This window comes from Hordeum vulgare, chromosome 6H (assembly GCF_904849725.1).
Source record: "Hordeum vulgare subsp. vulgare chromosome 6H, MorexV3_pseudomolecules_assembly, whole genome shotgun sequence".
NCBI classification, from domain to species: domain Eukaryota; kingdom Viridiplantae; phylum Streptophyta; class Magnoliopsida; order Poales; family Poaceae; genus Hordeum; species Hordeum vulgare.
Window position 1 is genome coordinate 515,938,057 of NC_058523.1, and position 72,089 is coordinate 516,010,145.

The 72,089-nt window shown below is 46.2% G+C and overlaps 3 protein-coding genes and 1 long non-coding RNA gene across 4 annotated transcripts; 2 read left to right on the top strand and 2 right to left on the bottom strand.

Moving 5' to 3' along the window:
- Positions 1-502: 502 nt before the first annotated feature.
- Positions 503-1,346, bottom strand: LOC123406075. Its single transcript, XR_006612004.1, has 3 exons — positions 1,289-1,346; positions 777-869; positions 503-556 (listed from the first exon to the last, which is right to left on the bottom strand). It is a non-coding gene; the product is annotated as an uncharacterized LOC123406075 (long non-coding RNA).
- Positions 1,347-13,158: 11,812 nt separating this feature from the next.
- On the top strand, positions 13,159-18,386 carry LOC123404113 (probable pectin methyltransferase QUA2). The gene is made up of 8 exons (XM_045098037.1): positions 13,159-14,175; positions 14,280-14,409; positions 15,188-15,428; positions 15,836-16,058; positions 16,196-16,365; positions 16,491-16,794; positions 17,044-17,182; positions 17,697-18,386. The coding sequence occupies exons 1-8, from the start codon at positions 13,553-13,555 to the stop codon at positions 17,844-17,846; spliced, it is 1,980 nt and encodes a 659-aa protein (XP_044953972.1). The 5' UTR covers positions 13,159-13,552; the 3' UTR covers positions 17,847-18,386.
- A 1,374-nt stretch (positions 18,387-19,760) lies between these two features.
- On the top strand, positions 19,761-21,879 carry LOC123404114 (5'-adenylylsulfate reductase-like 3). Its single transcript, XM_045098038.1, has 4 exons — positions 19,761-20,132; positions 20,527-20,714; positions 20,813-20,937; positions 21,208-21,879. The coding sequence occupies exons 1-4, from the start codon at positions 19,935-19,937 to the stop codon at positions 21,660-21,662; spliced, it is 966 nt and encodes a 321-aa protein (XP_044953973.1). The 5' UTR covers positions 19,761-19,934; the 3' UTR covers positions 21,663-21,879.
- Positions 21,880-29,358: 7,479 nt separating this feature from the next.
- On the bottom strand, positions 29,359-30,774 carry LOC123402117 (verprolin-like). The gene has a single exon (XM_045095998.1). The coding sequence runs from the start codon at positions 30,342-30,344 to the stop codon at positions 29,706-29,708; it is 639 nt and encodes a 212-aa protein (XP_044951933.1). The 5' UTR covers positions 30,345-30,774; the 3' UTR covers positions 29,359-29,705.
- Between the last annotated feature and the right edge of the window lie 41,315 nt (positions 30,775-72,089).

Consider the following 72,089-nt stretch of genomic DNA (forward strand, 5'->3'; position numbering starts at 1 on the left):
GAGAAGAATGACCATCATCGTCATCATCTAGCGCCTCCGGCAATCCCTCGACATGTTCGCTCATGTCAACGACCGCAGACCAATATCCCGTGTCATACACTTGTTGGCCACCTGTTGGTTCCGATGGGCCGGCGTCGGGGGCTACAGTTATGGCCATATGTTGGCCACCCCTTGGTTCCGATGGGCCGGCGTCGGGGGCTACAGTTATGGCCAACTCGGCCTCACCGGCACCGCTACTGCACTCGGCGACATCACTGGCAGAAATGAACTCCACATAAACCATGGGTTGTCCATACATGGAGTTATTGGGATTGCTTGCAAAACCCATGTACGACGCAACGATTTCCTCCCTCAACCACGAAAGCCTCCATGGTCATTTTTTTTCCATTCATCGCTGAACCAAACACTGCTCGGATACACCTTCTAACTGCCGCATACTCTACATTAACCATGTCTTTCACTACAACTGTAGTCATCCCGCACCTAGACACATCCACGCCAGAAGGACCCTCACGTACGATGTGCCCATAAAACACTAACAAATTTTCCATAGTACCTAACGAGCAGCCATATTTACATAGTTAGTCCACTAAAAATCATATTCTTATATTTACATTGTAATAATATCCATTACTTATCTTTTTTTACATATAACAATTTGACAAATATTCACAAAATGACTATACATCTACGCATAATAATTTATATTGTACCATTTGTGGCGACACTACATATACAAAATAAATACATCATAAATTAGAATATGTCATTCATACCTCTGGTTTGATAAGGATATCCTTACGAATACAAAAATATCCTTCCGAATATCACAGTTAACTTATCACCAGTATAATATCAGCGAATTCGACCTATTATCATATGAACAAAAATATTACACACGCGTCTTGCATATATAATTACTACACATATTATCACATGAACAAAAATGCAGTCCTAAGGTTATCACCAGTTATCACATGAACAAAAACGGAGTCGACATATTATCACATGAACAAAAATGTTACACACATATTTTTTTTACCTTCCTAAGGTTTTTAAAATGCAGTTGCATGGATAAACATGTCACCAGTAATTTATGAAAGTAATCGACCTATCATCACATGAACAAAAATGCTAGTTGCATGCGTGCGTCTTGCATATATATTTACTACACAAATTGATACATTACAGTGAACATACAACACAAAGTATATACTTAAAAAACTAATCAAATATACTAAAATTTTCGTGCATGCGAACAAAACCTACGAAAATGAATTGATTTTACCTTGATCTATCTTTCTTTCAACTGCAACATATTAGAAATCCAACCCAAAAGACCAGAAATCTTGAATCAAAGTGAACAAAGGAGTGTGTTCTTCAGCTACAGAGAAAAGAGAAGACAGTGAGAATAACCCTAAAAAACATCATGCATGCAAACACAATCAACAGAAATGGAAAACTCTTGCCTTGATCTATCTTTTACTCAACTACGACGTCTTCAAAATCCAATTTAAAACCGTCCTAAATCGGCACTTAAAATATGTATGACATAGTTCTTGAGAGAAAGAGAAGACAGTGAGGAAGAGGAGTTGTTGTGTGTGCTGAAGCAAGAGAAAGGAGGCAACGGGAGAGTGAGAGAGGAGGCAGCGTCGGTATATAAAGAAGATAATGTGCACTGTTTTGTCGGTGAGAGTTAGCGCCGTCAATGCCGGAAGTTAGCGCCGTTTGCCACCAGCAGAAGACAGCAGCCTCGGAGTCAGCGCAATCAGCGCCGCTGTCGTAGCGCGCGGAGATTCGGCCGGCCGCCTGGGGTGGTGGCGGCAGGGCCCACCCAGGCTCTGTCCGCTACGACGCGACGTGGCAGGAACGGGGTGCGCAGTCGGCCGTCTCAGCTGGTGGCGGCATGTTCCCCAGCCGCCTCGGGCGGTGGCGGCACGTGCCACGTGCCGCCTGGCGCGCGTGCCGCCACCCGGAGAGGGGGTCCTTTTCGTTTTTAGTGTTCACAGGTGGTCTTTTCTGACAATGACGTTTGAAAGGGGTCTTTTTGGATAAAAATTCTCCGATCGAATCTCTTCTTTCTTTTGAATTGACCATCCGATCAGATGCTTTCTAAGTATCTGGGAGTACATGTTTGTCAGGAAGCACGGTCGCTTTTCTGTTCTCCATTTGCTCAGTTGCAGTGCCTCGTGTTCTCACTCATATGATCTGCTATCCACATTTCTTTAAAAAGTTTGAGTTGGGGGCAAGGAGCATTTGGCTCCGGTACATGCCTGCCGATTTTACGGCGCATTTTCGTAACATGCTTACTCCCTCCGTTTAGAAATACTTGTCCTAAAAATAAATAAAATGAATGTATCTATAACTAAAATAAGTCTAGATACATCTATTTTTAGGACAAGTATTTTCAAACGGAGGGAGTATAAGTCTTTTAAGATATTTCATTAGAAGACCACATACAGAGCAAAATAAGTGAATCTATATTCTAAAATATGTCTATATACATCCGTATGTAGTCTTTTAGCGGAGCCTTTAAAAAGACTTATACTCCCTTCGTTTTTAAATATAAGTCTTTTTAGAAAATTCATTAGAGGGCTACATACAGAGCAAAATGAGTGAATCTATACTCTAAATATGACTATACACATCCGTATGTAGCGAATATTGCTTTTGGCTCCCGAGCTCACTGGAGGCCTTTAAATTCAAACTTCAAATTCAGTGGAAATTTGTATTTTAATGTTTCAAAAAATTCTAAAAAAAATACATAGATAGATGAATGTATAATACACAAGTGTGTAAATTTTCAGAACAAAATACGTTGAAATGAGGGCTGTGCAAAAAAGACAAATCTGAGGCTTTTTAACACATGTTACCATTCATCATTTTAAACCATGAATTTGTCTTTTTTATACAGATCATGTTTTAAAGTATTTTGACCTGAAATTTTACACACATGTAGGTTACATATTTACATACATGCATATTTTTTTCAGAATTTTTTGAATCATAAAAATTTGAATTTGAATTTTTCAAAAATAAAGGCCTCCATGGCTCCCGGGAGCCAAAACGCCATTCTCCGTATGTAGTCCTTTTTGTGAAGCCTCTTAAAAGACTTATATTTAGGAACGGAGAAGTACTCCCTCCGTTTCTAAATATAAGTATTTTAAGAGATTCCATTAGGAGACCACGTACGAAGCAAAATGAATGAATCTATCTATACCTAATAATAAAGCGGCTATTGCTTTCGTCGGAAAACCCACCGCGGTATTTTTTATAAAAAAACCGTGTAATTTTTGTTATTCAACCCGCACTCCGTCATTTATCTGCAACGCAAAAGGAAAAAACGATTCGCTGCAAAACTTATACCGTACGCATCGCCTCCTCCCGTCGACCCTGAGCCACCCTGGCCTGTGCCCAGGCCGCCGCCACACCACTCGCCGCCGCGGCCGACCTCAACCGCCACCGATGCCGATCTCAACCCACCCGCCTCCACGGTCGTACCTCTCCCCGCTCACTGCCCCCGTTGCGGCGCTCGAGCGCATCGCGTCGACCCTAGTCCACCCTGGCCTGTGCCCGGGCCGCTGCCACACCACTCGTCATCGCGGGCGACCTCAACCACCACTGTTGTCGATCTCAACCCACCCGCCTCCGCGGTCGTACCTTTGCCCGCTTGCTGCCCCCGTTTCGGCGTTCGAGCACAGCTTCTGGATCAAATCAACGCGACAGCTACAGTGACCGGGGATGATGCGTCTGCTCGATGCAGAACGGCGGTGGCGCAGCGGAGCGAAGTATTTGCAGGTGGAGGCGGGCCTCCATGGCTAACACGGGGAACTCCGAGGTTATGGCGCGGCAACGGCGACTCCTTATGGCCAGATAGAGGCGCCTAACCCTTGCTCCCCTCATCGTATCCCCTCCTCCGACACGAACTCATCATCTGGTGAGATCCCCTCCCCATGCCTCCAACCGTGTGCCAAGCACCGGCAAGAAATTTTGTTTTGTGGGGATTTGTGTGACAAAGAATGGAACACCACCTTCAGTTTGTCATCTGATCCCACATTCTCTATCCCATGAGTGAAATAAGATAACAGTCCATTGATCAATTCACGTAGCCTCTTTGTTTTGATTTGCTTGTCGCGCTCAATTTCTCATTATGATGGAATTAACAATGAATGGGTTGATTTCTCAACAAAATAGGATAGGACTGACTACATTAGTTAGTTAGCTTATTATTTTAATAAATTAAAATGATTATAAAAAGATTAAAAGCGTGTGGTATTTTTTTCTCCAGTTGCAACGCACGGACCCTTTTGCTAGTATTTTATAATATGTCTATATACATTCGTATGGTGTCTTTTAATGAAACCTTTAAAAAGACTTATATTTTAAAACGGAGGGAGTAGATCCCAAAACTGCATGTAAAATGGGTACCAAGCAGCGATTCAGCCAAAAAAAATAAAAAATGTCACGCTGGTGTTGAACTGCCACTACTACCATGCGACAACGTCCCATTCCCAAGTCTCAATCCATGTATACTGACCGAGCGACTGAGACGGCCGTGCGTGCAATCAGGAAAGAAAGGGATGAGAGTGCTGGTCGCTCCTGATAATTCTGTTCATCGCTGACCGCTGTTCGCCGGTTTTTATGTGCCCACCGGCAGTGGAGAAGCCCCTCCCTCCCGTGTTAGGCCCAAGCCAGCCGCGGTTCGATTTCAGCTGCTGCGGTGCCGAGCGTAATCATACGTCATCGAACGCGTCGGTGCAATCTTGGCCGCATCCCACGTAGTAGAGTACATGCGCCCAACCGCAACGGATAATAAAAGTGGCCGTCCGCCAACCTGCTGTTTGACATCGACGCCCGCGTTCGAAAATCCAAGCTGTTCTTCTTTGTCCGTCTTCCCATCCATCTACTCGTGCTCTACAGTCTACACACTCGGCCCTCAGATTAACCCGGCCCGTGATCGCGGGTTAGGGCATCGCGGGCCCGTACTCGCCCGTTTGGTTAAGGGCCCTCAAAAATCATCATCAAAAATCCTATATGTCAAAATTATTGTATCACAATGCCCTCATTTATTGTATGACACATCATTAAAAATTCTATATGTCAAAATTACCAACAACTATCTTACAACCATTGGAGATGACCTAACCCGGCCCGTGATCGCGTACGGCATCCAACGCGGGGCGGCAGATGGATTCGGGCGCCGTGCGTCCTTGGCCGCATCGGCCGCATCTACCGTGCTGCAGCGACCGACCGGGTGGATTCGCCGCAAGATCCCATCCGGCATTTCCGACCTTTCCCAGGCGGCAGAAGGGACTACGCGCCGTGCACCGCTCCTGATTTCAGCCGCTCGAGAGAGAGAGATCAAAATTCAAAAGAAGGGAAGAAACCGTTTTGCAGCTCCAAACAAGCCGGGATGTGAAACGACCTCTACCGAGCGTAGAGCAGCCATGGACAACAGGAGACGGATGCTGTGTCGGTGCGGGCCTGCTACGTGGTAGTAGTAGCAGCACAACTGTGTGGCCAGCGAGAGGACCAGTGTCGTCGAGAATTATTTCGGATTACGGTGATGAATGATACGAACGTAGGCTGGGCTGGCGGGTCTCGCCGACACGGATGGATGGTCCAGCCTTAGTAGGGTCCGTGTCGCACACTTTACAATTAATGCCACGACGCTTGTTCCATCTGCTTCTCGCAACGTTTTTTCTGTTTTTGAATTATTGTTTTCTTGCAAAGGTTCAGTTCAGTCTCTGCATTCGTCTGAATTTGTCGCAGCGCACCCGTATCCGATGCTAGATGGCGATGAGCCGATGACCACGAATTTGTGATGGAGAGATGAGCTGACACTTTGATCTACTTGCAGCAGTCGATCCCGGTTGACCGACCCGCTCGCATAGGCCCCCGAGGTCGCACTACAGGCTTTCCACGCTGCCAGTAGAGTTGAGGTACGCTGGGCAGAAAAGCGCGGCGCAGAGGTCGGCCAGATGGGATCATCGGAGGACAGCGCCGTACCCCGTACGTAGCCTAGCCTAGCTTTTATGGAGGCATCACTGCCCCACTCACCTTGGGCTGTGCCACTCACGGCTCGTTTTTCAGTTAATCAATCACCTTCCTTGACAAAAAAGATGGCACGCCCTCAAATGAAAAATGGCAGCGGCTCGTATCTAAGATAGTGTGTTAGCAGCAAGCCCACTATACGTGCCCATGACCGGTGGTGGTCGGGCACGCTGTCACTGGGTTGGGGAAGGTTGGTTGGGTTGGGTTGGGTCGGGTGCGGGCGCATCGCATCGCACGATCGAGACGGCGATTACGGATCCTGAGCACTCGATCGACCACGACCAGCCGGGGGTGGCCGGATTGATCGCTGCAAGCGGCCACTTTTGCCGCTCGTGTCTCCGGCAGCGGGCGCCGCCGCTCGCTGGCCTTTTCCAGCGCCAGCGGCACCCCAGGTGCCCGTCCGTCCTCTCGGAAAGCTGAGCCGCACCGCCGGCCAGCCACAAGCCAGCAGTACGCGCTTTCTGCCCGGGTAGAGAAAAGAGGATCGGTCGGCACGGCCGCATCCGCAACCGGTTTCCAAATCTTCAGCCTGCGGAGTCGCAAGAGAATGATATCTCCGAAAAGGAGATGTCTGTCTGTCTGTCGCCACATCAAAAAAAGAAATTGCAGCATGCTCCGTGTATTTAAAAAGCACCCCAAGTTGATTTTGGCAGTGCATTTCATATTTGAGAAAAATTTTCCCGTATTTGCCCGAGTTTTCATAAATTAACTGATAATTCCCTTCTTCTTAGTAAAGTGATGATGATTTTTTTTTTGTCTCCATTTTAAAATATTTGTGAAGTTTCGCTATACCAAGAGAAGAACGTGGTCCGAGGCATCGGTTGCTAAGGGCCCGTTCGGAAGCTCGCACGCTTTCCAAACGAGCCAACTTCTAGTGAAGTCAGCGATAGCTAAGAGGGTGCTTGGATCCAATAGACTAAAACTAGTCTTTTTAAAAGGCTAAAGTTTCAAGCACCCCTGACTAAAGAGAGGTTAAAACTAGTCTTGAGGCTAAAGTCTTTTAGTTAGGGATACCCCTACTAAAATATGCATTAGTCCTCTTTCTCTTCATTTAACTCCTCATGCAAGTTCTGGATTGAAGGGTTTGGAGGATAATAAATACTCATTAACTTGATTTTAGTCTCTTTGGTACTTGGATCCAAACATGGGTGAGGCTAGCAAGTTTTAGTCTCATTACTTTTAGTCATGGGACTAAAACGTATCCAGCACCCTCTAACTCGAGCATTCTGCGGCAAAAAAGGGTTCGTGGTGCACTGTAGCGAGAGAAAATGGCTCGGGCGTGATGCAGCGAGAGGAAAACGTTTGGAGGAGGCACTTCAGGAGGGCATTCGCACGTAGTAATATCGAACAACTCCAGCTTCTCGTTTTCGCGAAGATGGGCGATCGATGCTTCTCAAATTTGCAGTGCGGGTTGCAAATTCTCCACGAGTGGGCTTCTTGAAGCTGCACCGTTCGGCCAGCTCCTCGCCCGCTTGCACAGAAGCGCGGAGCCGGAGCACGTTCGAACAGGCCCTACAGGGCAAATGCTACTTCCTCCGTTCTAAAATAAGCGTGTCGACTTTGTACTAGCTCTAGTATAAATTTATACTAAGCTTGGGACACTTATTTTGAAACGGAGGGAGTACTATCTAAACTCTAACCGCTTTTAGATATAGGTATTTTCCCTCTCCCTTCCCTCGATCTTCATTGGCGAGTTTGTGGAAATTTTTGATGCTTCGGCTTCAACTAGTAGGTAAGTTAGAGTTTCATGCCCCGCGGGGGCGAGGATGAGACAGATGGTGATGCTTCTTCTTCGAGCCAATCTTTCGGGCTCCGTTCATCTCCAAGTTCGTTTGAGATGGATTGGAAAGAGTTTTGCCATAAATTCCCGCCACCTCTTGGGAATCGAGTTAGGTTTTCTCGTCGTGCGTACGCAGTAACAAGATTTAATGTGAGGTTCTTCAGATCCATATAAGTGTTCAATGACGATGACAACAACTCTTGTGTCGTGGTTCTTAGGGGCATGCACACGAAGAATTTCCGGATGTTATCGGCAATGTTAAAATAACTTTGCTATGGGAGCGGCGACATCGATGCATCGATGGTTGTTTTTGGCAGTTGTAATGGTTGTTCAGTGGTCCACGGACCTTGATGTATTTTTTATTTTATTTCAGATATTTTATACTTGTGATGAACTTTTGTAATAGACCCGAGTCCTTTTTGAATTCTTTTAGATATTTTATATGCAATGGCATAATTGTTTCTAGGTGTCATATTTCTTATACATTTGTTAAAAATTGATTACCATCAATGCATATTTGTAACGAATAATGAAATGAATGAAAAAATAATTACCATTATTTAAGTGTAACATTAGTCACAGTAGTGTAACGTTCAAGATGCGATCCTATCCTTATTTTGGCACGACTACAAAGAAAAATCAAACAATAAAAGAACGACATCCATCCTTGCTATCCCACGCTGCCGGCCTGGAACTCATCCTAGATCGATGAAGAAAAAGAAACTCCAAATAGAAAAATCACCGCGCTCACGTCAAAGTATTGCTTTACCTGTACATGCAATTGTTGGTGTAGTAATCTGTGAGCCACATGGACTCAACAATCTCATTTCCAAAGGTATCAAGAGTAGCAAAGCTTATTAGGAGAGGTATGGTTAAGTGGTGTGGCTGCAACAAGCGACTAAGCATTTATCTGAGTGGCTAACTTACGAGTACGAGAATAAGAACGGGGTGATCTACACATAACAGACGTGAACAAACAATGATCTCGAAGTGATTCTGAACACGTACTTACGTCAGACATAACCCCATTGTGTCCTCCCCTGGATGCAGAACTCACGAGAAGAGACAGTCACGGTTACACACAGTTGTCATATTTTAATTAAGTTCACTTCAAGTTGGCTATGACCGGGTGTTAAACAACGTTTGCAAGTTGCCACATAACCGCGACCACGGCCGTGTGAAAGATTTAACTGTGCAGGGATGCTCCAACTAGTCCATCAAAAACTATCACAAGCTGCGTTGGAAACCCCGACCACGGGAAACCCGTGATCTCCTCGGCTTCCTGGTGAAAAACCTCAACCTCGAGATAGCCCAAAGTATCCTCAGAATCCCTCGCATAAGACGTACGAGAAAGGTAAAACAAATCCAGCATGGGCGCCCCATGTGTCGACGAACCCGATAGGAGCAGCGTATCTCGTTCTCAAGACACAACGGATAAGCACAACATACAGTGGTATGATAGAAATCTCCTGAGTTGCCCCGGGTTGGCCCGGCACACGGCTCTAGTTTGGACCAACACTCATGAGGAGCACTGGCCGGGGGGTTGATTAGTTATCCACGGGGTCCGGAAAGTCCCTATGCAATTTTATTAGGTTATTAGGCAAATGTAGTACTAATGTTGGGCCTTGCGAGAAGAGTTTTATCCCAAAACAAAAATCTAGGGGGTTCCCATAACACCGCAAACATGTTAGGAACGTTCAATTATGGAACATAACACCGGTACACAAGTAACTAGGGCGTCAAAAGGTGAAAAAAACACTAAGCTAGAAGGCCAAGCCTTCCACCTCTTACCAAGTGTATAGGTGCATTAAATTTAATAGCAATAACATGGTAATGTAACAAGGAACTCATGTTTTCATATGGAAGCAACTGCACCTGCAACTAGCAACGCTATAAGAAGGCTGAGAAAGCGGTAACATAGCCAAACAGTGATTTGCTGGGATGTAGAGGGGTCAGAAGCTTTTCATGGAAATGTTGGAAGGGTGACATTTAAGTGGTAGGCAGCAAGACATAGCGATATAAACGAGACAACTAGCATAACAATGATAGTAATGGTATCTAGGAAAATGATCATCTTGCCTGTGATCCCGCTTGGAAGAAGAACGAATTCGTGAAGCAGACGAACCAGCGTAGTCGAACGAACTCTTACACTCTGAAGCGATTCGGAACTCTACCAAGAAAAAACAATCTAAAAATAACAATCAACACACAATAAACACCACAACATATTCATGGCATGATGGACAATCAAATATGATGCATGTCCATTTAATTACACATGACATGGTAAAAAGCACAACAATCAACTCATACACATTAAGTGAAGCCCAATATGCAACTCTAGACGGAAGAGGTCACCTCGAAGCAATATTTCATTATGGTGAAGCTTTGTGGTATCATTGGGAGCCTCCAAATAAGTTGTGGAGATTATCCCAACTTTGTGTTGTAAAAGTTTGATCGCCGCCATCAAGGGCACCATTTAGTGGAATCACGACATCTCGCATCGTGTGAGGGCGTGAGAAGAATACAGTGGCCTTAGTGGCATCTTGGGAAGCATTGTGCCTCCACATTGCTCCAACGGAGACGACTTCCCCTCAAAGGGAAAGAACTACGAAAACACATCATCGTCTTCATCGGTCCCACCTGTGGTTATTTCATATATTTACTTGTATTTACTTCTTGTTTACTATTATTGTTGTTGCCATCATATAGGTTGCTCACTTAGTTGTATATCTAGACAACCTACTTGTTGCTAAACTTAATTTCTTAAAAGAAAAGATTAAAATTTGTTAGTTGCCTATTCAATCCCCCTCTAGTCAACATATCGATCCTTTCAGCGGGGCGAGCGAATCCGGCTGGATCCCGCCGGATCCGGCCCGGAGGGCGACGGGGCGGAGGCTGAGGAGATCGGGCGATGGACGATGGCCTCGCGGGGCTGTCGTCGGCGGCAGGGCAGAGGCGTGGGGTGGCAAGAGGGAGCAGCAAGGAGGCGCGCTCGAGTGGGGTCGAGCACGGCGTTGAGGCGCAACGGCGAGCGGCGACGCGAGACGACAGGGGCGGCACAGTCGGTTGGCGAGGTCGCCGCAGGGCAGAGCGGGAGACGCTCCCGGGTGGCGCTCGGGGCGAGCGGGGCGACGGTCACGGGCGGGCGCGCGGTGCTCGGGCCCAGGGTGCCCTCGGGCGGTCCTGCCGTCGGTGGGTGCGCGCAGCGCTGAGGTGGGAGGCGCGGGAACAGGTGGCGCGCTCCGAGTGGCTGCATGCGGCGGTGCAGAGGGCGGCTGGCGAGCAGGGCGGTGCCAAATGGTGGTGGTTGGGCCTGCCGGTGCAGATTGCGAGGTGGGAGGCGACAGCTGCGAGGTGGGAGGCTAGGGCAGGGTTTTAAACCCAAAATTAGCATGGGGAGGAGTCTATTTATAGACACGTGCTAGGTTTAGAGGGGTTTTGCTCCGTTTGAAGCCGTTCGATCGTATTCGGACGGCTCCGATCGCGGGGCTACGCTAAGTTGGGTTGTGTGGAGTGGTTGCGCTGAGAGAAGAGAGGGAAATGAGCATCCCCACAACAATTCAGAAAGACCGAAAACATGCGCGGTTCGGTTGGCTATAGTGTTGCTATAGGTTTAAGGTATCAAACGGACTTCGATTGCGATGAAATTTGGCATACGACCTACCTACACTATAATAAGACTGCACACCAACTTTCAACCCAATCCAAAAAAGTTTTATACACACTTTTAAAAATAATATTTTAACGGCGCCGCGGGCGCGTGCGTGTGTGGTTAGTCCCGAAACGATTAACGACAAAACGGAGAGACCGCAACTAACAACGGATGCAATTTTTGAAAACTGATGGTAACGGAGTGCCGATGCAATGCGGATGATGCACATGATGCGATGATGAATGCACAAATAAAATAATCACACGACAACAACATAATAAAAAGGGGAATCTTGTGGAGTGTCGATTTTAGGCTCTTACAACTAGCCATTGAATTATCAATGACTAATGGATCTCACGTTAGCGTCTTCGCAGGACGTGTGAAGGTGTGTCTTCGACGAATCTCGTGCGATTCAATCGATTTTTTGCCTTCGATGGATCTGATTGGATCCGGTCTTCATTCATTTACGTTCTTGTGTTTATAAATTGGTCCTTCAATTTTCTCGTCCTCGACGACGATTACCGTTCCAATGCGCTGGTCATGTGTGAGCTTAGCACGATAACTTCTCAAGTGTCGGGGGGGGGGGGGCTCTAAAGGCGGCGGCGGTCGTCGTCTCGCTCGAGTGCATGTAGTCATGTTCTACGGAATTGATGTAATTTCTATTAAATTAATGCTGGTGTTCTTTGTATTGTAATGACAGTTGATGAATAGCGTGATTGTTCATTTAGTTCTGGCTTGTGGAGGTGTGTCTTTAATGGATCGTGTGATTGATCAACGTTTGCCTTCGACGGATCTACTTAGATCCGGTCTTCATTCATTTATGTTTTTGTGCTTATAAGTAGGATCCTTCGACGTTCCGACGACGACTATCGTTTGAGTGTGCTGGTCTTGTGTGAGCTTAGCACGATAACTTTTAAAAATGTCTACTACAATAAGATTTGCCTTGTTTCGTTGAAGGAGGTGGCGACTCCAGTGTCATGTTCTATGAAATTAACGTAATTTCTATTAATTCTGGCGACTAACGGTTCGGCTCATAGGTATTGATTTTTTTTATTTTTTTTAGAAAAGGAGGTCAAACCCCCAGCCTCTTCATAGGTATTGATCTGGAAGCATCTTACAGAAAAGCTCCTCATATTTACTCCTACATTTCTCCAGCGAAAAACAAAAATGTCAGAACAATGCAGAGTAGCTGCAACATGTTTCCCTCAGCCACGTCCCACCGGCGCCATCTTTGCACGTAAAATACAGTACACCCCCAGGCCCCGGGATTAGACACGACATGTGGCGACAGCAGTACTCGATTTGGGATCTAATGACCAGCACGATCATCATCACTAGTACTAACTTATTCGACCAGTAGACTACTACTCGTATAATAATGCCAGCAAATCCAGGGAAAAATACAAGAAAACCCACATTCTGTAGCATCACGAGACTGTCGACCGGGGGCACACGTCAAACGAAACAAAACCCATCATCCGGTACATCTCCTCTCCCCCGAGACACAAACGGGCCCCCGCGCCGCATTGATTTCCCAGTTCCGTCCCCAACAGCATCGCCGCCCCGCTCTCCCACCGACGGCGGGCCCGGCCCGCCCGCCACCGTCACCGTCACGCGCCAGCGCCGTGGACCGCGCCTTTATTTATACCGGTGCCGTCGACGGAGCAGCCGGCTGTTACACACGTAGTACGTAGTAACATCGAGCCCCGTCCCGTTTCGTGGAGGCCGAAGAGGGGGGAGAGAGAGAGAGAGAGAGAGAGAGAGAGAGGAGATCCGGCGCGGAACGGCCAAGGCCAAGGACGCGCTGCTTTGGTGGCGTGGTACGCTGGTAGGGAGTAGTACCTCCGCTGCTGCGCCATCCCTCGCCCCCACTTACTCGCCGCGCGAGCGCCATTGATTGACTGACTGACTGATTGGAGGGGTGTCGAGGCCGTGGAGCGGGTCTGGGAGTGGCGGAGTGCGGCGCCATTGCGGAGAGAATTGGGAGCCGGAGCGGGAGCGGGAGTCGGTGGTTGTCCTATGTGGCGCTGGTCGGGGCTGTGAGATCCGCAGCAGCAGCAGCCATGTCGCGGCCGCTGTACCGGGGCTTCTCTGGTTCCGGCGGCAAGGACCGCTGCGCGGACGAGGACCGCCACTACGACCCCAAGGAGCCCGCCGAGAACGGCATTGGCGCGGGCACCGCCGCGCGGGGGAGGAAGCGGCACCTGGCGGCCGCGGCGGCGAGGATCGGGGTCCTCGTGCTCGCGGCGGCCGCGCTCGTGGGGTCGGTGGCGTGGGCCGGGTCGCTCTACGCCGGCCGCGGGGCCGCCGCGGCGATGGCCGCCGCCTCGGCGCACCGCGGCTACCGCAGGCTGCAGGAGCAGCTGGTCACCGACCTGCTCGACATCGGCGTGCTCGCCGGCGGCGGGCTCCGCTCGCGGGAGGCGGAGGTGTGCGCGGCCGAGTACGAGAACTACGTGCCCTGCTACTACAACGGCTCGGACGCCGTCGACGTCTCGGATCTGGGCGGCGGCGTCGTCATAAGCTACGACCGCCAGTGCGCGCGCGACGGCAGGGCCACGTGCCTCGTCGCGCCGCCGCGGGCCTACCGCACCCCCGTGCGCTGGCCCAGCAGCAAGGAGTTCATCTGGAAGGACAACGTGCGGATTAGCGGCCATGAATTCTCCTCGGGGAGCCTGTTCAAGAGGTAGTAACATGAGCCGCAATTTGTTACTGTATTTGGTTGGAAAAATGCTGAGGTGGTGGCTTCGTCTGTTGGTTGTGAATTTGCCTGTCTCCGATTGTTCGTAGGATGATGGTGGAGGAGGACCAGATCTCTTTCCCGTCGGACGCACATATGTCTGACGGCGTGGAGGATTACGCGCATCAGATTGCCGAGATGATTGGCCTGCGGAACGAGTTCAATTTCAATGAGGCTGGGGTGAGTTGTTGCCAAATTCCTCGTTGTCGTTAATAATGGTTTGCAGTGTCACAGCCTCACAGGTGGTGACTGGTACTAGCTAGTAGAACTAAACCAGTGACAATTCTGTCTGAGGTGTTACTCTTCGCAAATTACTGAATTTACTTTGTTGAAAAGACACAATTGCTAGTGTTCTCTGTCACCTGCTTAATAATTGTGATAAGTTTTAAAAAAGTTCCATTTGGTTTTATCGTACCTAGTTGTCTGTAGAGTTTGCATAAGATAACTTTCACTGCAATCTTTTTAATCCGGAATCATGGAGCAAGCTCAAGCACACAAATGTTTGTTCAGTTTTTCTTAGGTAGTTGCACTTATTATTATTTTTTATTCTGGGATGGGATTTGTGTCCACCAGCACTGGTCTATTGTGGTCTTTCCATTAAACATACCTTTACAGATTTTGCATGGTCAGTGGTCTGGAAAGGGCTGGTCAGTTTCCACTTAATCTGGCCTTTGAAAACAATGTATAGTCAATGCGTTCGAAAGTGTATATCAGGGTTTCCTGTACCATGGTGCGGGTGTTTTCTTGCTAGGACAGTAGGACAACCACTATGATCCGTAATGTCATACATAGCGGAGATATCTTGGGTTGTACTTTTCTTGGCAAGTTCATATGATGTTTCCGCTGTTGCTATTTGCTACTTCAGCTCATAGTTCATCTGTGGGTCTGATATCATCGTTTTTGTGATAATTATTGAGTTTGCAACAGTTCTGATTTCTCAGTGGCATGCAATTTTCAGGTGAGGACAGTCCTTGATATAGAATGTGGGTTTGGTACCTTGGGGGCACATTTATTTGAGAGAGACCTCTTGACTATGTGCATTGCTAACTATGAGTCATCGGGCAGTCAAGTGCAAATCACACTAGAGAGAGGAATTCCTGCACTGATTGGTTCATTTGCATCAAAGCATCTTCCATATCCCTATCTTTCATTTGATATGGTGCATTGTGCAAGATGCAATGTTGAATGGGACAAAAATGGTACGCATGAAGTATTCCCTTGGTTCTTTTCGGTGTATTAGCTCTCATTGGTCAACATAATTTTAGCTAGTCACCAGTTCAAACTAATCCATCAACAGCCGTTAGTGACTGTCACATTTACCACCTTTTAAGATATGTGTACGCAAAGATGATGTAAACATGTTGCTGAGCACTAATGTTCAAGGACGTACTGTCATGTACCAAAAGTGATAAATCATAGTTTCCTTGTGAATGCATTCTGCCCTATCTTATTTCAGGATTGCTTGCCACTAGCAACTAGCGTACACAGAACTAAGTTAACAAAAATCCATGCATCGATTTACCATAAATATGTACTTAAAATCATTTTGTACTTCTCATGAAAAAGTAATTCTCTTACTGTATGCTACTTTACTCTGATCTTGCAGATGGCGGTTTCTTGGTTGAAGTAGACAGGCTCTTGAGGCCTGGTGGATACTTCGTTTGGACAACAAGTCTTAATACGCACAGGGCCTTACGTGACAAAGAAAATCAAAAGAAATGGACAACCATCCGCAACTTAGCTAATAACCTCTGTTGGGAGATGTTGTCACAACAAGACGAGACAATTGTGTGGAAAAAGACCAATAAAAGGGATTGTTACAGTTCAAGGTATTGATTTTTTATATAACGCATTTCCGTCTTGCCCATGTATTGAATTAACTTCACACTAACATTTGTAAATTCTACAATGCTCTCATTGAGATAAAGGTTCGAAGGAATGATGATTTTGCACTCCTGTGTTACAGGAAATCCGAGCCTGTGCTTTGTGCTAAAAGTCATGATCCGGAATCACCATACTACAAACCACTAAATCCCTGTATAGCAGGAACAAGAAGTAAGCGTTGGATCCCCATTGAACATCGCACAGCATGGCCTTCTCAGGCTAGATTGAACTCAACAGAGCTTGATATACATGGTAAGTATCTGCACACACAATGCAAGTAGAAAAATAAAAAAACAGATGGATGACACTGTTTAGATGTGAGCATTTTTATGGTAAAATGTTGTCCGTATTCCAATAAAACTCTGCAAAATTACCAGGTGTGACTTCGGAAGTCTTTGGCGAGGATACTTCAACCTGGGACTCCATGGTGCGAAACTACTGGTCTTTATTGTCTCCACTTATATTTTCTGATCATCCAAAGAGACCTGGTGATGAGGAGCCACAGCCACCATTTAACATGCTTAGGAATGTTCTGGATATGAATGCTCACTTTGGTGGATTTAATGCTGCTTTACTTAAGTCTGGAAAATCTGTATGGGTGATGAATGTTGTTCCTACAAATGCCCCGAACTATCTGCCACTTATCTTTGACCGTGGATTTATTGGGGTTCAACACGACTGGTATGTAATTGCCCCTATCCCCGACTATCTATCCTGCTAAAATCCATATTGTGCCCGACATGTGCATGTATATAAAATGCACAGCCACGACTCATAACTTTTATCAAACGACATATTTTAGCATGCTTATGCAAATCACATATTTTAGCATTTTTATCAAACCACAATGTAAAATATTCCCTTTTAGATAGTTCTTTCCTTGTGGATCTTCTGATCACTTTAACTGATAGAATGTCAACATTTGTTCAGGTGTGAAGCATTTCCAACTTACCCAAGAACATATGATATGGTACATGCTGATGGCTTTCTATCACTTGAAAAACGCCAAAAACGTAGATGTTCTACTCTTGACATTTTCTTGGAAGTTGATCGCATAGTACGACCAGAGGTAACCAAATTTTGCTAGTTTTACATTTATACTGATATAGGTACTGGATCGTTCAGTCATGAAACCCATATGTAGGTTCCTGTGGATTCTGATCAGTGAGCCTGTTGTGTGTTGGTGGTCCAGAAGTAAATTAAAAAAAATGATCCATATGTCTCCATTCTAATTATTATTGCTGGGTAACAATGCCATATGCAAGGAAGTTTAGTTTGGGATATCAACAAGATAAGCATTAACTTTGGTTTAATTCCAAAAACTCCATCCTTGTTTGGCCATTCAGTATGGCCAAATTGCAATTGCTATGTTTTTTTTAATCTAGACTAGAGGTAATGTGAACTCTACTATTGAAGAAATTATCCTTGTAAAGTACTCTACGTGTAGTTTGAATCAGCTTGTCTCTTGGACAAGTCTTGCGCTCACATCCAGCTACAGTTTATAGATAAAACAGTACTTTTATTGGCCATTAGATGATTATAGTGTTCAGTGTATCGTCTAAAAATATTTTATGCCTATGCAGGGCTGGATCATAATACGTGACACGGCCCCTCTTATTGAAGCTGCAAGATCTGTTGCTGCTCAGCTCAGATGGGATGCCCGCATATTGGATCTTGACATAGCTAGTGATGAAAAGCTGTTGGTTTGTCAGAAGCCCTTTCTGAAAAAATAATGAGCATACCAAGACACTGACACACGATTCAGAAATTGGAATTATTCTTGATCCCCTAAATACTGTTACACGTATTATCCGAGAACAACTGAGAAGAGATTTCAGTTGAAACACTGGAGGAATGGGTCAGCTAACTCGTCATGAATCGTCATGGGCCGCAAGGTGCCATGAGACTGATCGGGCAAGTGCATGCTGCGGAGGAGGACAGGCTTGGTGGCTAAGCTTTCCAGGCCAAGGTTTTACTGCCAGGACACATGGTGATGAAGGCGGCAAACTTAATTTTGTAGCAAAACCATATATTTAATAAAGGGATGATGCTGCGGCGTACATAATCGCGGCCAATGTGTCATATAGGTATAATTCCATTTTTCTCTCCCTCCCTCGTTACATTCTGCTCCGCTGTAATGGTGCTCATTCATTTTTGTATCTTGTATGTAAAATTTGTTGGTATCTATACTGGTCATCCCCAGATTACAGTCCTGTGAAATCAAGGTCAATATTTCAGATGAATGATAGGAAAGAGCAAAACAGAATTCTTCATATTAGATGCTTCCAGCTCCATTTCTCTCTCTGTCGATTTTGGTGCATGTTAGACAACGTGGTATATGTATTATTATTCAGGAACTTCCTGCTTTGGAATTTGGATGACTATATATGGAGCTTCCAATTTTTCTAGTAGATTCCTAGTGCAAAATTATTTTCAATATTTTGCACCGATTAACTGCCCATGGGCCATAGCCGAAGCTGTTTGGCTGCATGGGTGTTGCTGTGTGTTTTGAGCCCTCCCATGATTGATTACACTACGCAGGGTGGAACGTCTAACTCATCATGGTGTCCTCCACCTGCCACAGCCGCGCATCATCAGCAAAAACACCCACGTTGATGGCGATACACCACCATAATCCATAAATCCAAAGGAATTGACACTGCCGATGCCAGCAGTCCTTGATTCCATCCAAGGTTTCCTTCATTCCTTGGCATCATTAGGTCAACCCCTCCGAAGGACAAACAAATTCATTAGAAAACATCACATGATACATCTCCTCGCAGAGCAACCTCCAAAGCAAACCCGGTTTGCGTTGTCCGTCTTGTGCTTCAAACAGGTGGCGTTAACAAAGGCTCGTCGCCACATCTGGGCTGGCGCGATTCACGCTTGTTTTTATCGGCCAGTTGGGCTGGCACAATCTTGTTGGCGAGCGTGGTGACGGTGACGGGCCGTCTGAGGCCAGCGATGATGATCGGTCCATCCGCTCCCCCCTCACGCACCCGGTCAAGCCACAGGGGGTTCGGCTCCACCCGCCGCAGGCGCAACGGACCATTCCATCCGCCATCTGGTACGGACTGGCAGTAGTGCGAAACCTGAATAAGCATAAGCAAGCCAATTCCGGTCCATTGCTGCTTATAGACCCGACGATAAGGTTCTCGTGCGCAAAGATAACATCCCTTTCGGGGGTCGATGCCGGAGCAAATCAAGCTTTGCTCTCCACAAGTCTTTGCCATAAGACGAGCAGCAGCAGCAGCAAGTTGCGCGCATATATTCTTCCCACGTCCCTCCAAATTACCCGTGACACTGACCCGAAGCGAACTCACCTCATCTGCGTCGACGACCTCCTTTTAAAGAAGAACGGCAGCGTCCAACCGACAGGGCGGCCCCACGGCGACGTTTCGTCGCGGGCCCACCGCCGGCCCTCCGCATTGGTCCACCTGTGTCGCGGTCTGTTCTGTGGGGGCGTACGCGCGTAGGCGTAGATAGATAAAAAATATCGCGTCACCCTGGGCCAGCTCCGTCACGGGCCCCGCGGCGTTCCCGGGGCCGGCTCGCGGGAGGGCCTCGTCCGTCGGATGGCGATCGGACCGCGGCCCGGCGCCCGGACCCGATAAAGCGGACCCGCCTCGGCCTCTCACAACGCACAGGCGCAGCGCAATCCCGCACGCCCCAAACCAACCCTCCGCCCCGCACCCGTCGGCGCAGCGCAAACCGGAAATCCCCCGGCCGCCGGTCCAGCGCTAGCCGGCTAGCGCATGCGAGGAGCTCCGGGGGCCCAGATCTAGGGCGGGGGGACGCGTCTGTGCCGAGGGCCCCACCCCATGGGCCGGGGGTCGCCGTGGCGGGCGGCGGCGGCGCTGCTGCTGCTCCTCCTCCTCGTCGCCGCGGGGCGCTCCTCCGCCGCCCCGGCGCGTCCAGGGGCGTGCCCGGTGCCTGCTGCGGCGGAGGCCGTGCTCGGGCCTCCCCGCACGTGCTCGCCGCTGGATCGCCGCCTCGGCGACCCGGTCGGCGTCATCGAGGTGAGCTGTCCCCACGCTTTTTCGATAAAATATACTACTGCGGCGAATAGATTGTTCACGGGGTAAAAGCTTGGGGGTCGTGAAATTAGGGATTTTCTAGGCCCATACGTGGTGTCAGGGGCGCGAATAGTTGCTTCTATCCCATCGATTCGTTTACGCATTTAGCAACCTGATAAGCTGTATCTGCATTAAGCTATGGGAAATTTCTCATTGGGACCAAGCCAGCTTTGGGGGTGTTCTTGTAATTCCCCTTTCTAATCAATGGATTTGGCAGCTCCCCTGCCAATATTAAAGAAAAACAGAAGGACCAAGCCAGCTTTGTGTTTGGTTTGAAATTCCCTCCTGCTGTACTTGTAGAATTGAAGCTGACTCTTAAATTTCTTTGACATTATAGGGAGATGAGGCTACATTGGCGAGGGCAGTCAATCTTCTTTACTTGAACAAAGATGAGTACATTGCTGTACTTTTCTACGCCTCATGGTGCCCATTTTCACAAGAGTGCAAACCTAATTTCGAGAAGCTGGCTCACTTATTCCCAACTATTCGCCATTTTGCATTTGAGGAATCTGCAATTAGGCCAAGGTATGTCCGCCTTTAGACTGGAAAAGAATGTGTTCCTTAGTGCAATACACTACTATTTGTTTTATGATGGAGTGTAAGCTTTGCATTTGAAATTGCAGCATAATATCAAGATATGGGATTCATGGTTTTCCAACACTATTTCTCTTGAATTCAACAATGCGAGTGAGGTACCATGGACCTCGAACTGTTAAGCCACTAGCTGCTTTCTACAGTGATGTTTCAGGTGTGTAAATTGTTGCATATTGACTCCTTTCCATTTTTTTTCCGTTTCTTACTTTTTTTTGGATAGTGTGTGTAGTTTTGCTTGTATGCTTACCAGAGTTCGTCATTGTATTGAGCAACTGAGCCTCATGTTTGTATTTTTCCACCTATCTTGTGGTATGAGACATCTTAGTCTGGAGTTTGGACATGGAATTTGTTGTGTTTATGATATCTTTTGTGGTTGCATCTGTTATTCTAATTGATTTGCTGACGGTCAATTTATGTGATGAAGGCATCAATGCATCAATGGAGTCAACCACTGGGGAGGCCGTGCCACACCCGTTAGATGAAATTGAGCCTAAAAAAAATGTTGAACCGGAAAATTGTCCATTCTGGTGGGCGCGTTCACCAGAAAATATACTCCAGCAGGATACGTATCTAGCATTGGCAGCTTCTTTTGTAATCCTGCGGTTGCTGTATCTTCTATTCCCAAGGATAGTTTCTGCAGCAAAATGGGCATGGAGGAGGCATACTCTGTTTGCGAACTTGATGGGCGTGCATGAATATTTCTTCAGCTACCTTGAGCAAGCAAGACAGATATTCAATAGGTTATATCCGTCAAAGCGAGGGAATTTACATGAGGGGGCAAGGAATGCCACTGCCTGGGCCTCCAAATCATTAGCATCTGTGTCAATCGGAGAACCAAGCACTATTGGAAGGACGAACTCCACGAATGAACTAAGGTGAGGTGTAAACTTTTTTGTCCGCAGGGATATTATGTACAGTAGAGTGATCAGGATATGAGCACCAAGAATCTGTTGTAACCAGCTTTGTTAGCTATTGTAACATCATCATTAGAAATAAGCACCTCCCCTGATATTGTTGCCATTATAACCTTGTCTTGAATAGCTGTTGCCCAAACATATTCTTGGAGGAAGAAGATTTGACGTGTTGTTCCACGATATGTTAGAAATGTGTGCATTGCCTCTATTCGAAAGTTGAGGATGTTAGAACTTGGGTTTTGGGCTTTAACTGCTCTTGGCCATTTCCTCTGTATGTTTGCAGTGTGATTGATTCACTAAATGAGATACTTGTATGAACTTGTTTGGCATCCGTATGTGAGTTCTCCAGTCCATTTGGTTCAGTTTGTTACTGAGAGAAGTGCAAAAATCTGTTGGTTCCAGTTCCACTATGGTTTTGAAGACGGTGTTACAAATTTGCACCAGCCAATGTAGATCCCATTCTGTTGTACTGCACTAATATAATTTCAACTGCACACGCACTTGAGCTGTTGAGTATCAGTCAAGGAGCTTGCGCAATTCTCGCGAAGTGGTGCAGTGACAACGTGGTGCAGTGACAACGCCAGGGTCTCCTGCCGCTGCTCCCATCACAGCTTCTCGATTAGTTCCTCCAGCATGGTCACCATCTCCACCCTCTCCCTGCTGTTCAGCACCGGCGTGTCTGTCCTGCTTCTACGGTGGCAGAGCAACGTCAGCCATGACCATAGCATCGCCATCCGGTGCTTCTGCGCGCCATGGCTGTTTTCCCTTCCTCCTTCCCTCTAGCAGAGGTCTCAAACTCTGCAGAGTCTGGCGTGCCTGAACAGGAGCACTGCACAGAAAGAGACTTGTTTTTCTGGAAGTTGGATAGTTCGTTATAAACTCGTCACGTGAGTTTGCTGTAATTTAATGAGCTGTTTGGCTCATCTTTGCGGTTTGCTTGGGTTACTAATTGCAGAGAAAGAATGTTTTCAGGAAGTTGGATAGTTCATCATGAAATCGGTACACGAGTTTTGTTGTAAACTAATAACCTTTTTGGCCCATTTGGTGGTTTGCTTGGGTTACCAACATTCAGGAAGTTGGATAGTTCATCATGAAATCGGTACACGAGTTTTGTTGTAAACTAATAACCTTTTTGGCCCATTTGGTGGTTTGCTTGGGTTACCAACTGCAGAAAGAGACTAATTTTCAGGAAGTTGGATAGTTCATCATAACTCGGTGCATGAGTCTGCTGTAAATTGGTGAGCTGTTTGGCCCATCTTGTGGTTTGCTTGGGTTACCGTTTGGTAACATCTTGTCTTTTTTAACTTAATTGCACTCAGTTGTAAGTTTTTGTCCTTGCATTTTTGTACCACCCAAACAACGCCCTCATCTCTAACTAGCCGATCTTCATCGTCTATCCACTTGGAAAAGCGCTACTTCTTTCCTTTGCTTGAGTTTATTAGCCCCCGAATTCTAAGCCGAAATTTGACCTCCTCTCTAGCAAGGAGACTATTTTAGAATTCTATATACTACTTGTGAGATTAGGAAGGACAAGGAGAGAACCGTTCTTTGGACTGGGGCTTCTCGGAGATGATTGCACACACTTCAAGATTCATGTAGCTCATCCACAACTTCAAAGCATCCCAATGCCCTTCTACCTCTCTATATTAAGGTACATGTTGGCTCAACCATTGGAAAGGCTTTCGATACAATGAGAAAGTTTGCTTCCTCCAGAAATGTGTGTTGGCATTCCTTGTTCCCAAGGTTGGAGATAGTGGCATGGTGAGGAACTACATATTGACCTTATAGTGTGGATGTAATACCCATTTGAGAAGATAGATGTGATGTGCTTTATCTGCAACGAGATACATCTTGCTTCCATCTAACATGGCTGGAATTTTCCCTGCGTTCCATTCATTCAATTCATCATTGCCTCTAATGTGACAAATCCTCTCTACAAGGACATCAACCATGGAAAATGGACTCATAGGCTTGATGATCTTGATAACGAGAAGGATCCTAAGAGGGCATATAGGAGGATGACAAGGCTCTTTTCAAGCAAGCTCATGGCTAAAGCTCAAAAGTCCATTTTGGCTTATTCTCCTCCGTTGATACTGCACATGTGAAGGAGGATGCCTTCAAGTCAAAGGGATACAAGAATCACCTTTGTGATCTTGGAGACCAAGTGAGTGATGATGAGCATGTGACGGTGATTGGCAAGCTTCCTAAAAGAACATGGTTGACCACCTCCAAGCTCTCACTCTTCCCTCTCTAGCCAACCCACCTTATATTTCTTGAGAGGAAAGACACATGAGACCTAGATCTACGTTTCTAGCAAACCAATCTTGAATCCCCAAAGTTTCTTATTTTATTTATTGCTCTTTGGTTCGTGGGAAACCCTAGGTAGATTGGTATGCCCTGAGAGCCTCCAACTTGTGCAATTGTTCCCTAGGCTTGTGAAATGATCGATATGGTCGAATAAAGGGTGGGTGGGGGTTTGAATATGCGACTAACAATTTTAACTACTTTTTTTAACAAATTAGGTTTAACAAGAATATAAGTTGTCTAGAAATGCAACTTGGCGGGCAACCTATATGATGAACTCAACAACAACAACAATAGAAAGCAAATGATATGAACACATTATAAGCTTGAAACAAGTAAATGTAAGTTGTATCTGGAAGTGGACTTGATGGAGACGAGAATGTGTTACCGGAGTTCCCTCCTTTTGGGGAAGGTACGCCTCTGTTGGAGCGGTGTTGAGGCACAATGCTTCCCAAGAAGCCACTAGGGCCACCATATTTTCCTCGCGCCCTTACACAATGCGATATGTCGTGATTCCACTAGCAGTACACTTGAAGGATGTAGGATCAAAAGTATGTCTAGGGTCGGGGGGGGGGGGGGGATTAGACTACTTGACCAAATAAAAACTTAACATTTTCCCGATTTTATCGGTTGACAAGTTTTAGCAATCTTACCAAGTCTAGCCCACCCTACACATGCAAGTCTACGAGTATAACGGCGAAAAGTAAAGACATGCAAGTGAAGTAGAGGATAGGGATAGGAAGATCAAACGTAATGAAGACACAAAGACTTTTCACATGGTTTTGATAGGTGGTGCTATCATACATCCACATTTATGAAGACTTCAATCCGCAGAGGTTAACCACTGCGCAAGTCCACAGAGGGCTCGACCCATGAAGGGTCCACGAAAAAGCAACCTTGTGTATTCCACCATGGCTTACATCCACGAAGGACTAACTTCTTGGTTCAGTTTCAAACACGAGGGCCATAGTTTTCGCTAGAGACTTCTCTCTCGAAGAAAGCATACGGTGGGTAAACAAATTAATGTTGAACAATTGATATAAAAACACATAGTTATGTAATATTTATTCACGGCAATGATCACACATATAGGCATCACGTCCATAAGCAAGTAGACAGACTCGTTGCTGCATCTACTACTATTAGTCCACTCATCAACCGCTACGAGCATGCATCTAGAGTATTAAGTAAAAACAGAGTAATGCTTGGGGCAAAGTGACATGATATAGACAAAGTAAACTCAACTAATATGAGTAAAACATAGTATTATCCTTAATGGAAGCAATACAATACGTGTCTTGTCCCATTCTGTCAGTGGGATTGAGCACCACAAGATTGAACCCATCACAACGAACCACTCCCATTGAAGATAAATCAATCTAGTTGGCCAAACCAAACCGATATATCGGAGATAAATAAGAAGCTATCATAATCATGCATATAAGAATTCAAAGATTACTGCAATAACTTCCATGAATAATCTGAACATAAACCCACAATTTATCCGATCCCAACAAACATACCGCAAAGATGATTACATAAGATAGAACACCACAGAATCTCGGTGATCTTTGCATTGAAGAACATAGAGAGAGAGATAGTCGTTTAGGTACTAACTACAGACTCGTAGGTCTATGGTAGACTACTCACACATCATCATGGGAGCCACAAGGTAGATGTAGAGGCCCTTCATGATCAATCCCCCCTCTGACAGGGCATCAAAATAGGGCTCCAGATGGTATCACGGTGGAACAGAAGCTTGCGACGACGTAAAAACCATTTTGGGTGTCTCTCTAGTGTTTTCCCAACATGTTAGGATTTGTAGGAGTGGAGATAGGTAAAGAGGCGTCGGGAGGTGGCCCCAAGCCATCAGGACGCGACCAGCCCCGTTGGGCATGTCTTGTTGGCTTGGCACCACCTCGTGTGGCGTCAGGTCATCCTCCGAAGATTCCATGTCTTATTTTTGTCCAAAAAAATTCATCAAAAAGTTTCGTTGCGTTTGGATTTCATTTCGTACATGTTTCTTGAAAAGTCAAAAACACGTAGAAAACAACAATTCACACTAGGCACTAGGTTAATAGGTTAGTTCCCCAAAATGATGTAAAACAACATATAAAGCACCCAAGATTGATAATACAATAGCACGGAACAATAAAAAATTATAGATACGTTGGAGACGTATCAAGCCCTGTTCCGGAGCCCCACCGTAGGGGGAAGCCATTGTTGGAGGCCTCTTCATCAACCTTGCCGCATCCATGACCATTGATGAGTAGTTCCGCATCCATGACCATGTGTGAGTAGTTCCTTTAGGTGCTAACGGTCCATAGTAGTTGCTAGGCGATGCTCTCTCTCTCTCTCTCTCCCTCTTTCTCTCTCCCTCTCTCTCTCTCTCTCTCTCTCTCCCTCCCTCTCCCTCCCTCTCTCTCCCTCTCCCTCCCTCTCTCTCTCCCATGTTGAATACCATGTTCCCCTACTTCCTTGTGTGCTTGGGATCAATACAATGTAATTTTGTGGTGTGTTTGTTGGGGTATAATGAATTGAGTTTATGATGAGATTGTTCATTGATTTTTTTGAAGTTTCTTTGCTGTGTAATTAAATATCTCTGTATTTGTCTTCGATCTATCTATCTTCTTTAGCCAATTTTGATTGCTTTATCTTCAAGGGGAGAGGTGCGTTGCAGCGGGTTCAATCTTGTGGTGTTCTATATCTCTGTGACAGAATGGGGACAAGACACATATTTGTATTGTAGCCACTAATGATAAAACGAAGGGGTTTGATCTTATTGCTATATTTCTCTCTCTACATCATCTCATCTGCTTATGGCTTTACTCCATTTCTTGTAAAATTAGTGCTTTGAAATGCATGTTGGATAGTTGTCTTGCGATGGAGTAATAGTAGTAGATGTAGTTCAATTAATGGTTTACTTGTCACAGACGTAATGCCTATATGAGATTATGATTATGCCATGAATGACCATAGTTATAAAGATTGCTATTCTTCTCAATTGAACAACTATAATTTTTCACCATGTTATTTTCCTTCTTTCAAGAGAGTTACCTCAGACACCCCCCCCAGATCTATTCTTCCATCAATACAAACTTCTATAAAATTGCTTCCTTATTATTTGCCCTTACTATTTTTCGTACCATTATCTATCTACCTATCTATCTATTTTATTTTAACCTTGTAACTAGCAAGACAAGGGGCTTCACAACCTCCTTGCCACGTTGGATGCGAATATTTTATCTTGTATGTGTGTAGGTGCTCCTTATCTTGACAATTTGTTGGTTCCTACTAGTCTGATTAAACATTGGTTCTTCAGTGAGGGAAACCTTTGCTACTATCTACATTATCCTTCCTCTTTGGGAAAACTCAACGACTCCCGCACGAGTATAACAGCACACAGATGAGCATACTCCAAGCTTGATTGTCCGGACAGTTTGAGTGTTTGTGTCGAGTGATGCAGATTAGGGCCTTAGTCCTGGGCTGATACCCCATCGGACCATCTGGAATGTTCTCTAATTTCCATCGACCTCGGGCAAGAACAATTTTGCTAGATTGTTTGGATCTATAACTTAAGACCTAAATGGCTAGTTATATTTCCACCTATAAAAGACACCCTACCCATCGGGGCAGGGTTGACCACTTCAATCTAAACTGTTTCAGGTCTGAGAATAATCCCCACTCTCTCCAAGCCCCAATCCTTTGATTTCCTTAGAAATATTGGTGAGGGATTTGAGAGAGGAGATAACCTACCCGAGATCGAAGCTTCTCTCTTTTCTTGACCAAACACTTTCTTGAGTTGAGTAAGTTCGAAGCTTTCCCAATCATTCTTGTTATCCTTGGAGGTTGGAAACTCCTATGTAGTGTGAGTCATCGGCCAGGATCCAAAATTGTGGATTCCCTAAGAGTTTGTAGATGTTTGAAGGTCACCTTAAGGTGTACCACGAGTGATCGAGTTTCGCCTTTCCGGTGAAGACTCAAGGAGAAGAAGGTGAGCCTTGGTGGCATCGAGAAAAAATTGTGGCCCTTCACCTCTCCAACGGCGACTAGCTTCCCTTCAAGGAAGTGAACATCAAGATACATTTTCATCTCCACGTGCCTTGGTTATTTCTATACCCGAGCTTTGTCACTTGTGCTTTACTTTGGTCCATTGACCTTCACATCTTCATATAGATTGTGCTCATCGTAGTTACATTTAGGTCGAGCTTGTTATCCACAAAGCCTAAGTTGTTGAGGAAAAGGACTAAATATTGTAAAAGACTTATTCACCCTTGTAGGTCCATTTCGATCATTTCATCAACAACAACAAACTAAAAAATAGGTTGTCATCCCTGATAAGAAGATGATGAACATAGTTGGACAACCATCCCATATCCGGCCAACAAATTCAGAGAGACCTAACCAAGCTGCTCGACAACACCATAGCCGATAGAACATCGCCCCAGCTGAGAATGAGCAAGAGGATCAAGCCTTGAATCAACACATTCTCCTCTTTTTGGAAAGACGCCTTCGAAGACCATCTAAATAACATGAGACACATCGATCCACCACTCTAGAAGAGCACCAACCAAGCGACGCAAACCGTCCTCTATGCTGTCTACGAGGTGGACCAGAAGTCCGGGAAACATTATTCTTGAACCGCACAACACCGTCATTGCCACCACAATGCCGTCGTTGGCAAGGTAGTCAGTATTGCGATTCTATTGTACAACTTTACAATCCATACTAACTCCACTAATTCTATGATTTTGGCTAGTAGAATATACATTTCTACGGTTCTGTTACTTTAAATTCCTTAATTTATGATCCTACCATCAGAGCTCCAATCAAATTCAAATCCTACCACTAGAGCTCCAATCAGATTCAAAACCAGCATTCGTACCATCTTGGTCGTTGGGGAACCAAACTGCAATCTTAACAAATCTAATTACAAAGCTGCAACATAGATCCGGGAGATCCCCACCCTCTCCCGCAGTCGGAGCGACATGCAGAGGAGGGGATGCATGGACTTGTCTAAGAGGAGCGGGTGGAGCTATATGTGCTACTGTCTAGGGTTTCTGGGACAGGCGGTTAGGTCAGTTGGCTAGAGCACTCCGATGTTTACCCAAGTCAGAGCGGGACAGGCCACACGTAGTGGTAGTGGTTAATTCCAACAAGCATGCTGATGATATTAGTCCACACGCTTAGAATGGCGAGTGAGATTGTAAACAAAATTGGAACAACTTATAAATATACAACCCGTTTTTTGCTTGTGTGAAGATATTCATATATCATGGCAATTGACCTTGGCCCAGGTTAAAGAAAATAACTGCATGTTGATCTTCATATATCATGGCAATTGACCTTGGCCCAGGTTAAAGAAAATAACTGCATGTTGATCTTCATATATCATGGCAATTAAAAGCATGCCTCATACATCAAGAGTTCAACTACCAATACTATGCAAACCTAGACTTTTGTTCAGGTTTACATTTTCCTCACAACTCCCAGGAGAAAATGAAAAAAAAAGGAACGAAAATTAAAACTGGATCGATCCCTTTTATGGTAGCGTTTCTTCCATCCAAAGAAAAAAACTTGGAGAAAGAAACATAAAATAAAATAAGATAAAAATGAACCCGGCTGAGGCGACGCGAAGTAGGCGCCCGGCCGGCAGAGGCAGTCGTCGACTCGACGTCGGTACGGTGAAGGTGTCCAGGGCCAGCTACACCGTGCATGGCGCTGGGACCTTGGTGGCGGCCGCCCTGACGAGGGAGAAGGTGGGCAGGGGTAGGCTGCTGGGCGGCGGTGCGAGCGCGTGGAGCAGGTCCTCCACGAAGCCCCGTGTCACCTCGCGCTCCAGGTCGTCCAGCGCCTCCGTGACCGCCGACGTCGCAGGCAGCGGCGCCGCCCTCTGCAGCGGCTTCCTCCGCTGCGCCCTCGGAGGCTCCTCTGTGGACCTCGGTGTCCTCGGCTTCTTGCTCTTGCCCTCGAGCATCTTCCTCGGCGCCGACACGCTCATCCCGGTCGCCGCGGTCTGTTTGACCTTGGTGACAGCGGCCGGACGAGGAGGCATAGGCGACGACTGGTAAGGGAACGTGGCGTGCTTGGCCGCAGTCGCCGGCGGGCGCGGTGGCAGACCGGGGTGGTTGAACGGCAGGGGAGGGAGAGAGCCACAAGAGTACAAGTTATACGGCGGGTATAGAAACGGGCCCGGAGGAGCCGCGGGATAAGGGAAGAAACCGTAGGCGCTCGGAGGCAACGCTGGCGAGCTCATGGGGGCGAGCCTCCGGCCACCTCCGCCGACAGACCTCCGGCGGAAGTTGTGGCCGCCTGCTGATCGGTGGAGGAGAACATCATCCATATCCAATCTAGGAGAGGGTGTATGCACGGCCAGACAAGATTAAGCAAGAAGGAAATTCTGCTAAAACAGCATGCAGAAGTTCTCCAGCAAGTTGATCATAAAAAGACCGATCGTGCAAGCTAAGGATGTTCAACGGAGGAAACGAAAAAGATGATCAAGGGATCTAACAGAAAGACGGAGGAAGCGAAACAGACAAGCCAAGATGCAAAAGAACTACGTAGAGATAGACAGTTGGGGATCGAAAAAGAAAGAGAGGGCACAGCCACTCTCTAGAGCAGAGAGACGTAGAGTCCGATCACCTCCGGGCGATGGCTCGGAGGCATCGCCGTGCCGCCTTTTATAGAGAGCGATGGACGGTTGACCTGCAAGTTGCAACCTGCAAGTCGTTCCTCTCGATCTGCATCCAGCGTTTGTTAATGGCAAGTGCCATGCACATGTTGATCTTTATAATGCACGGCTGATATTTGCTTATTGCCTACCACGGCGGCATGGTAGCAATAACAAAGTGGGGTGTGTAAACTACGACAGATCCAATCAACTTGCGTGATTTTGTAGAATAAAGCCACCGACCAAGTACGGCATGGCTGCTTCCGACCAGACCACCCGTCACACCTGCCCATGTGGACAATAATGGGAAATCATGTCACGAATGCCCGCTGACTGTGGGCCAGCGTTTCTCCATGGCTCCACATGGAAATGAGATGGGCTGGCGGCAACGCACGGTCGATTTGGTGTGTGGGTTAGGGATTTCCAGCGGTGGCGGGAATCTGGCGGGCAAGGAGCATGTGCGGGGGAGCCGACCAAACCGCCAATTCAGTCCCCGCCGTTGGATGGGCATCGTGGTTACGCTGAGCTCCATCCGACCGTCCAGTGCACCACGCTCGCCCGTCTACGTTTCTGTTTTTGATTCACTGAGAAGTTCTTCTGCATTCTTGCGTTGCAGTTCCGTAGCGACGGAGCTGGATTACGGGAATTCACGTTGGCTCCTGAGCACCAACGTTCCTCGTGTCCCGGCCCAACCTTTCACTTCACCCTAATCATCCACGCCTTGTACTAAGTCGTGGTATTTTCCTCAAGTATTCGATATAGGGTGGCACAACTGTGCCGGTGATCTGGAGGGTGGACTCGAGGAGAGATTTATCCAGCGTTGATAAACGAAAATTATGCAACTCGGTATTATCACATACTCCCTCCGTCCGGAAATACTTGTCGGAAGAATGGATGTATCTAGATGTATTTTAGTTCTAGATACATCCATTTTAATTAATTTTTACAACAAGTACTTTCGGACGAAGAGAGTAATAAATTGCAATCGTTACCGATGCCCAACATGAATATTGTGGACTCACAAGCCCACTTTGTGGCCTTCATCTTTCTTGAAGCTTCTTGTACTTCTTCATGGCCTCGCGGTTGGTGAAGACAATCCCTGCGTAAAAACTTGTTGCCTTTGTACGGCATCCACGAATGAGCTAAATGCATCGCCGTGAGCAACACGTGTGGACTTCCTCGTAAATATCTTTACAAAATAAATTTTCAGTTTCAGTATAATGATATAATAGTGATCCTACAACAACTACAACATCATACTCCTCTAAGAAAATCAATGAATCCAAGCCAAAATATAAAAATTGGACCAAAAGAATGCATACCCTAGACATGGAAATGCTTGGCACATAGAATATGGATTTGTGAGAAATAAATTGATGATTAGAGGAGAAACATATCTTAGATCAATCACGCATAAGGGTTTGAACTAAAAGGAAACGAGTAGGGACATCAAGCAAAGTTGTGGTAGGGTTTGGAAGAAGAAAGAGATGAGTTGGGGGTGAAATACCTTTTGCCTCATGCTCCTTATGGCCGTCAGGATTTCATATGATCATTCATACAAGCGCACCCGTTCGTGTGGAACAACGCCATTCACACTAAAGACAAAGTTGTGTCTGCACTTACCTCATACGACCAGTCATGCGAGCGGAGGAGCTCATATAGAACATCATCTTCTATTCTGTTGATTTGGTCTTCTCGTTGATTGATACGTTTTCGTTGTATCTATAATTTTTGATTGCTGCATGCTAATATTTTACAACTTTCATATACTTTTGGCAACATTTTATATTATTTTTGGGACTAATTTACTTACCACTGCCGAGTGTCAGTTCCTGTTTTTTGTGTGTTTTTTGTTTCGTAGAAATTTCATATCAAACGAAGTCCAAACGCGGTAAAAATTTACGGAGATTTTTTTTGGAATATATGTGAATTTAGGAAGTCAGAATCAACACAAGACGATGCCCGAGGGCCCCAAAAGGAAACAGGGCGCGACCTGGGAGGGGAGGCACGCCCTCATGGCTTGTGGCCAGTCCTTAAGTCGGTCGAGGCTCTCCTTCCGCCGCAAGAAAGATATTTTTCGCGATAAAAATCCCTCAAAATTTTAGTCTGATCGAAGTTACGGATCTCTGGATATTTAAGAAACGGTGAAGCGCCAAAAAACAGTAGTGAAAACAGAAGCGAAACACACAAAGAGAGATCTAATCTCGGAGGGGTTGCTGCCCTCTAGGAGCCATGGCGGCCATGGACCAGAGGGGAAACCCTCCTCCCACCTAGGGAGGAGTACAAGGAATAATAAGGAGGATGGCTCTCCCCCCTCTCTCCTGGTGGCATTGGAGCGCCGCCGGGGCAACCATCGTGATGACGATCTAGACCAACAACTTCATCGCCGTCAGCATCAACTCTCTCCCCCTCTTTGTAGTGGTGTAAAACTTCTTCTCCCCGCTGTAATCTCTATTTAAACATGGTGCTTAATGTTATATATTATTACCCAATGATGTGTGGCTATCCTATGATGTTTGAGTAGATTTATTTTGTCCTACCGGTTAATTGTGATATGGTGTTATTGATATGGATTGTGTGTTTCCAATGGTGTTGTCCTTAGGTGCCTTTTGTGAGGCGCACACATGAAGGATTCACACTGGAGGGTTTGCAATATGTTCATGATTCACTTAAAGTGGGTGGCTACAGTGACAGAAGATTTGTCACGCCCAGATGCGACCCTATCCTCAATTTGGCACGAGGGCCTCGTCAGGGATAGAAGCGCATCTCGTCGTGTCGCAAGAATGGATATCGTAACAAGTACATGTACTAAAAAGAAGAGATATATAAAGAGTTGGCTTACACTCGCCACAAGCTACATCAGAGTCACACCAGTACATTACATAAACATCAAGTGTAAGAGCAGGGTCCGACTACGGACGAAAACAAACGACAAAAGAAGAACGACGTCCATCCTTGCTATCCCAGGCTGCCGGCCTGGAACCCATCCTAGATCGATGAAGAAGAAGAAGAAGAAGAAGCAACTCCAAATGAACAATCAACGCGCTCGCGTCAAGTAACCTTTACCTGTACCTGCAACTGGTGTTGTAGTAATCTGTGAGCCACAGGGGACTCAGCAATCTCATTTCCAAAGGTATTAAGACTAGCAAAGCTTAATGGGTGAGGCATGGTTAAGTGGTGAGGCTGCAGCAGCGGCTAAGCATATATTTGGTGGCTAAACTTACGAGTACAAGAATAAGAGGGGGGAAGATCTACGCATATCGGTCGTGGCTACTGATGATCAAATGAATGATCCTGAACACCTACCTACGTCAGGCATAACCCCACCGTGTCCTCGATCGGAGAAGGAACTCACGAAAGAGACAGTCACGGTTACGCACACAGTTGGCATATTTTAATTAAGTTAACTTCAAGTTATCTAGAACCAGTGTTAAACAAAGCTTCCACGTTGCCACATAACCGCGGGCACGGCTTTCCGAAAGATTTAACCCTGCAGGGGTGCTCCAACTAGTCCATCACAAATTACCACAAGCCGCATAGAAATCCTCAATCACGAAGCTCACGATCTCGTCGGATTCCGTAGTGGAAAACCTCAACTCTGAGATTACCCAAAGCATCACCGGAATCCTGATGCACAAGATATCTCGTCAAAGGTAAAACTAATCCAGCAAGGCCGCCCGACGTGTCGACGATCCCGATAGGAGTCGCGTACCTCGTTCTCAGGACACGACGGATGAGCGATGGTTACCACGCCAAACGCCGAGTTGCCCCGGGTAGCGTTAATAAGCTGCTCTGTTTTGGACCAACACTCATGAGGAGCACTGGCCCGGGGGTTGATTAAATTATCCTCGGGGCCCGGGAAGTCCCTATGCAATTTTATTAGGTGATTAGGCAAATGTAGTACCAATGTTGGGCCTTGCCAGACCAGCTTTAATCTAAAACGAATTATCAAGGGGGTCCCCATAACAACCCCGATCGTGTTAGGAGCGCTCAATTATGGAACATAACACCGGTAGCCGGAAACTAAGGGGGGCAAAGGTGGAACAAAACACCAGGCTAGAAAGGCCGAGCCTTCCACCTTTTACCAAGTATATAGGTGCATTAAATTAAATAGCATCAATATGGTGATATAACAAAGAACCCATGCTTTCACATGGAAGCAACTGCACCTGCAACTAGCAACGCTATCAACAGAATTAAGCAAGCAGTATCATAGCCAAACAGTGGTTTGCTAGGTCGAACAGGTTGAAGGTAATCATGGCATTGTTGAGAGGCTGATATTTAACAGGTGGTAGGCAACGAGACATAAACGATAGAAGCGATAAACTAGCATGTCAATGATAGTAATGGTATCTGGGGAAATGGTCATCTTGCCTGAGATCCCGCTTGGAAGAAGAATGCCTCCGTGAAGCAGACGAACCAACGTAGTTGAACGGGTCCTCACATCCGACACGCTTGCGGAACTCTATCGAGACGGGGAAACCGGAAACAAGCATCAACACAGGATATTCACCACACGATGCACAACACATATGATGCATGAGCAGCTGAATACATGCAAGTCACGGCATGACCAATTACACAATCAAACTCTACACATTAAGTGAAGTTCAATATGCAACGAGTTGCATATTGACGATACTCCACGTCTATTTATTTAGTTCTATCCCGATTAGGTACACGGCAATATTAAATGCGATTAAACATGCAAGAGGTGAAGCAAAAATTAAACTATCTATCTAGGCATTTTAAATGAGGTCGGAAATGTCTTATAGCACCTCCGAAACGACCTCACAAGTTAATTTACGATTCTGTCCAGATCTGGCCTAATGCTTTTAATTAGTTGTTAAACAGAAAAACAAATAGGTTCACGTGATTCTACGCGTCAATGCAAGCAATCTACACGTAGAGAACATCTCCAACGGAGCTACGGATCAAAAGATACAAGCACCGCAAGATATGATGGCATGAATGCAATATGTGTGCAACGATGGCTACGAGCACTTCAAAACATACAACCAGCAAGATAAAATGAAACTACACAAGATTCTAAGCAATTTTCATGTAGCACACGATCAAATCGGAGCCACGGTTCAAAAACTACGAGCAAAACAAGAAATGACTACAATCTGCCAAAATCAGCCACATAGCATTTTCTACGCCCCACAACTACGGCTACACAACTCCGATATGCTCAAGCAAGGCATGGCACGGAAGAGGGCAAGAAGCACTACTACGAAAAACTAACAACCACTAGCATGGCAGCAAGGAATACTAGGGAAAGAAGTCACAAAATGGCATCACACTCACTATTTCAGACTTAGTGAAAATTGCACCTCATGAAAGTGCAGTTTTCGATCTGAAGCAATATTGACAGCAGCAAAATCCTAAGCTACAGGACTCCAAATGGCATGAAACTTTACAGCATGCTAGGGAGACACAAAGGGTACAACTAACTCCATTGGACCAACCTCAAAAGAGCTACAGATCACAAGATGTAAGCAAGACAAGACAGCAACAAAATATAACAGATTTCAGACTTAGAAATATTTCAGCTCCTCTAAAACAGCACTATTTCTAGCAACTTGAGGGCAATCAAAACACACCTAAACATGCATTTCTATTGCAACTAAAAATACCAGGGGCTAGACAAAACATCAAAGAACAACTCCCTAGTTGACAACTAATTCAAACGAGGCACGGAATAAATCCTACGAATTAAACAAAAGGGCAACACGGTAAAATATCGCACGAACTAACTTCCTTAAAAGATAAAACTAATTGCACAGAAAAATCCAACGGATTTTTCTACCCCGGGAACATATAAATATGTGGGGTTTGCAACACAAAATAATGCCACACATAAATGCGATATAATCACCTATATACGGGAAAATAAACTACCGGCAAGTCCTACACGCAAAAATACGAGTGACCGCTCTAAAATACACGAAAAAATAGTTCCTAAAACATAGGCATTTCTAATACGGCACTCGAGCAATCCGGACTTGCACGAAAAATAGATACGGTTCAAAACCTATTAGGACAGCACGCAAACCTAGGCATACGACACGCTAAATGACCTCAAATAATTATGCAAGTCTTATAATTGGGTTCTACTCGCAAAAATACCCCAAACCCATATAAGATACGCCTCGTTCCGACTTACGGTTATAAAGATACGAACATTTTAAAATACGCCTATTTTTCTGGAAAAGAATTGAATCACATAATTATAAAAACCCTACACGGGCCGAAAGTGGCAGACGCTACATAACAAAACAGCGCACGCGCAAGGGATAGCTCACCTCGGGCCACAGGCCGACGGTTGGGGCGGAGGCCTCTTGGGCCGGCTCGAGGTGGGCCTGGGGTCGGTCTGGACGAGGTGGGCCGAACTGGGGCCGCGTGGGAGGCCGGCCCACGTGCCACCGGAGGGCGAGGCACATGACCTCGTCGTCCTCCTCTGGCCGTGCCCACGAGGGCATGGCGCGCCGACCAGGAGCCGGTGGAGGACGCCGGCTACAGGCAGAGGCGGTCGGGAGGGGCCGGATCCGGCTGGATCTAGCCGTCGGCGGTGATCTCGGCGACGTCCTGCTCACAGCGGCCGGCAGCTGCGCAGCGGGCAGAGGCAGGGCGCCTCGGGGCCTGCGGGGCACCGGCGGGCGGTGCTGCCAGCGGCTACGACGGCGGTTGGGCGACAGCGGCGCGGCTGCTGCGGCGCGTCCGCGACGAGGAGCTGGCGGCACAGCACGGGCACGGGCACGGGGACGAGAGCTCGGGGTCCGGCTGGCGGCGGCTGAAGCTGCGGGGAGCTCGGGCCCAGATGGGCTCGGGCAGGCCCAACGCGGGCTCCGCGGGCCGGCGGCTGGAGGAGGGAGACAGGGGCGAGAGAGAGAGGGGGCTAGGGTTTCGGGCGCGGATCCCGAGGTGGAAGGGGGTTGTCTAAAAAAAATACACACGGGGACTATATATAGACAAATGGGGGGCTAGGTTTAGCGAAATTTCGATCCGGATCCAACCGTGCGGTCAGATTCGGACGATTCCGAACACGGGAATGGTTATGCGGCCGTGTAGAGGGGATAACCGGAGACGAGAGGGAGAACAGGCGACGCGGCACGAATTTTAAAACACCGACAGACGTCCGACGGTAGCCTGAATACGGTGCCGCTACGGTCGACCGTTCGGGTACCAGACGAACTCCGATCGCGACGAATTTCGACAGGCGTCCTAGCTATAACTAATCACGACCGCATGCCGAGTTTCACCTGTTGGGGAACGTCGCATGGGAAACAAAAATTTTCCTACGCGCACGAAGACCTATCATGGTGATGTCCATCTACGAGAGGGGATGAGTGATCTACGTACCCTTGTAGATTGTACAGCAGAAGCGTTAGAGAACGCGGTTGATGTAGTGGAACGTCCTCACGTCCCTCGATCCGCCCCGCGAACAATCCCGCGATCAGTCCCACGATCTAGTACCGAACGGACGGCACCTCCGTGTTCAGCACACGTACAACTCGACGATGATCTCGGCCTTCTTGATCCAGCAAGAGAGACGGAGAGGTAGAAGAGTTCTCCGGCAGCGTGACGGCGCTCCGGAGGTTGGTGATGATCTCGTCTCAGCAGGGCTCCGCCCGAGCTCCGCAGAAACGCGATCTAGAGGAAAAACTATGGAGGTATGTGGTCGGGCAGCCGTGAGAAAGTCATCTCAAATCTGCCCTAAAAAGCCCCATATATATAGGAGGAGAGAGGGGGACCTTGCCTTGGGGTCCAAGGGACTCCCAAGGGGTCGGCCGAGCCAAGGGGGGAGGACTCCCCCCCCAAACCGAGTTGGACTTGGTTTGGTGGGAGGAGTCCCCCTCCCTTCCCACTTCTTCCCTTTTTTTTCTTTTCCTTTGATTTTCTTTCTCTTGGCGCATAGGCCCCTTTGGGGCTGTACCACCAGCCCACTAAGGGCTGGTGTGTCTCCCCAAAGCCTATGGGCTTCCCCGGGGTGGGTTGCCCCCCCGGTGAACTCCCGGAACCCATTCGTCATTCCCGGTACATTCCCGGTAACTCCGAAAACCTTCCGGTAATCAAATGAGGTCATCCTATATATCAATCTTCGTTTCCGGACCATTCCGGAAACCCTCGTGACGTCCGTGATCTCATCCGGGACTCCGAACAACATTCGGTAACCAACCATATAACTCAAATACGCATAAAACAACGTCGAACCTTAAGTGTGCAGACCGTGCGGGTTCGAGAACTATGTAGACATGACCCGAGAGAGTCCTCGGCCAATATCCAATAGCGGGACCTGGATGCCCATATTGGATCCTACATATTCTACGAAGATCTTATCGTTTGAACCTCAGTGCCAAGGATTCGTATAATCCCGTATGTCATTCCCTTTGTCCTTCGGTATGTTACTTGCCCGAGATTCGATCGTTAGTATCCGTATACCTATTTCAATCTCGTTTACCGGCAAGTCTCTTTACTCGTTCCGTAATACAAGATCCTGCAACTTACACTAAGTTACATTGCTTGCAAGGCTTGTGTGTGATGTTGTATTACCGAGTGGGCCCCGAGATACCTCTCCGTCATACGGAGTGACAAATCCCAGTCTTGATCCATACTAACTCAACTAACACCTTCGGAGATACCTGTAGAGCATCTTTATAGTCACCCAGTTACGTTGCAACGTTTGATACACACAAAGCATTCCTCCGGTGTCAGTGAGTTATATGATCTCATGGTCATAGGAATAAATACTTGACACGCAGAAAACATGTAAATGAGTCTTCATTCAATACAATTATAGCATGGATAATAAACTATTATCTTGATACAGGAATTATAATAATAACTATACATTTATTATTGCCTCTAGGGCATAATCCCAACAGTCTCCCACTTGCACTAGAGTCAATAATCTAGCCCTCACATCACCATGTGAATTACATTGTAATAAATCTAACACCCATACAGTTCTGGTGTCGATCATGTTTTGGCCGTGGAAGAGGTTTAGTCAGTGGGTCTGCTACATTCAGATCCGTGTGCACTTTGCATATATTTACGTCCTCCTCCTCGACGTAGTCGCCGATGAGGTTGAAGCGTCGTTTGATGTGTCTGGTCTTCTTGTGAAACCTTGGTTCCTTCATTAAGGCAATGGCACCAGTGTTGTCACAGAACAAGGTTATTGGATCCAGTGCACTTGGCACCACTCCAAGATCCGTCATGAACTGCTTCATCCAGACACCCTCCTTAGCCGCCTCCGAGGCAGCCATGTACTCTGCTTCACATGTAGAATCTGCTACGACGCTTTGCTTGGAACTGCACCAGCTTACTGCACCCCCATTAAGAATAAATACGTATCCGGTTTGCGACTTAGAGTCGTCCGGATCTGTGTCAAAGCTTGCATCGACGTAACCTTTTACGGCGAGCTCTTCGTCACCTCCATACACGAGAAACATCTCCTTAGTCCTTTTCAGGTACTTTAGGATATTCTTGACCGCCGTCCAGTGATCCACTCCTGGATTACTCTGGAACCTACCTGCCATACTTATGGCCAGGCTAACATCCGGTCTAGTGCACAGCATTGCATACATGATAGAACCTATGGCCGAAGCATAGGGGACGGAACGCATATGCTCTCTATCTTCATCAGTTGCTGGGCACTGAGTCTTACTCAATCTCGTACCTTGTAACACTGGCAAGAACCCTTTCTTGGACTGTTCCATTTTGAACCTCTTCAAAACTTTATCAAGGTATGTGCTTTGTGAAAGTCCTATCAAGCGTTTTGATCTATCCCTATAGATCTTAATGCCTAGTATGTAAGCAGCTTCTCCTAGGTCCTTCATAGAGAAACTTTTATTCAAGTAACCTTTTATGCTCTCCAAAAGCTCTACGTTGTTTCCAATCAGTAATATGTCATCCACATATAATATTAGAAACGCCACAGAGCTCCCACTCACTTTCTTGTAAATACAAGATTCTCCAACCACTTGTATAAACCCAAATGCTTTGATCACCTCATCAAAGCGTTTGTTCCAACTCCGAGATGCTTGCACCAGTCCATAAATGGATCGCTGGAGCTTGCACACCTTGTCAGCATTTTTAGGATCGACAAAACCTTCGGGTTGCATCATATACAACTCTTCCTTAAGGAAACCGTTAAGGAACGCCGTTTTGACATCCATCTGCCAGATTTCATAATCGAAAAATGCAGCTATTGCTAACATGATTTTGACGGACTTAAGCATCGCTACGGGTGAGAAAGTCTCATCGTAGTCAACTCCTGGAACTTGTGAAAAACCCTTTGCCACAAGTCGAGCTTTATAAACGGTCACATTACCGTCAGCGTCCGTCTTCTTCTTAAAGATCCATTTGTTCTGAATAGCCTTGAGGCCCTCAGGTAGTATCTCCAAAGTCCACACTTTGTTCTCATACATGGATCCTATCTCGGATTTCATGGCTTCTAGCCATTTGTTGGAATCTGGGCCCACCATTGCTTCTTCATAATTTGCAGGTTCATTGTTGTCTAACAACATGATTGATAAGACGGGATTACCGTACCACTCTGGAGCAGCGCGTGATCTCGTCGACCTGCGTGGTTCAACAGAAACTTGAACTGGAGTTTCATGATCATCATCATTAACTTCCTCCTCAACCGGCGTCGCAACGACAGAGGTCTCCCCTTGCCCTGCGCCACCATCCAGAGGGATGAGAGGTTCGACAACCTCGTCAAGTTCTATCTGCCTCCCACTCAATTCTCTCGAGAGAAACTCCTTCTCGAGAAAAGTTCTGTTCTTAGCAACAAACACTTTGCCCTCGGATCTGAGATAGAAGGTGTACCCAACTGTCTCTTTTGGGTAACCTATGAAGACGCACTTTTCCGCTTTGGGTTCCAGCTTTTCAGGCTGAAGCTTTTTGACATAAGCATCACATTCCCAAACTTTAAGAAACGACAACTTTGGCCTTTTGCCATACCACAGTTCGTATGGTGTCGTCTCAACGGATTTCGATGGTGCCCTATTTAAAGTGAATGCAACTGTTTCTAATGCATAACCCCAAAATGATAACGGCAAATCAGTAAGAGACATCATAGATCGCACCATCTCTAACAAAGTACGATTACGACGTTCGGACACACCATTACGCTGTGGTGTTCCAGGCGGTGTTAACTGCGAAACAATTCCACATTGTCTTAAGTGAGTACCAAACTCGAAACTCAGATATTCACCCCCACGATCAGACCGCAGGAACTTGATCTTCTTGTTACGATGATTTTCAACTTCACTCTGAAATTGCTTGAACTTTTCAAATGTTTCAGACTTGTGCTTCATCAAGTAGACATAACCATATCTACTTAAATCGTCAGTGAAGGTGAGAAAATAACGATATCCGCCGCGTGCCTCCACGCTCATTGGACCACACACATCGGTATGTATGATTTCCAACAAGTCACTTGCACGCTCCATCGTTCCGGAGAACGGAGTCTTAGTCATCTTGCCCATGAGGCATGGTTCGCACGTGTCAAGTGAATCAAAGTCAAGTGACTCCAAAAGTCCATCAGCATGGAGTTTCTTCATGCGCTTTACACCAATATGACCCAAGCGGCAGTGCCACAAAAATATGGCGCTATCATTGTTTACTCTAACTCTTTTGGTCTCAATGTTATGTATATGCGTATCGCTATCGAGATTCAATATGAACAATCCTCTCACATTCGGTGCATGACCATAAAAGATGTTACTCATAGAAATAGAACAACCATTATTCTCAGACTTAAAAGAGTAACCGTCTCGCAATAAACAAGATCCAGATATAATGTTCATGCTCAACGCAGGCACTAAATAACAATGATTTAAGTTCATCACTAATCCCGATGGTAGTTGAAGTGACACTGTGCCGACGGCGATTGCATCAACCTTGGAACCGTTTCCTACGCGCATCGTCACTTCGTCTTTCGCCAGCCTTCGTCTATTCCGCAGTTCCTGCTTCGAGTTGCAAATGTGAGCAACAGAACCGGTATCGAATACCCAGGCACTACTACGAGAGCCGGTCAAGTACACATCAATAACATGTATATCAAATATACCTGATTTTTCTTTGCCCGCCTTCTTATCTGCCAGATACTTGGGGCAATTGCGCTTCCAGTGACCCATACCCTTGCAATAGAAGCACTCTGTTTCAGGCTTAGGTCCAGCCTTGGGTTTCTTCGGCGGATTGGCAACAGGCTTGCCGCTCTTCTTTGAATTGCCCTTCTTGCCTTTGCCGTTTCTCTTGAAACCAGTGGTCTTGCTCACCATCAACACTTGATGCTCTTTACGGAGTTCAGACTCTGCGACTTTCAGCATCGCAAACAACTCGCCGGGAGACTTGTTCATCCCTTGCATGTTGTAGTTCAACACAAAGCCTTTATAGCTTGGCGGCAGTGATTGAAGGATTCTGTCAGTGATAGCTTCTTGTGGGAGTTCAATCCCCAGTTCAGCTAGACGGTTTGAGTACCCAGACATTTTGAGCACATGTTCACTGACAGACGAGTTTTCCTCCATCTTGCAAGCATAGAATTTATCGGAGGTCTCATACCTCTCGATCCGGGCGTTCTTCTGAAAGATAAACTTCAACTCCTGGAACATCTCAAATGCTCCATGACGCTCAAAGCGACGTTGAAGTCCCGGTTCTAAGCCATACAAGACTGCACATTGAACTATTGAGTAGTCCTCCTTACGTGCTAACCAAGCGTTCTTAACATCCTGATCAGTCGTAGCGGGTGGTTCATCTCCTAGCGCAGCATTAAGGACATAATCCTTCTTTCCAGCTTGTAAGATTAGCTTAAGATTACGAGCCCAGTCTACAAAGTTGCTTCCATCATCTTTCAACTTAGCTTTCTCTAGGAACGTATTAAAATTCAGGATGACACTTGCGTGAGCCATGATCTACAACACAAATATATTCAAAGTGGACTTAGACTATGTTCAAGATAATTAGAGTTCAACTTAATCAAATTATATGCTAAACTCCCACTCAAAAAGTACATCTCTCTAGTCATTTGAGTGGTTCATGATCCACTTACACTATCCCAAGTCCGATCATCACGTGAGTTGAGTATAGTTTCAGTGGTAAGCATCCCTATGCTAATCATATCAACTATATGATTCATGATCGACCTTTCGGTCTCATGTGTTCCGAGGCCATGTCTGCACATGCTAGGCTCGTCAAGCTTAACCCGAGTGTTCCGCGTGCGCAACTGTTTTGCACCCGTTGTATGTGAACGTTGAGTCTATCACACCCGATCATCACGTGGTGTCTCGAAACGACGAACTGTAGCAACGGTGCACAGTTGGGGAGAACACAATTTCGTCTTGAAATTTTAGTGAGAGATCACCTCATAATGCTACCGTCGTTCTAAGCAAAATAAGGTGCATAAAAGGATTAACATCACATGCAATTCATAAGTGACATGATATGGCCATCATCTCGTGCTTCTTGATCTCCATCACCAAAGCACCGGTACGATCTTCTTGTCACCGGCGCCACACCATGATCATCCATCAATGTGTTGCCATCGTGGTTGTCGTGCTACTTATGCTATTACTACTAAAGCTACATCCTAGCAAAATAGTAAACGCATCTGCAAGCACATATGTTAGTATAAAGACAACCCTATGGCTCCTGCCGGTTGCCGTACCATCGACGTGCAAGTCGATATTTCTATTACAACATGATCATCTCATACATCCAATATATCACATCACATCATTGGCCATATCACATCACAATCATACCCTGCAAAAACAAGTTAGACGTCCTCTAATTTTGTTGTTGCATGTTTTACGTGGTGACCAAGGGTATCTAGTAGGATCGCATCTTACTTACGTAAACACCACAACGAAGATATATGAGTTGCTATTTAACCTCATCCAAGGACCTCCTCGGTCAAATCCGATTCAACTAAAGTTGGAGAAACCGTCACTTGCCAGTCATCTTTGAGCAAAGGGGGTTACTCGTAACGATGAAACCAGTCTCTCGTAAGCGTACGAGTAATGTCGGTCCAAGCCGCTTCAATCCAACAATACCGCGGAATCAAGAAAAGACTAAGGAGGGCAGAAAAACGCACATCACCGCCCACAAAACCTTTTGTGTTCTACTCAAGAAGACATCTACGCATGAACCTAGCTCTGATACCACTGTTGGGGAGCGTCGCATGGGAAACAAAAATTTTCCTACGCGCACGAAGACCTATCATGGTGATGTCCATCTACGAGAGGGGATGAGTGATCTACGTACCCTTGTAGATCATACAGCAGAAGCGTTAGAGAACGCGGTTGATGTAGTGGAACGTCCTCACGTCCCTCGATCCGCCCTGCGAACAATCCCGCGATCAGTCCCACGATCTAGTACCGAACGGACGGCACCTCCGCGTTCAGCACACGTACAGCTCGACGATGATCTCGGCCTTCTTGATCCAGCAAGAGAGACGGAGAGGTAGAAGAGTTCTCCGACAGCGTGACGGCGCTCCGGAGGTTGGTGATGATCTCGTCTCAGTAGGGCTCCGCCCGAGCTCCGCAGAAACGCGATCTAGAGGAAAAACTATGGAGGTATGTGGTCGGGCAGCCGTGAGAAAGTCGTCTCAAATCTGCCCTAAAAGCCCCATATATATAGGAGGAGGGAGGGGGACCTTGCCTTGGGGTCCAAGGGACTCCCAAGGGGTCGGCCGAGCCAAGGGGGGGAGGACTCCCCCCCCAAACCGAGTTGGACTTGGTTTGGTGGGAGGAGTCCCCCTCCCTTCCCACTTCTTCCCTTTTTTTCTTTTCCTTTGATTTTCTTTCTCTTGGCGCATAGGCCCCTTTGGGGCTGTCCCACCAGCCCACTAAGGGCTGGTGTGTCTCCCCAAAGCCTATGGGCTTCCCCGGGGTGGGTTGCCCCCCCGGTGAACTCCCGGAACCCATTCATCATTCCCGGTACATTCCCGGTAACTCCGAAAACCTTCCGGTAATCAAATGAGGTCATCCTATATATCAATCTTCGTTTCCGGACCATTCCAGAAACCCTCGTGACGTCCGCGATCTCATCCGGGACTCCGAACAACATTCGGTAACCAACCATATAACTCAAATACGCATAAAACAACGTCGAACCTTAAGTGTGCAGACCCTGCGGGTTCGAGAACTATGTAGACATGACCCGAGAGATTCCTCGGCCAATATCCAATAGCGGGAGCTGGATGCCCATATTGGATCCTACATATTCTACGAAGATCTTATCGTTTGAACCTCAGTGCCAAGGATTCGTATAATCCCGTATGTCATTCCCTTTGTCCTTCGGTATGTTACTTGCCCGAGATTCGATCGTCAGCATCCGTATACCTATTTCAATCTCGTTTACCGGCAAGTCTATTTACTCGTTCCGTAATACAAGATCCCGCAACTTACACTAAGTTACATTGCTTGCAAGGCTTGTGTGTGATGTTGTATTACCGAGTGGGCCCCGAGATACCTCTCCGTCATACGGAGTGACAAATCCCAGTCTTGATCCATACTAACTCAACTAACACCTTCGGAGATACCTGTAGAGCATCTTTATAGTCACCCAGTTACGTTGCGACGTTTGATACACACAAAGCATTCCTCCGGTGTCAGTGAGTTATATGATCTCATGGTCATAGGAATAAATACTTGACACGCAGAAAACAGTAGCAACAAAATGACACGATCAACATGCTACGTCTATTAGTTTGGGTCTAGTCCATCACGTGATTCTCCCAATGACGTGATCCAGTTATCAAGCAACAACACCTTGTTCATAATCAGAAGACACTGACTATCATCGATCAACTGGCTAGCCAACTAGAGGCATGCTAGGGACGGTGTTTTGTCTATGTATCCACACATGTAAATGAGTCTTCATTCAATACAATTATAGCATGGATAATAAACTATTATCTTGATACAGGAATTATAATAATAACTATACATTTATTATTGCCTCTAGGGCATAATTCCAACATCACCTCGATCAGAGAAAGTTTAACGCACACTTTTAAAACAGGGTTTCGACAGAGCCGCGGGCACGTGCGTGTGCGGTCATGCTCGGAACGAACAACGACGAACGCGAAGAGAAGCGACAACTAATAACAAATGCAAGTTTTGAAAACTGGCGGCAACGGAGATGCCGATGCAATGCAGATGATGTGCATGATGCGATGATGATGCGACAAAAGAAAATAGACACACGACGAAAACGGAAAGAGAGGGGAATCTTCTGGAACGTCGGCATCGGGCTGTCACAAGATTACACCCGAATAAGGGAGTTGTGTGCGTATGGGAGTAAAGAGGACTTGATGTTTAATGACATGGCTGAGTTTACCTTAATGATTTCTAGTAGTTGCGGATGCTTGCTAGAGGTCCAATCATAAGTGCACATGATCCAGGTGCGGAAAGTGTGTTAGCGTATGCCTCTCCCTTATTGCATATGATAAATATCTATCATGTTATATTCAATAGCCTATGGACAATCTTTCTCTTACATTACACGAAAGGCTTTCTACTAAACAATTAACTAAATTAATATTTATTAAAATATCACCTAACTTTTATTTCCATGTTCTTTATTATCTTATAAACCTATCTATTACACCTTATAAGTACTTCTAGTTTCCTTCCCGCAAAGTAGTTTCATACTTGTTCTAGGTAAAGTAAGCATTAGCGTGCGTAGAGTTGTATCGGTGGTTGATAGAACTTGAGAGAATATTAATTCTACCTTTAGCTCCTCGCCAGGTTCACACTCTTACTTATCAAAAAGGGCTACAAACGATTACCCTACACTTGTGGGTTATCAAGACCTTTTTTGGCGCCGTCGCCGGGGAGCAATAGTGTAGCGGTTGATATTCTCGTGTGTGCTTGTTTGCTTTATCACTAAGTAATTTTATTTTATGTTCTAAGTTATTTTCTATCTTTAGATATGGTTAGGAAATGCAAAACACCAACAAGATTAGTTGTACTTTCGGCTCCAAAAGTTGAGGAACCATTAGTGTTCCATACTGTCGAACAATATTACTTGGATCATCTTCGATCCCTTTGTGCTCATGTTGAAAACCCAACTAGCTTAGTTGAGGAAAAATCATTAGATGAGCATGCTTATTATGTGTGGCACCACATATCTCAAAAAGGGAAACTCTTGTGGCATCATATTAATACTTTGTGTTGCTATGCTTGGAACTTATGTTGGTTACATGATTTTACTTGTTGTTCTAAAGAAACTAAAAAACACCTTCCCTACCAATGTGTGTTTAATGATAATCAAATACTATCTTCTTATGCCAAGGAGGTCTATTGTTATTACGATGTTGAACAAATTGAAGAATTTTTTTATTTTAAGGGTGCTTACAAAATTGCTACTTTGATTGAAAAGTATGATGCTACTATTTACAAAACTGAAAAATTTGCCATACTTAAATATTGCTATGAAAACTATGCTTCTAATGCTTATTATATATAATTTATTGAAAGAATGACCGCTGCCTTGGAAGAGACTGTTATTTTGCAGGAACCTATGGAAGAAGAAATTGCTGAAACTGTGAGCTCATTAGATGAAAAGGATGAGGAGGGCAACGAAGAACAAAAGGAGGAAGAGCGGATGAGCTACCCGTGCCCACCTTCTAATGAGAGTGACTCTTCAAATCATACATTGTTGTTAGAGCGTAATTTCTCCATATGTGGTTTTGGTAATTGATGACAATCCCTATGGACTAATGGTTGCCTTAAGTTACACTCGAAGGATTTGTCCATAGGCACTTCTTGAAGTCCATGTGTTGGTTTCAAGGAGTTTATATGATGACCAAGGTGGTATTTAAGGTATTATCCAAAGCATGGTCATAAAGACACAAGGTTGATCAATACTAAGACAAAGAGTAAATCAAGTTGATGAACACACAAAGCGTACAAGATGTACTGAGAGGGATCAAGTGATCCCATGGTATGGTAAGCATTGTCCATTATGCTTTTGTGTACTAATCCATGGTCTTCGTGAGAGTTCTATGTAGGGTTAGGCGTGTTTCCATGGGCTTGCGTCAAGAGGAAGATGTCATACAACCCATGGAGGATGACATCAAGTGCTGATCGTCATCAAGATTACAGTGTGCAAGTTCAAGTGGATCATCACGAAGATATCATGCTTGAAGCTTGTCGTCCATTGTGGTGGCAATGGACTTGTGAAGATGTGCTGAAGAGTGGCTCACCCATAATGAGTATGGGGGAGCAATCAACTAGTCTCATCAAACCAACGCAATCAAGAAAGGTGATCCATCTTTAGGAAGCCTAAATCGTCATCATCTAGCTCAAGAGGACTAGGTGCAAGGTATAGGTTTGCCCTTGATATGTTTTTCTATTTTAGGATAGATTGTCGTACTATCAAGGGGGGCTCTCAAGTGAGTAGGTTGATCGTATCATTCGTTGAGAGCTCAAACCATTTGCATCCTTGCATCATATTTCTTTGTTTTTGTTTGGTGTTTCTCTTTGTGAGTTTTAGAGCTTATGGTCATCTTCATGACAAGATTGAGTTCATCGAAAACGGAGTCCATCTGCATCTTCTATGATGTTTTAGATGTTGGAAGTTTTTAATGGTTCTTCATTCATAGAGGTCTCACATCTCTATATCTTTGGCATTTTCATAACTGCATGTTCTTCATTTATAGCTCTTGTCGTCCTGAATCCAACAAGCTTAAGTTTGCTCAATTTGGAGCTCAGTTGCGAAAGTTATGGCAGTTCTAGGTAGGTTCTCTGTTCAAAGTGGTAGTACCGCTCCCAGGAGTGGTTGTTAGGGCATAGTTTATGCCTAAGTAATTTTGGTGATTGATGACAGTACCGCAAAGGACTAATCGTGTGTGTTAAGATTTCAGATAACACATGTCAACGACACAAGATGACGCGCCCCCTCTTTCCATGGAACAGAAGCACGATGTACTCTACGATTCTCTTTCTTTGAGTCATAGGAACGCCGTACTATTAAGAGGGGACCCATAGTGGAAAGGTTTGGGTGGAATCAATTTTGCACGCACACACTTTATCTCCTTTCCCCTTACCTACAACTTTGGAGTGGCTCCCGCCTCTGTGTTTATCTTATCTAAGCAAATGGTCCCTCAGCGGTAGTACTGCTGTGCCTAGAGGTAGTACCGCTAGCCCTAGCGGTAGTACCGCTGGAGTGCTAGCGGTAGTACCGCTGCAGCGAGCGGTGGTACCGCTAGGCTGGCGGTAGTACCGCCCCTGGTCAGCGGTAGTACCGCTCCAGGAGCTTAGTACCGCCTTCCTAGCAGCTGTACTTCGACGGACCTTTTTGCGAAGAATTTCTTGGCGGTGGTTGGCCCGGTAGTGTTTATGCACTATCATGGGCCCAGCGGTAGTACCGCTGCTGCGAGCGGTAGTACCGCTGCAGCCAACGGTAGTACCGCTGGAGTGCTAGCGGTAGTACCGCTAGGCTCGGGCTGTGAGTGGGAAAACGGTTGGATTCCCCCCCCAACTATATAAGGGGTTCTTCTAGCTGTGGAACCCTATCTCTTGACCCTCCCAAGCTCCATTGTTGCTCCCTAAGCTCAAAAGTGCCCAATCTCTCTCCCTAGCCAATCAAACTTGTTGATTCTTTAGGGATTGGTTGAGAAGGCCTAGATCTACACTTCCACCAAGAGAAAAGTTGATTCCCCCACCAATCCCTTGCGGATCTTGTTACTCTTGGGTGTTTGAGCATCCTAGACGGTTGAGGTCACCTCGGAGCCACATTCCATTGTGGTGAAGCTTCGTGGTCTTGTTGGGAGCCTCCAAGCTTTGTGTGGAGTTTGCCCCAACCTTGTTTGTAAAGGTTCGGTCGCCGCCTTCAAGGGCACCTATAGTGGAATCACGGTACCTTGCATCGTGTGAGGGTGTGAGGAGAATACGGTGGCCCTAGTGGCTTATTAGGGAGCATTATGCCTCCAGACCGCTCCAACGGAGACGTACTTCCTGTCAAAGGGAAGGAACTTCGGTAACACATCCTCGTCTTCATTGGTTCCACTTGTGGTTATCTCTAACCTTTACTTTGTGTATGCTTATGTTGTTGTCTATCTCTTACTTGTCTTAGTAGCTCTTGTTGTTAGCTTCATAACGGTTCACCCCATTGTTGTTATTCTTGTGAACCCATATGTTGTTTACCCTAACTTGCTAAGATTAATTAAAAAGTGGTTGTTGCCTATTCACCCCCCCTCTAGTCAACCATATCGATCCTTTCAATTGGTATGAGAGCCACGTCTCTTTATTAAGGGTTTAACCACCCGAAGAGTATGGAAGATGATGAGGGAGTTCCCCGTGCACAAACCGAGGGCATGGACTTGACTTCGATCATAAGGGACGACTTGAATACGGCTATGGCCGCACTCAAGACTTCCATGACGAATGAGGTCAAGACCATGCTTAAAGAGTTAATTGAGGGAATTAAAAACTCTCCCGAACCGGCATTGGTGGTTAAACCCACCACCACTGATTCGGAGGCCAATTCCGTGAGGGAAACGGCTAAAGGTATGCAACCTTCCCAACCTCTCGAAAATGATTGGAATGGGACGTATGCATCTGTTCCACCACACTAATTAGTCTATGGAGGATCGGTTCCCACACCGCGTCTTAATCCCGTTGGTCCTCCTCCTAAGCTTGTAAAAGGTGATTTTGCTAACTGGGTATTTCTATTAAGTCTCATTTGAATCACAGCTCAACAAATTTGTGGAGAATCATCGAGCAAGGATATTATCCCCATGATCCAAGCAACCTCACTCCAAGAGAAGATGCGGACAATCAATACAATCACTCTGCTTTGTTTATTCTCCAGTCCGCAGTGCCACCTGAAGATCTTCCTCACTTGCGTCCCTTCACTTTGGCCAAGGATTGTTGGGAGCACATTATGGTGTTGTACAAGGGAAGCTCAAGCATTCAACGGTCCAACTATGAAGTGATACTTGATAAGGCCGATGAGTTTGTGATGAAGGAAGACGAGGACACTCGTGATCTCTATCGGAGGGTGACTGCTATTGCTGTGGCACTCAAGGACCATGGGAGCAAGGATGTGGATGATACATGGGTCAAGCGCAAGTTTCTCAAAGCCATCATGCCTTTCAATAAAGCCATGTCATTTGTCATTCGTCAGCGACCAGACTTCCACTCCTTGTCTTCCAGTGAGGTGTTGGATGAATTCATTGCAATGTCAATCATGAACGAAACAGCTGACAATGCACTTGCTCGTGTTCGCTTAAAGACAGATTCACCCAACCTTGCGTTAAAGGCAAAAGCAACGTTTGAAGAAGAAGTAGAGGATGAGGAAGAGGAGAGCTGCCCTGAAGACACGAAGTATGCCTATCATGAGCACATGGCTCTTGCGTCAAGGCAATTCTGGGGCAACAAGAGGAACTCAAGACCCACCTTCACCAAGAACAACTCGAGTGGGTTCAAACCCAAGCAACGAGTGAGGACATGCTATAACTGTGGTAACATGAGTCACTTCGTGGCCGAATGTCCCTATGTGAAAAGGGAAGACAACGGGGGCAAGCTCATTTGCAAAGAAAAACCAAGTCATTTCCAATCAAGAACAACTTTGTGAAGAAACCTCACCCAAAGGGGATGGTGGCCCTTGAAAAGTACCCTTCCGATGATGATGATGATGATGATACAGTGGCAACGGCAACTGTTTCTATTGCCACTCCCTCTCCCCAGAAGGTGTCTCTCTTCAACGCCCCCAACGAGAACCACATCACCAAGTGCCTCATGGCAAAATGTATCAATCAGGTAACCCCCGTCCTTAAGACCAACATTGCTACTGCTCCTTCATTGTTAAATTGTGTTGATGATAGTGATGTTGGGGAACTTAATGAGCATGATCTTGACAAGTTTCTGTGCACTATTAAGGGAGAATCCAAGAAGCACTTTGTTGCTCTCTTGGAACAACTGGGTGAGGCCAATGACCTCATCGAGTCTCATGAGGAGACCATCTTCGAGCTTCAGGGACACAGTCGTGAATATGCCGATGAAATTGCTGAATTATCTATTGCTCTAGAAAAGGAGCGTACTCTTCGTTTGGCTCTTGAGGAGTCATACAACGATGACTGTGCTAAAATGCAAAAGAAACTAGATCATGATACTGTTCTTACTCGTATGCTTAAGTCTGAGAAGTATGCTCTTGGGGTTGGCCATGACAGACTCAAAGTGGAGTTTGACACACTTGACAAGGCTCACAAGGTCTTGAAAGGTGTTCATTTCTCTCTGAAAGAGTCTCATGATCAACTCCAAGAAAATCTTACCAAGGAGATCTCTACTTGTCCTCCCTTTGTGTTAATTGATAATTCTTGTACAACTAATCCTTGTTGTGAGCATGTACATCTTGTGGAGGAAAATGCCAAGTTAAAGGAGAAACTTGAGAAGGGCCTTGTGGCATGCATACAAGGTGAGAAGAGCCTGAACGACCTCTTGAGCACTCAAAAGGGTGTTGAAGGAAAGGAGGGACTTGGACTTACCTCCAAGTCAAAAGGAAAAAGGAGGAACAGGAAAAAACGATCCCCTACCCTCATGGACATCTTTATCAAAGAGGGCGAAGGGACTCAGGAGGTGAACAGGAACAAGGTGGACGATGGTAACGTCAAGAAGGGCAAAACCATTCCCACTAACACAGCCGACAAACTCAATTCTTCCTATGTCTTATGTCGTGCTAGTGATGGGCATGTTTATGCCAGATTTGTTGGTTCCTACTATGAGTCCATTGAATGGGCTATCTGGGTTCCTAAGACCCTTGTCTCTAACATGAAAGGACCCATTAAAAAATGGGTACCTAAAACCAAGCCTTGATCTATTGCAGGAGTTTGCTTCCGGTGGGGTGTCATGGTTGCTCGATAGTGGAGCAACAAATCATATGACCGGAAGCAAGGACTTGGTGGTGGATGTGCATCCTTCTCCATCTATGCCCACCCATGTCCAATTCGCCGATGCATCCTCGTCAAAGGTATTGGGATTTGGTAAGGTGGTCATATCTTAAGAGTTATCTATTGAGAAGGTCATGCTTGTTGAGTCTCTTGCCTACAATTTACTTTCGGTTCGTCAACTTGCAATTATGGGGTTTTCCACATTCTTTAATCTTGATACTGTGGTCCTCCTGTGGAGCAAGACTCTTAAAGTAGCCTATGTTGGATATGTCGAAAATGGTCTCTATGTGGTGAACTTCTCAAAGCGACCCACTAAGACTGCGACGTGTTTAATGGCTAAAGTTGATGTGGGCTGGCTTTGGCGTTGCCTACTAGCTCATGTCAATATGAGATCTTTTCAAAGTCTTCTAAAAGGGGACCATATTCGTGGACTAACGAATGTGAGTTTTGCTAGAGATCGTGCTTGCAGTGCCTGCATTGAAGGAAAGATTCATGAAACTGCTCATCGTCCAACGACTCTCATTTACACTAAGAGGCCATTGGAGCTCCTCCATATGGATCTTTTCGGCCCTCCATCATTTGATAGTCTTGGAGGCAGAAAGTACTGCTTGGTGATTGTTGATGACTACTCAAGATACACCTGGGTATATTTCTTTAAAAGGAAGAGTGAGACTCAACAAACTGTCATCAACTTTGCTAATGAAGCTTAACGTCAACATGAAGCAAATATCTTGATGATTAGAAGTGACAACGGCACCGATTTCAAGAACTACACCTTGGATGAGTTTCTAGGTGATGAGGGAATAAAACATCAATATTCAGCACCATATACCCCTCAACAAAATGACGTGGCAGAAAGTAAGAACCGGACATTGATGGACGCTGCAAGAACAATGATGGCGGAATTCAAATATCCATATAACTTTTGGTCAGAGGCCATCAACACAGCATGTCATGCGTCCAATCGGCTCTATATCCGCAAAGGCTTGAACAAGACTCCATATGAGATTCTCACTGGAAACAAACCCAATCTCAAGTACTTCTGGATATTCGGTTGTAAGTGTTTCATTCTCAAGAAAGGTGCACGTTTAGCTAAATTTGATTCTAGAGCACATGAGGGCATCTTTGTTGGTTATGCTACAAACTCTCATGCTTACCGTGTCCTCAACAAGTCCACCGGACTCATTGAGGAGACGTGTAATGTGGAGTTTGATGAAAATAATGGCTCCCAAGTGGAGCAAAGTGGTCTTTGTGATGTAGGTGATGAAATTCCTCCCCAAGCCATAAGAAGAATGGGGATTGGTCAAATACTCCCCATTGAGGAACCCCTTGTGGCCGAAGGAGAAGGACAATGCTCTACTCAAGTGGAGCCATCACCCCCACAAGCCCCACACGCTTCTGATGAACAAAGAGAAGACTCTCAACAAGATGAACAAGCTCAAGGTCAAGACAAATTGCCCAACAATGATGATGTGTCCCATGATATTCAAGCACTTACCCAAGGTTCTGAACCTGCTCATGATCAAGATCAAGTGCAACCACAAGATCCACACCAAGTAGAAGCACAAGATCAAGATCAAGAGCAACCACAAGTACAAGGACAAACAAGTGAACCTGCTCAAGTCGAAAGTCAAGATGATCAGGATACTGTCTCGCAATTCCCTTCTGCAGCACCAACAGCCGGTGCCAAGGGAGGTTCAAGACACAAGGGCAAGCAAAGTAAACAAGTCGATGCTCCCCAGTTAGCCAATGAAGAACTCTTGGAGCGTCGAGCAGCCAAGATTGCGAACAAGCTGAGAGTCAAGTCACATCTTATGAAGAATGTACTTGGCAGTTTAAAAAGGGGAGTATCCACCCGTCAACATATTTGGAATTATTCTGAGCATCACGCGTTTGTTTCGTATTGTGAACCTCAACAGGTACATGAAGCGCTCGATGATGAGGATTGGCTTATGGCCATGCATGAAGAACTTAACAACTTCGAGCGTAACCAAGTCTGGGATTTAGTGCCAAGACCAAAGGAGGAACATAATGTCATCGGGAACAAATGGATATTCAAAAACAAGCAAGATGCCAATGGGATTGTGATTCGAAACAAGGCAAGATTGGTGGCTCAAGGCTACTCCCAAGTCGAGGGTATCGACTACGGTGAAACATTTGCCCCTGTTGCTCGTCTAGAATCTATTCGCATGTTGCTTGCATTTGCTTCTCATCATAATTTCAAATTACAGCAAATGGATGTGAAAAGTGCCTTTCTTAATGGTCCTTTAAATGAGTTGGTCTATGTCAAACAACCCCCCCGGGATTCGAACATCCCAAGCTCCCCAATCATGTGTACAAACTTAATAAGGCACTCTATGGCCTTAAACAAGCCCCACGTGCGTGGTATGAGTATCTTACTGAGTTGTTACAAGATCGTGGGTTTGAAATTGGGAAGATAGATCCCACTCTTTTTACTAAGAGGGTTAAAGGGGATTTGTTCATATGCCAACTATATGTTGATGATATTATCTTTGGTTCTCCTAACATTTCCTTCAATGAAGAATTTGTTGCACTAATGACCGAGAAATTTGAGATGTCCATGATGGGAGAGTTGAAGTTCTTCCTCGGATTCGAGATTAAACAAGGCCTAGAAGGGACCTTCATCAAACAAGCCAAGTACACTCAAGACATGCTCAAACGGTTCGAGCTTGAAGATGTCAAGCCAGTCAAGTTCCCCATGCCAAGAAGATGCAAGCTTGACAGTGATCCCAATGGTAAAGCAATGGATCAAAAGGTATATCGCTCCACGATTGGATCCCTCCTTTACCTTTGTGCATCTAGACCAGATATTGTGTTGAGTGTAGGGATATGTGCACGGTTTCAATCCGCACCAAAAGAAAGTCATTATATGGCTGTTAAGCGAATCTTTCGATATTTGGCTCATACCCCACACTTTGGTCTATGGTATCCCAAAGGAGCAAACTTCAACCTAGTAGGCTATTCTGACTCAGATTGGACATGAGATTGTGTGGAGAGGAAGTCAACTTCTGGAGGATGCCAATTCCTTGGTCGCTCACTAGTAAGTTGGTCTTCAAAGAAGCAGAATTGTGTCTCACTATCATCCACCAAAGCTGAGTATGTGGCTGCTGCAAGTTGTTGTGCATAATTGCTATGGATGAGGCAAACTTTAAAGGATTATGGTGTCACTTGTGACAAAGTGCCTCTTCTATGTGACAATCAAAGTGCTTTCAAGATTTCCCTCAACCCAGTGCAACATAGCAAGACCAAGCATATTGATATTCGCCATCACTTCATTCGTGAACATATCAAGCTTGGTGATATTGAGGTTCACTTCATCCACACTGAAGAGAAACTTGCAGATATTTTCACTAAGCCCCTAGATGAAGGAAGGTTCCGGGAGTTAAGGCATGAGCTAAATATCATTGATTCAAGTAATGTGGATTGAAGCTAGGCACCTTGCACCTCACTATGCATTCGATATTGTTCTAGATGTAGGCATGGACATAGGGGGAGTGTTGTTCTCTCAATGAACTCTTCCTCCCCCCATTATGCATAAATTGATCTAGTCTTTCACTTTAGCCATTACCAAATGGCACTTGTGCTTCAAAGACAAGCGTTGGTCATGAACCCAAGGATAATTCTTCGCGGTGTCATACCTTTGTCTCAAACATAGGTGGCCTCGGCCACCGCCCCCACCTTTCTCTCATATGGAAGAAAGGATACAAAATGACGAGTCAGTATATCTTGTTGGTGCTATCTTTTTATTTACACTGACTTGTCGTGTGCCCACGTCTTTCTCATCTCCTATGTCTCGTTGTGCCATTTGCAGCGGTACTACCGCCAGGGGTAGCGATACTACCGCCAGGACCCCAGCGGTACTACCGCCATGGGTAGCGGTACTACCGCCAGGACCCCAATCTACCACGACCTGACTAGGACTTTTTAGGGCTGTCTCAAGGGGTAGCCGTACTACCGCCAGGACCCCAGCGGTACTACCGCCAGGGTAGCGGTACTACCGCCAGGACCCCAGCGGTACTACCGTTGGTCCGTACCCCTTGGGCTATATAAAGGAGGGGGAGCCCGTTTTTCTTGCCTCTTTCTTCTTCCTCGTGGCTCTTCCCTCCCCAACCCTGAACTCCCCCTATTTGGATCTCTATCCGTGGAGCCCCTTCTCTCCGTTGAGTTGGAGGGTTTGCTCCACTTCTCCTTTCTCCACCAAGTGCCATGGACTCCGGTAAAGCTGCTCCCTTTATTCTCTTGGTTGATGTTCTCTTGTTCTAGGGTTAGGAGCATTGGTGATTTGGATCCATGGCTATGGTATTGTGCTTTGTTCTTGGATGGCACGAAGGAGATATTCCAGGGGAGTGTAGGTCCTATGATTCATTGCGTTTATATTGCCATGCCCTAGGTTCTTCATGTTTTAGATCAAGCACTTCTTCTCTTATTTTGGATTAGATCTAAAACTTGAATCCTCTTGGCTAGGCATGTCTTTATTTAGATGTTTCTTGAGATCCTCATGTGTTTAGGGCAATGGTGGTTTTTGTAGTGATTATATACAGTACCCATGGCCCTCGTAAATCCTGTTGGGAAATGTAGCATAAATTCAAAATTTTCCTACGCATATTCAGATCTTCCTATGGAGAGACCAGCAACGAGAGAGGGGTAAGAGCATCTTCATACCTTTGAAGATCGCTAGGCGGAAGCATTGCTAGAACGCGGTTGATGGAGTCGTACTCGCAGCGATTCCGATCTAGTACCGAACAACGGCACCTCCGCGTTCAACACACGTGCATCCCGGTGACGTCTCCCGCACCTTGATCCAGCAAGGAGGAGGGAGAGGTTGGGGAAGAACTCCAGTAGCACGACGACGTGGTGTCGATGGAGAGACGAGGTCTCCCGACAGGGCTTCGCCAAGCACCGGCAGAGAGGAGGAGGAAGAAGGGCACGACTGTGCCGAGAGAGAGGGAAAAGTATATCTCCCAATGGCCAAAAGTGTCCGGTATATATAGGGGAAGGGAGGGGCTGCGCCCCCTTGAGTGTTTTCCCCTCCTGGGGGGGGGGCAGCCCTAGATGGGGGCTGGTGCGGCGGCCAAGGGGGGAAGAGGGGTGTGGCGCACCCGTGGTGGGCCTTAGGCCCACCTGGCTTAGGGTTTGCCCCCCTTTTCTCTCCCCTGCGCATTGGGGTGAGTGGGGAGGCGCACCAGCCCACATAGGGGCTGGTTCCCTCCCCTACTTGGCCCATCTTACCTCCCGGGGTGGTTGCCCCCCTTCGGTGGACCCCCGGGCCCACCTCCGGTGGTCCCGGTGGTCCCGGTACGTTACTCGTGATGCCCGAAACACTTCCGGTGTCCGAAACCATCCGTCCTATATATCAATCTTTACCTATGGACCATTCCGGAGCTCCTCGTGACGTCCGGGATCTCATCCGGGACTCCGAACAACTTTCGGTAACCTCGTATAACAATTCCCTATAACCCTAGCGTCACCGAACCTTAAGTGTGTAGACCCTACGGGTTCGGGAGACACGCAGACATGACCGAGACACCTCTCTGGCCAATAACCATCACTGGGGTCTGGATACCCATGGTGGCTCCCACTTGCTCCACGATGATCTCATCGGATGAACCAAGATGTCAAGGATTCAATCAATCCCGTATACAATTCCCTTTGTATGTCGGTATAGAACTTGCCCGAGATTCGATCGTCGGTATACCAATACCTTGTTCAATCTCGTTACCGGTAAGTCTCTTTACTCGTTCCGTAGCACGTCATCGTGTGACTAACTCCTTAGTCACATTGAGCTCATGATGATGTTCTACAGAGTGGGCCCAGAGATACCTCTCGGTCACACGGAGTGACAAATCCCGATCTTGATTCGTACCAACCCAACAGAGACTTTCAGAGGTACCCGTAGTGCACCTTTATAGTCACCCAGTTACGTTGTGACGTTTGATACACCCAAAGCACTCCTACGGTATACGGGAGTTGCACAATCTCACGGTCGAAGGAAAAGACACTTGACATTAGAAAAGCTTTAGCATACGAACAATACGATCTAGTGCGATGCGTAGGATTGGGTCTTGTCCATCACATCATTCTCCAATGATGGGATCCCATCATCAATGACATCTAATGCCCATGATCAGGAAACCATGATCATCTATTGACTAACGAGCTAGCTAACTAGAGACTTGCTAGGGACACATTGTGATCTTTTATTCACACATGTATTACTGTTTCCTGTTAATACAATTATAGCATGAACAATAGATGATTATCATGAAGAAGGAAATATGATAATAACCATTTTATCATTGCCTCTAGGGCATATTTCCAACAGTCTCCCACTTGCACTAGAGTCAATAATCTAGTTACATTGTGATGTATCAAACACCCATAGCATTATGGTGTTGATCATGTTTTGCTCGTGGAAGAGGTTTAGTCAACGGGTCTGCAACATTCAGATCCCTGTGTACTTTACAAATATCTATCACTCCACTCTGGACATGGTCCTGGATGGAGTTGTAGCGGCGTTTGATGTGCTTCGTCTTTTGGTGAAACTTGGGCTCCTTGGCTATGGCAATGGCCCCAGTGTTATCACAGAAGAGTGTCATTGGACCCGACGCGCTTGGAACCACTCCAAGGTCGGTGATGAGATCCTTCATCCAAATTCCTTCATGAGCTGCTTCTGAAGCAGCTATGTACTCCACTTCACATGTAGATGCTGCCATGACTTCTTGCTTGCTGCTGCACCAGCTCACTGCCCCACCATTCAACACATATACGTATCCAGTCTGTGACTTAGAGTCATCCGGATCTGTGTTGAAGCTAGCGTCGACGTAACCCTTTACGACGAGCTCTTCGTCACCTCCATAAACGAGAAACATTTCCTTAGTCCTTTTCAGGTACTTAAGGATATTCTTGACCGCTGTCCAGTGTTCCATACCGGAATCACTTTGGTACCTCCCTACCAAACTTATGGCAAGGTTTATATCAGGTCTGGTACACAGCATGGCATACCTTAGAGAGCCCACGGCTGAAGCGTAGGGGACATAACTCATCTTCTCTCTTTCTGCTGCCGTGGTCGGCGACTGAGTCTTACTCAATCTCATACCTTGCAAAACTGGCAAGAACCCTTTTTTTGAGTTTTCCATATTGAACTTCTTTAATATCTTGTCAAGGTATGTACTTTGCAAAAGACCTATGAGGCGTCTTGATCTATCTCTATAGATCTTGATGCCTAATATGTATGCAGGTTCTCCAAGGTCCTTCATCGAAAAACTTTTGTTCAAATAGGCCTTTATGCTCTCCAACATCTCTATATTATTCCCCATCAATAATATGTCATCAACATACAGTATGAGGAAAGCTACAGAGCTCCCACTCACTTTCTTGTACAGACAGGCTTCTCCGTAAACCTGTATGAACCCAAACGCTTTAATCACCTCATTAAAGCGAATGTTCCAACTCCGAGATGCTTGCACCAGCCCATAGATGGAGCGCTGGAGCTTGCACACTTTGTTAGCACCCTTAGGGTCGACAAAACCTTCTGGTTGCATCATATACAACTCTTCCTTAAGGTTCTCGTTAAGGAACACTGTTTTGACGTCCATTTTCCAAATTTCATAATCATAAAAGGCGGCAATTGCTAACATGATTCGGACTAATCTCAGCTTCGCTACGGGAGAGAAAGTCTCTTCATAGTCAACTCCTTGAATTTGTCGAAAACCCTTTGCGACAAGTCAAGCTTTGTAAACGGTTACATTACCGTTTGCATCAGTCTTCTTCTTGAAGATCCATTTATTTTCTATGGCTCGCCGGTCATCGGGCAAGTCCACCAAAGTCCACACTTTGTTCTCATACATGGATCCTATCTCGGATTTCATAGCCTCAAGCCATTTGTTGTAATCCGGGCCCGCCATCGCTTCTTCATAGTTCGAAGGTTCACCATTGTCTAACAACATGATTTCCATCACAGGGTTGCCATACCACTCTGGTGCGGAGCGTGCCCTTGTGGACCTTCGCGGTTCAGTAGTAACTTGATCCGAAGCTTCATGATCATCATCATTAAATTCCTCTTCAGTTGGTGTAGGTGCCACAGGAACAACTTCCCGCGCTGCGCTACTATCCTGTTCGAGAGGGGGTGTAATTACCTCATCAAGTTCTACCTTCCTCCCACTTACTTCTTTCGAGAGAAACTCTTTCTCTAGAAAGGATCCGTTCTTGGCAACAAAGGTTTTACCTTCGGATCTAATATAGAAGGTATACCCAATAGTTTCCTTAGGGTATCCTATGAATACGCATTTCTCCGCTTTGGGTTCGAGCTTTTCTGGTTGAAGTTTCTTCACATAAGCATCGCAGCCCCAAACTTTAAGAAACGACAACTTAGGTTTCTTGCCAAACCATAGTTCATACGGTGTCGTCTCAACGGATTTAGACGGTGCCCTATTTAAAGTGAATGCTGCAGTTTCTAATGCGTATCCCCAAAATGATAGCGGTAGGTCGGTAAGAGACATCATAGATCGTACCATATCTAATAAAGTGCGATTACGACGTTTAGACACTCCGTTGCGTTGCGGTGTGCCAGGCGGCGTCAGTTGTGAAACGATTCCACACTTCCTTAGGTGTGTGCCAAACTCGTGACTCAAATATTCTCCTCCACGATCAGATCATAGACACTTGATTTTTCTATCACGTTGATTCTCGACCTCACTCTGAAATTCCTTGAACTTTTCAAATGTCTCAGATTTGTGCTTCATCAAGTAGATATACCCATACCTACTCAAATCATCGGTGAGAGTGAGAACATAACGATAGCCACCGCGAGCTTCAACGTTCATTGGACCACACACATCAGTATGTATTATTTCCAATAAGTCGGTTGCTCTCTCCATTATTCCTGAGAATGGAGTCTTAGTCATCTTGCCCATGAGGCACGGTTCGCATGTGTCAAATGATTCAAAGTTAAGAGACTCTAATAGTCCATCAGTATGGAGCTTCTTCATGCGCTTAACGCCGATATGACCAAGGCGGCAGTGCCACAAGTATGTGGGACTATAATTATCGACTTTACATCTTTTGGTACTCACACTACGAATATGTGTAACATCACGATCGAGATTCATCAAGAATAAACCATTCACCAGCGGAGCATGACCATAAAACATATCACTCATATAAACAGAACAACCATTATTCTCTGACTTAATGAGTAGCCGTCTCGTATTAAGCAAGACCCTGATACAATGTTCATGCTTAAAGCTGGTACTAAATAACAATTATTAAGGTTTAAGACTAATCCCGACAGTAGATGTAGAGGTAGCGTGCCACGGCGATCACATCGACCTTTGAACCATTCCCGATGCGCATCGTCACCTCGTCCTTGGCCAGTCTCCGCTTATTCCGTAGTTCCTGCTTTGAGTTGCAAATGTGAGCAACAGCACCGGTATCAAATACCCAGGAGCTACTACGAGCGCTGGTAAGGTACACATCAATAACATGTATATCACATATACCTTTAACGTTGCCGGCCTTCTTGTCCGCTAAGTATTTGGGGCAGTTCCGCTTCCAGTGACCTTTTCCCTTGCAATAGAAGCACTCAGTCTCAGCCTTGGGTCCATTCTTTTTCTTCTTGCCGGCATCTGGCTTACCGGGTGCGGCAATAGCTTTGCCGTCTTTCTTGAAGTTCTTCTTACCCTTGCCTTTCGTGAAACTAGTGGTCTTGTTGACCATCAACACTTGATGCTCTTTCTTGATTTCTACTTCTGCAGACTTGAGCATCGAGTACAACTCGGGAATGGTCTTTTCCATCCCTTGCATGTTGTAGTTAAGCACAAATCCTTTGTAGCTTGGTAGGAGAGACTGGAGGATTTTGTCGATTATAGCATCATCCGGAAGTTCGACTCCAAGTGAAGTCAGACGACCGTGTAACCCAGACATTTTGAGTATGTGCTCACTGACAGAACTGTTCTCCTCCATCTTACAGCTAAAGAACTTGTCGGAGACTTCATATCTCTCGACACAGGCATGAGCTTGAAAAACTAGCTTCAGCTCCCGGAACATCTCATATGCTCCGTGTTTCTCAAAACGCCTTTGGAGCCCCGTTTCTAAACTGTATAACATGCCACACCTAACCAGAGAGTAGTCATCACTCCGCGTTTGCCAGACGTTCAGAATGTCCTGGGCTGCTGCGGGAGCGGGAGGGTCACCTAACGGTGTATCAAGGACATAAGCCTTTTTAGCTGCTTCAAGGATGAGCTTCAAGTTGCGAACCCAGTCTGCATAGTTGCTACCATCATCTTTCAGCTTGTTTTTCTCTAGGAATGCGTCGAAACTGAGGTTGACGTTGGCCATCTACAATATTTATAAAGACAACTTTTAGACTAAGTTCATGACAATTAAGTTCATTTAATCAAATTAAGTATGAACTCCCACTTAAATCGACATCCCTCTAGTCATCTAAGTGATACATGATCCATGTTGACTAACCCGTGTCCGATCATCACGTGAGACGGACTAGTCACCATGGTGAGCAACTTCATGCTGATCGTATTCAACCATACGACTCATGTCGACCTTTCGGTCTCTTGTATTCGAGGTCATGTCTGTACATGCTAAGCTCGTTGAGTCAACCTAGGTGTTTCGCGTGTGTAAATCTGGCTTACACCCGTTGTATGCGAATGTTTAGAATCTATCACACCCGATTATCACGTGGTGCTTCGAGACAACGAACCTTCACAACGGCGCACACTTAGGGGAATACTTTCTTGAAATTTTAAGAGGGATCATCTTATTATGCTACCGTCGTTCTAAGCAATAAGATGTAAAACATGATAAACATCACAATGCAATCATATAGTGACATGATATGGCCATTATCATCTTTGCTCTTTCGATCTCCATCTTCAGGCATCGCATGATCATCATCGTCACCGGCGTGAAACCATGATCTCCATCATCATGAACTCCATCATCGTGTCTCCGTGAAGTCGTCACGCCAACTACTACTATCACTACTACTATAGCTAACCGTTAGCAATGAAGTAAAAGTAGTAAGCACATGGCGTTGCATCTCATACAATAAATTAAGACAACTCCTATGGCTCCTGCCGGTTGTCATACTCATCGACATGCAAGTCGTGAAACCTATTACAATAACATGATCATCTCATACATCATACACGCAACATCACAACTTTGGCCATATCACATCACATGTCAAACCCTGCAAAAACAAGTTAGACGTCCTCTAATTGTTGTTGCAAGTTTCACGTGGCTGATTTGGGTTTCTAGCAAGAACACCTTCTTACCTACGTGACAGCCACAACAATGATATGCCAAAGCTATTTACCCTTCATAAGGACCCTTTTCATCAAATCCAATCCGACTAGAGTAGGAGAGACACACACCCGCTAGCCACCTTTATGCACGGTGTGCATGTCTGTCGGTGGAACCAGTCTCACGTAAGCCTACGTGTAAAGTCGGTCTGGGCTGCTTCATCCCACAATACCGCCAGAAAAGAATAAGACTAGTAGCGGCAAGCAAATTGACAAATCATCACCCATAACTTTTGTGTTCTACTCGTGCATAGAATCTATGCATAGAAAACCTTGCTCGGATGCCACTGTTGGGAAACGTAGCATAAATTCAAAATTTTCCTACGCATATTCAGGTCTTCCTATGGAGAGACCAGCAACGAGAGAGGGGTAAGAGCATCTTCATACCTTTGAATATCGCTAAGCGGAAGCGTTGCTAGAACGCGGTTGATGGAGTCGTACTCGCAGCGATTCCGATCTAGTGCCGAACTACGGCACCTCCGCGTTCAACACACGTGCAGCCCGGTGACGTCTCCCGCACCTTGATCCAGCAAGGAGGAGGGAGAGGTTGGGGAAGAACTCCAGCAGCACGACGGCGTGGTGTCGATGGAGAGACGAGGTCTCCCGGCAGGGCTTCGCCAAGCACCGGCAGAGAGGAGGAGGAAGAAGGGCAGGGCTGCGCCGAGAGAGAGAGGGAAAAGTCTATCTCCCAATGGCCAAAAGTGCCCGGTATATATAGGGGAAGGGAGGGGCTGCGCCCCCTTGAGGGTTTCCCCCTCCTGGGGGGCGGCAGCCCTAGATGGGGGCTGGTGCGGCAGGCAAGGGGGGGAGGAGGGGTGTGGCGCACCCCTGGTGGGCCTTAGGCCCACCTAGCTTAGGGTTTGCCCCCCCCCCTTTTCTCTCCCCTGCGCATTGGGCTGAGTGGGGAGGCGCACCAGCCCACCTAGGGGCTGGTTCCCTCCCCTACTTGGCCCATCTTACCTCCCGGGGCCGTTGCCCCCCCTTCGGTGGACCCCCGGGGCCACCTCAGGTGGTCCCGGTGGTCCCGGCACGTTACCGGTGATGCCCGAAACACTTCCGGTGTCCGAAACCATCCGTCCTATATATCAATCTTTACCTCCGGACCATTCCGGAGCTCCTCGTGACGTCCGGGATATCATCCGGGACTCCGAACAACTTTCGGTAACCTCGTATAACAATTCCCTATAACCCTAGCGTCACCGAACCTTGAGTGTGTAGACCCTACGGGTTCGGGAGACAGGCAGACATGACCGAGACACCTCTGTGGCCAATAACCATCACCGGGGTCTGGATACCCATGGTGGCTTCCACTTGCTCCACGATGATCTCATCGGATGAACCACGATGTCAAGGATTCAATCAATCCCGTATACAATTCCCTTTGTGTGTCGGTATAGAACTTACCCGAGATTCGATCATCGGTATACCAATACCTTGTTCAATCTCGTTACCGGTAAGTCTCTTTACTCGTTCCATAGCACGTCATCGTGTGACTAACTCCTTAGTCACATTGAGCTCATGATGATGTTCTACCGAGTGGGCCCAGAGATACCTCTCCGTCACACGGAGTGACAAATCCCGATCTTGATTCGTACCAACCCAACAGACACTTTCAGAGATACCCGTAGTGCACCTTTATAGTCACCCAGTTACGTTGTGACGTTTGATACACCCAAAGCACTCCTACAGTATCCGGGAGTTGCACAATCTCACGGTCGAAGGAAAAGACACTTGACATTACGAAAGCTTTAGCATACGAACAATACGATCTAGTGTTATGCTTAGGATTGGATCTTGTCCATCACATCATTCTCCAATGATGTGATCCCATCATCAATGACATCTAATGCCCATGATCAGGAAACCATGATCATCTATTGACTAACGAGCTAGCTAACTAGAGGCTTGCTAGGGACACATTGTGATCTATTTATTCACACATGTATTACTGTTTCTTGTTAATACAATTATAGCATGAACAATAGATGATTATCATGAACAAGGAAATATGATAATAACCATTTTATTATTTCCTCTAGGGCATATTTCCAACAAATCCAATCTAGCCATTCCTATAGGTCCTTTTTCTTATTCAGATCTGAAAGTCAACCCCCTAGCGGTACTACCGCCAGGGGTAGCGGTACTACCGCTAGGACCCGAGCGGTACTACCGCCAAGGGTAGTGGTACTACCGCCAGGAGAATATTTTTTTCTCTTCTTTTTGTTTTCTTGGCAATGTGAATTTACTTTTATGCCTCTTTGTGTTCATTGCCTTGACTCCTTCTGTCGCTCTTTTTCGGTGTGTGTCTTATGTGTCATAGGTGGTGCTCGCCGCTCGAATCCCCCACGGGACACCCAGTCGAAACAGTATCGCAATCCAGAGGCTCCAGAGGGCTCCGCCACTTCCGGTCTGCAACCCAGAAAGAAGTCTTTCAAGAAGGCAGCTCACAAGGACAAGGGGGTCAACGTTCGCACTATGCCCCCTAAGGATTTTCTGCGGTTCCGCACAAAAAATCACTATCTAGAAGAGAAGGATGTGATCAAGGATATTGAGCATGTTTGGTAACGGGATCACTGCAGGATCTATCGCGACATTATCAAGCACTTCAAGAAGAGTTTTGTTTCAGTTCAGTGGATTGACTTGGCTCACCTTCAGCGGAACCCGGATTAGTTTGGTGAGGCTCTCTCTTTGATTGACAAGCTTCGCATTAAGGAGATCATCTCCTTCAAGAAAGACTTTGATCCAGATGTTGTCGCCCAATTCTATGTCACTGTTCACTTCTCGCCTGATGATGCGTGCTCCATGATTTGGATGACTGGTACTCAGAAGATGACATGTTCCTGGTCTGAATTCATGCAGTTTCTCAAGGTCGACTTTCAGGGAGCTGACAATCCTATTGGGTCGCGTCCTCATGCTCCAGCTTCCACTAATAGGGCCCCCGCCAAGGACATGCTGCAGCAACTTTATGTGAAGAAAGGTGTACTCCCCAAGCATCTGGATATCATGCATAGGATCTTCCGCAACACTCTCTTTCCTCGCATTGGCAACTTTGACGAGGTGCATGGTTCTCTAGCTGAGATGCTTCTGCTTTGTGAGGAGGCTAGAACTAAGGAGTCTGCCCCTCTCGATATTTCTGACGTGATGTTCACTGAGCTCTGGAACTGCATCATGAACCGCAAGGTTCCCATCTACGGGCCCTACTTGTTTGCTTATATTCGCCAGAAGTGGCACGACACCTATTTGATTGAGGAGTTCCACCTTCAGGCTGATTACTTTGTGCACGATCCTATCAGGCTCCGCATCAAGGACAAATGGGCCAACCCATCAACTTCATCTTAGCACATGGAAACTGACACAGAGACTGCTGCTGAAAGAGGCACGCTTCTCAGTCCCACTCTTCTGCTATGCCATCTTGGCAAGTGAAACTGAAGGATAAAATGAAGACTCTCTTCTGTATGCAGGCCAAGGGACAGTATCAGACTCATGTGGCCCAGAAGGAGAGCTGTCAGAGGCACAAGCGTGTCCTGAGGACACTTGATGTTCATATCTCCAGCGGATCAGAGGACGACATCACTCCAGAGTCTGCTTGGATGCGGGCTCAAGGTTATCAGTGGTCTGATGCAGAGGAGGAGCAGGATGATCCGGATGCCACGGACGGGTCTGGGGCTGATGAGGATGAGGAGTGACCACCTGTGTCATTAGGTCTGCCCCTTTTTGGTGTCTTGTGCCAAAGGGGGAGAGAGTCTAGGAGCTGGATTTGAGATTTGAACTTTGCTTAGCTTTGCTTATCTTATCGTGTTTGCTTTGAACTTGGTTTGCTTCTATTTGCTATCTTTGCTTTGTGTGATGTGAGACTTGAACTAGTGTGAGATTTATTTCTATCATATGCTGTGAGTCATATGCCCCTTATTTTTATATACCACTATCTTTATGTTCTCATGCTATTCACTGTGCAAATCCGGTATTGTCATCAATCCACCAAAAAGGGGGAGATTGTTAGGGCATAGTTTATGCCTAAGTAATTTTGGTGATTGATGACAGTACTGCAAAGGACTAATCGTGTGTGTTAAGATTTCAGATAACACATGTCAATGGCACAAGACGACGCGCCCCCTCTTTCCATGGAACAGAAGCACGGTGTACTCTACGATTCTCTTTCTTTGAGTCATAGGAAAGCTGTACTATTAAGAGGGGATCCGTAGTGGAAAGGTTTGGGTGGAATCAATTTTGCACGCACACACTTTATCTCCTTTCCCCTTACCTGCAACTTTGGAATGGCTCCCGCCTCTGTGTTTATCTCATCTAAGCAAATGGTCCCTCAGCGGTAGTACCGCTGTGCCTAGCGGTAGTACCGCTGCAGCCAGCGGTGGTACCGCTAGGCTGGCGGTAGTACCACCCCTGGTCAGCGGTAGTACTGCTCCAGGAGCTTAGTACCGCCTTCCTAGTGGCTGTACTTCGACGGACCTTTTTGCGAAGACTTTCTTGGCGGTGGTTGGCCCGGTAGTGTTTATGCACTATCATGGGCCCAGCGGTAGTACCGCTGCAGCCAGCGGTAGTACCGCTAGGCTCGGGCTGTGAGTGGGAAAACGGTTGGATTCCCCCCCACTATATAAGGGGTTCTTCTAGCTGTGGAACCCTATCTCTTGACCCTCCCAAGCTCCATTGTTGCTCCCTAAGCTCAAAAGTGCCCGATCTCTCTCCCTAGCCAATCAAACTTGTTGATTCTTTAGGGATTGGTTGAGAAGGCCTAGATCTACACTTCCACCAAGAGAAAAGTTGATTCCCCCACCAATCCCTTGCGGATCTTGTTACTCTTGGGTGTTTGAGTATCCTAGACGGTTGAGGTCACCTCGGAGCCACATTACATTGTGGTGAAGCTTCGTGGTCTTGTTGGGAGCCTCCAAGCTTTGTGTGGAGTTTGCCCCAACCTTGTTTGTAAAGGTTCGGTCGCCGCCTTCAAGGGCACCTATAGTGGAATCACGGTACCTTGCATCGTGTGAGGGCGTGAGGAGAATACGGTGGCCCTAGTGGCTTATTGGGGAGCATTGTGCCTCCACACCGCTCCAACGGAGACGTACTTCCTGTCAAAGGGAAGGAACTTCGGTAACACATCCTCGTCTTCATTGGTTCCACTTGTGGTTATCTCTAACCTTTACTTTGTGTATGCTTATGTTGTTGTCTATCTCTTACTTGTCTTAGTAACTCTTATTGTTAGCTTCATAACGGTTCACCCCATTGTTGTTATTCTTGTGAACCCGTATGTTGTTTACCCTAACTTGCTAAGATTAATTAAAAAGTGGTCGTTGCCTATTCACCCCCCCTCTAGTCAACCATATCGATCCTTTCAGCGGTACTACCTTTGATCACCGGTAGTACCACCCGGGCCGGCGGTAGTACCGCTCAGAGCGGTAGTGCTCTACTCGTACCGCTGGCCTGTACCGCTGCTCGAAAGTGCGAACACTTTTGTGATTGTACTTTGCGGTAGTACTGGGTAGTACTACCACCCGCAGGGTGGTACTACCGCTCCGAGCGGTACTACCGGCCCTGCCTCGGGTTTGTCTCGGCCTCCATCTACCTGAGCGGTAGTACCGCTCCCCTGAGCGGTACTACCTCTTATCATCGGTAGTACCGCTCTCGTGCAGAGGGGGTGGGTAACGGGCATATTCCTTCCCCCTTATAAAAGGGGTCTTCTTCCCCAATGTTTTTCTATCTGTTGAGCTCGTGTTCTTCCCCCATTGTTGACCTTCTTAGATCTTGCTAACTCTCAGTCCCTCCAATGATTCTTGCTAGTTCTTGAGGGAAAAGAGAGAGGAGATCTAGATCCACATTTCCACCAATCACTTTCTCCTCTATGTGGGGGAACCCCTTGGATCTTGATCTTGGAGTTCTTTGTGAGCTCCTTGTTCTTCCTCTCATATTCCTCCATAGCTTTTGTTGTTGTGGAGGGATTTCAGTATGAGGGACTTGACCACTTTGTGTGTTCTTGCCATTGCATTAGTTGCATTGGTTTGAGTTCTCCACGGTGATACGTGGAAGTGAAGCTTCAGAAGCTTATTACCCTTGTGTACTTGGTACCCCTAGAAACTATTCTTCGTGGATGCTTTGGCACCCTAAAAGCTTAGTGGTGCCTCAGAGCTCAATCATTGTGGTGTAAAGCTTCGGGCATGCGTCGGGGGCTCCAATTAAGTTGTGGAGATTGCCCCTGGTATTTGAGGTCATCTCGAAGCCATATGCCATTTTGGTGAAGCTTCGTGGTGTCATTGGGAGCCTCCAATTAAGTTGTGGAGATTGCCGCAACCTTGTTTGTATGGGTTCGGTTACCGCCCTCAAGGGTCCCTTAGTGGAATCACGACATCTTGCATTGTGCGAGGGCATGAGGAGATTACGATGGCCTTAGTGGCATCTTGGGGAGCATTGTGCCTCCACACCGCTGCAAACGAAGATTAGCATCCGCAAGGGTGTGAACTTCGGGATACATCATCGTCTCCGCGTGCCTCGATTATCTCTTACCCGAACCCTTTACTTATGCACTTTACTTTGTGATAGCCATATTGTTTCTTGTTATATATCTTGCTATCACTTAGTTGTTTATCTTGCTTACCATAAGTTATTGGTGCACATAGGTGAGCCTAGTTGTTTTAGGTTTTGTGCTTGACAAATTAGACGTTAGTCTTATTACGCATTTGTTCAAGCCTAAACTGTAATTATTTTAAAGTGCCTATTCACCCCCCTCTAGGCAACATCCACGTCCTTTCAATTGTTTAATTTCCCTTCGCTCATACCGAAGGATGAATGCTATGATGATTGCTATGATCCCTTGGATTCATTTGAAATATCCCTTTTTGATGAACTTGATGCTTTCTATGCTTGTGGCCGTGATATCGATATGAATTATGCTTATGAAGATGAACTTGCTATGGTTCCTTATGTTAAGCATGAAATTGTTGCTATTTCACCCACACATGATAGTCCTATTATCTTTTGGAATTCTCCTAACTACACCATATCGGAGAAGTTTGCACTTATTAAGGATTGTATTGATGGTTTGCATTTTACCACTACACGTGATGATTTTGAAGGATATAATATGCATGTACTTGATGCTCCTACTTACAATTATTATGAGAGGGGAACCAAATCTTCACCTCTCTATGTTTCCAATACGATAAA

Excerpts from the sequence above, each read along its gene's own strand:
- LOC123404114 (XM_045098038.1), top strand. The coding sequence starts at position 19,935 with ATGGGCCGGGGGTCGCCGTGGCGGGCGGCGGCGGCGCTGCTGCTGCTC. Across the intron at positions 20,133-20,526 it reads ACCCGGTCGGCGTCATCGAG|GGAGATGAGGCTACATTGGC; the intron begins GTGAGCTGTCCC and ends TTGACATTATAG. Across the intron at positions 20,715-20,812 it reads GAATCTGCAATTAGGCCAAG|CATAATATCAAGATATGGGA; the intron begins GTATGTCCGCCT and ends TTGAAATTGCAG.
- LOC123402117 (XM_045095998.1), bottom strand. The coding sequence starts at position 30,344 with ATGGATGATGTTCTCCTCCACCGATCAGCAGGCGGCCACAACTTCCGC.
- LOC123404113 (XM_045098037.1), top strand. The coding sequence starts at position 13,553 with ATGTCGCGGCCGCTGTACCGGGGCTTCTCTGGTTCCGGCGGCAAGGAC. Across the intron at positions 14,410-15,187 it reads TCAATTTCAATGAGGCTGGG|GTGAGGACAGTCCTTGATAT; the intron begins GTGAGTTGTTGC and ends TGCAATTTTCAG. Across the intron at positions 16,366-16,490 it reads AACAGAGCTTGATATACATG|GTGTGACTTCGGAAGTCTTT; the intron begins GTAAGTATCTGC and ends CAAAATTACCAG.